Here is a 72089-nt window from a genome sequence, read left to right on the forward strand (position 1 = left end):
ACAGCTATTAAATTTGTTTAACTACTTCAACAAATTCTTTCAATTATTTTATTGATTTAATAAAGACGATATTGATATTGTCACACGGTTTTTGTTCTCGCTGTATTCCTTACACTAAAATTTTAAATGACGGTGAGATTTTGTAACCCGTAAATTCGTAAAAAGCTGTGACGGTCGAACCCTTAAAAGTGTTGTTTTCTTATACTATTACCGCTTATAAATCAATATAAATTAGATAGCGGGTACAAAATATCGTGACACGGCCAGGAACAACCTAATTTATTTAGTCGTAGACATATATATATATATATATATATATATATTATAGAATGAATGTATAAATATAGTCACGATTTGTACAGTTTTCTTTCGGTTTTGTTTATTTAAGTAAAAAAATTGACTATAAAATGAAATTTAAAAGTTATGTTTTATAAGATGTCGTACATTAAAGTTTATTACACCGAAATTATTTCCTATAACCTTTTTTATTCGTTATTTTCTCTTTTGTTTTTGAATTTATTTCTAAACATTATTTTCTTCTATTTTTTAATTATAATTATTTATCCCTACATAACACGTGATTAATGATTAACTTTCAGTATATTGAACCATAGGAGTGTTTGAGTTTAATTTTTAATTAGGAGAAAACGTTTTTCAATATCTAAAAAACGTTTACGTCCTCGTATCATTATACAAGCATGCGTCTTGAGTATGTTTTTGAACATTTATGTATATTTTTACTTAAGAATAATTTATCCAGCGGGTTTATATGTCCACCTTCGTACTTAAATAGCATCTTTCTTGATATGGGCGAAGCAACTTTGGAATTGCGGTTCCAAAGACTTCCTCCACACTGTTTCGCAGTTGTTTATTGGTTACGTATTGATATTTCTACAACAGTATTGATATTCGTACCCGCAACAGGTTGTCGGTACGGTAAGGTGTAGTGGTTATCGCGGTAGGGACGGTGATGCTTATGAAATTGATCATTTAGGAAACCGTGTACTCCAACAGCAAAACGAGCTGAAACCCCGTCTTGCTCTATCCATACACGTTCTATGATATCCTTCGATTGAAGTCGAATACCGTGCTTTCAATGTTTGAAAATAACAAGCGTCATTCACGTACTCTTAAAAAAATATTTTTTAAAAGATTATCACGATGTCATCCTGGTCCATATCGTGGAATCCTTTCCGATTCGCATACAAAAATGAGGATTCTGCTAACCGGAAAATCCCACTCCTGACTCGTGAGGTGTCGATAAATTGTACATTCACCAGAAAATAATGTTCTTGTATGGGAAATCTTATCTGGAAATCCTGTTAATAAGACACGGCAGGCTGCAACACGCTGTTCGATCTTTCTGTCGGTCACGGATATGCGACTTGAAGAAGGAGCGAGTGACTGTTGAATGACCTTTAGAGCAGGGATACCGGGCGTAGAGTATAAATTACTTCTTTGTTACTGAATACCTTGCGAGTTTCTAAATAATAACATGTTAGTTGTAGGTAGGGGTACGGGGATTTGAAGAGATTACTTTAAGTGTCCCAAAATTGGGATCTCTTAAACAAGAAAACCTGTGAATAATTTTAAATGGGGAACTTTTCCTTGATTTTTGCAGGCATACACTATTTGCATATCTGAAACCTTTATCATTTTTTAAATATGACGACCAACTTTATTTTTGAAACAGAAATCTCCAAATCCCCAATTTTTATAAGATTTCGGATACAACATATAAATATAAGACCTTTTTTTTTTAATCTTGAATATATTCCCCTAAAAGTAACCTCTCAGGAGCTGAACCTCATCTCCATTTGTACCTGTCAACATTATTTACCAGTACGCGTAGTGTCTAATATTTTACGCAGTTTAGAACCTGGGTCAAAACTACTATCACCTTAAGAAGGTAGAAATAATAGCCTTAACATCAGCTGGAAATAGTTATACTACGTTTACAAAGTCAGTTTCAGATTGCGGCTTCTAAACTAAAGTGTATTTTTTTTACACATCGTATTATTGAAACAATTAAGAATATTGTTCCTACAATTACGTTAATTCCGTGAAATACTGTTAGAAACAATGATGATCCGTAAATTGAATCTGCAATAGAGAAATTGGGAATGGAATATTCTCTCTCATTATTGTAAAATATAATCCTGATATAAATGTAATATTAATGATTTACTTGATGATTCTGTATATCCACATTATTATATTTAATTTTGTACATCCACAAACCGGGTGGATATAAAAACGGTCTAAAAATCTGATGACAAACGTAAGTTAATAAATATATTATTAAAAAAAATATTATTAAGTACGATCACAGATTCTTCAATTTTAATCGAACATCTGTGCAAACACACACACACACAAAACACAAAGTGTAATACATAATTTCTATACGTATTTTTAGATGTAACATAAAAATACAATGTTCTTTTATGTTACAAACGACCATCCGCGATACAAACCACAAGAAAAGTAATTTTAAACTTTACCCACATGCTGTAGTAGCGCACATGTTCTGATTATTACAATAAACATTCGACGGTATAAGCTGTTATTACTCTAGAATTTTGGCCTCTTACAACGATAATATGACGTCACTGATTTTTATATACTTAATAGAATGTTGCGCTGTATTAGACGAAGACGTTGATATTTATTGGTAACCATTGCTCGGAATAGTAAAAGATTGTAAAAAAGAAAGAAATTATATCGAGGAGAGGAGAATATGTGGTATAAATAAAGCTTGTTCGGCGCCATCTGTCACCTTACAGCCTAATTACAGGACGCAGTGTAGGCCTAAACATCCACTAACCGACTGCCTTAACTGATGTACAGAACCACCCAGAGAGTCGGGTCTAGCAAAAAAAAACAGTGTTTCTTATATCTTGGGACAAATTCTCTCCTTCCTTTTTATTCAGACGACTCATTGTAATTAATCTTTGTTCCTTTGTTTTTATTATATTATCTTCTTTTTTTAAATGTTTACTCGTTTAAAAAAAATATAAATAAATAGAAGATTAAATCTGATGATTCTGCCGGAAGGTTTTAAAGTACAATGTTCTTATTAATACTACTATAGAAACGTACGTTTGTACCGCACAATTTTTTCCCATATTTTAATCGTTTGCATCATTGTATTTCTGGCAGACTCCCAATTACAATATCAAATCGTTTATCGATTATAAAATCAGGTAAACGGAACATGAATTTTTGTGAGAAAATAACTTAAGATTATTTGTAAACTTCAACAAGCTTATATACTACACTCATAAGTCAAAGTATAAAATTAATTTATTCAGTGAATATAAAATATATACATGATTTAAAGTTTACAGATTTCAGTGCGTATATTTTTTAAAATTTCATTCGAATTAAATAAAATCACCTAATTTAACTGAGCGATAATATTTTTATCGATTAAGAACATAAAATATCACACATTGGTATCAACTAACCGGAGTTTGTTGTGAATTTTATTTAGATATTTCACAAATTTAAACTGGTTTTACTATGTACTATCCGGCCTGTCTACGCAGGTCGGCCCAGGTAAACCTCGGGGCCAATTGAGGGGTCTCCCAGGGTTACATGGCTTACCCCAGGACCGCAGAGCTTGCTTCGCGCACCATTCACGTGCTGCAGGGTGACGACGCCTTGGACATCCGCAGAGCTCGCTTCGGTCGCCATTTCCGTCTACCCAGAAGACTCTGTCCCATGGACTCGCACATTGTACGTTTTCCTCACGATTGGGAGAATAATACTGATAAATAACAAAGTATTTAGGCTTTATAGAAACCTAAAAAGAACTAAATTTCAAAATACAGAATAATAGTAGCTATGGTAACTAATAAAATATACAAATCTTTGACGACGAAAAATTCATACCATATTTTTGTTGCCTTGGTGACAGAAACATAACAATGAAGTAAAAGGATTAATCTTTTTTTCCTTAATAATATTTAATTTTGTTAAGACTCATGTCCCTTTTTCTTCTTATTCACTTGTAAAGGTAAATAAACATATAAACTGTTTCTTTCTTCTTATTCAATTGTAAGAGTAAATTTGTTTATATTCAGCTGGCCTATGTTAGTTACTAGCTGATATTTTATAGTAACAATGCATCTAATTTGTTGTATTGTTCAGTCTTCATTTACACTTCATATTATCATCATGTGTATAATCATCAACTCAATAGCACATTCAACAATGTAATAAATAATTTATAGTGTAAAATTTAAAGATTATATTAAATTATATTTATCATGGCTGAACAATGACTATTATTTATTTGAATTATGAGCCACAGAAATTAAGATATACACCTAATCGAGCTATTAAACCAAGGCGGTTATTGATTCGAACAAATTTACAAATTCGTCCTCCTTGGGGATGAAAAAATAATGAATATTTTTAATATTTTAACCTTCAAGGGAGCTAGGGCCTCAATCTGTGGCCCAAACAAACAGAAAACCCTGATCGTCTTTACATAATAGTACATATATATATATATATATTTTAAAAATTATTAAACAGTAAATTTTATGCCTTGTACATCTGTTTGTCATTATATGACTATTTTATATAAATGTAAGTATATTTGAATGGACTGTAAAATTAGACCTTTAAATTAACAGAAAAATAAAACAATATTTTAATTTTAAAACGAATGATGTATCATTCGTTACATTGTATTAATGTTTTACATTGTATTAATGTAAAACTGTGATGATGTATCATTCTAGTGGAAAAATCAATTTTTTTGCTATATATTTATTCGATCCAGAGAAAATCAATAATGTAGTATCCCTAAATTGTATCTTAATTAGATTAACTGAATTCATCTCAATTAGGTTTATTGTACAGAACGAAAATCAAAGTCCTGGTTGAGTATAACATGAAAAAATAAAACTTAAAAAAAGGATCAAAATTAAGAGAAATTTAAGAGAGGATATGAGAAAGGAAAATCTGTCCGTGGAGGAATACTGGAGTAGAAGACGACAACTCCATCCTGAGAAAAGTTTTACCTTAATTTACGTGATGGAAGGATTAATTTTGCACGGATGGTGACGAAAAATATTATTATCATTTGTCTTTACTATAACTTTTTCTCCAGAAACCAAAGATTTATTCCTAATACAAGAATATAAAAGTAGGTACTGGATTCATGAGGGAAGAACATTATTCGTTCCGGAATCGTATGGTGTTTAGAAGTATTGCCAACTAAACTGTACCGTCAACCACCCTAGATGAGTTGTACGTAAATTTGCTTTTTTAACGAAAATTTAATCTGTCGTTACATTTGTGGAACATAAACTACTGCTAATATTGTGTTACAATTACCGTGTACAGAATGTACGCAACTATAATGTATGGCAACCCTTATATATATATATATATATATATATGTATTTCAATCGTTAAATAGAAAATTGAAATTTATCCTATGCTACTACCTCGAAACGGTCTACTTTATCGAAATCAAACCACCTCACTCAGAGTCCTCAATGGGTTGGACGGCGGCTAAAACATTTTAAATGCGAATACTAGAATTGTGACCCATCATTTTAAAGGGTGATAAAAAGAGATTTTTGACATAAAAAACGTCAAGCTACGACAACTCTAACCAAATTTGGGGCTATTTAAAATTTTTTACTACCAGTTTCAAAAATTGTTTACAGTACACCTCTTGTAGTGTTCTCATTCCAAAAAACAGATAATTTTGTGGTAGAAACAATTACTAAATTATATTTTGTTATAAAAATAATATTAAAAATTCCTTACCAATATATTATCTTATTTCTTCAAACGTTTTCGGCTATTCTGCCATCTTCAGGAGGAATTTATAATAATTTAGAATTAAAATATATAAAAAATATAAAATTCACATGATAAAATTAGAGACATAATTTTAGAATTCTGTAGATTGATAGAAAATCTACAGAATTCATAACAATCGTGACATTCTTACAAAAAGGACGTAATTATTTTAACTTTGGTTTTAACATTTACAAGATTTTTATCTTATAACGATCAATTTTTGTCTAATCTTATCATGTGAATTTTATGTTTTTCTATATATTTTAATTCTAAATTCCTCCTAAAGATGGCAGAATAGCCGAAAACGTTTGAGGAAATCAAATAATATATTGATTCACCCAATTCCTGACTGGTCATGATGTTTTTAAGACGTATCTCTACGCGAGGAGAAAAGTTGACGACGAGAACTGTACTTATTGTGGACATCTGGGTACCCCAGATCATGTCATCTTTTCATCTCCAAGATGATTAGTGGACAGGAAGAAGTGTGATAACGTAACGGGAGTTATAACGGTGGAGAATATTATTACATGTATGCTCTCGAAAATTTTTACATGAGTCGAACATTTTGAAGCTATCTCTAAGTTTGTTTCTGGGATAATACAACGTAAAGATCAGGTGGCGAGAGGGTGAAAGACAGCTCCCTATGGAGTTGCCGTTCGTTCAGGCTTCCCTGGATGGACGGTTATGATGAAGTAGGGGAACTCTGAATCCCCTAAGCTGTGTGGGCCTTTACGAATGTGGAAAATAACAAAGAAGATGTGAAAAGATCCGAAACCGGTGGGAGAAGCTAAAAATGATGTACCCTCATTAGAGTGGACAAGGAAAACAAAAAGATCCAACCGGTGACCCGACCTACCATACCGGGCTTATAGCCGGTAGGTGGGAATGGTTGTTTGAGTTAAAAGGACACCCTCTTTATCGTGCGATGCTTAGCTGAAGGGCCCATACAGTGGTCAGGAAGAAGAAAAAAATATTGGTAAGCTGTTTTTAATATTAGATTTATAATAATTACATTTTACCAACGGTACCATGTTTGAAAAACTTGTTTTTGTATTTCACTCTTTAGAAACTATTTTAGAAGTACCGTAGATCGCTCATGTAGCTCGTAAAAATTATTGATTGACAACCATTATGCTTACTATTGTTCTCTGAATTGAACTCAAAAACGAAACTTTTTAACTTCTATATAAACATATTTCTTTATATTCACTTGTAGAACGTGTTCTTAAATTTTTCCCGTTTCTTTGTAAGGCAGATACCCTGGCAGATACCCTGTTGTCTCCATTTGTGTTTTTCCTGTGCTTTTCTTTTCGTCTCATCATAACCTTCATTATTCTTAATGTCATTTATTAACTTCAGCCTCTTCCTTCTTCTTCTTTTCCTTCCTTCAGAGTATCTTTGTGAGATACTCGGTATTTGTATTGTATAATAAGGTAGGTTGTTGTATCAAGGAAACCGATGAACTTGTATAATGAAATTGTTTTCTGCAGAAAGCATTACATTAAATTGTTATTTAACACCACGTATTTTTAGTTTTTTATGGTTCTGACATATCTGAACCGAAGAAAAAACTGGGTAAAATCTGGGTCAAACTGAAAAGTAGGCCCAGATTTGAGTTCTTTCTCTAAGAGAATAAATGGATTCGGCGTGCTGATGCGCAACAGTAAATACACGGGTCAGTAAAGAAAAAAATAGCCTCTCATTTCGTTCCTCATTTTCTTAGTAATTGCGGTATCAGCACGTATTAATTTTGGGAATCGTTAAGCCATTTTTACGGCTGAATAATTTATTTTTACCAGCGTCTATAATTTCCAGGTATTTCACCATACATTAACCGTTTATATTGAATAAAATTCTGTAAAAATTAAATCTTTTATGTTTTTTTTTTTTTTTAAATATAAATGAAAATAATACTTATGTTAGTATTTTAATTTATTCTACTTTATTTCTTCGGATATTTTTCTGTTATATTTCCTAATCGAGTCGAAATAAAACAAGGAAAAACAAAAAAAGATAGTAAAAAGAAATAACATGCATAAAATTGTGAATAATTTTATATCGCTTCTGAAAATTATTTGTAAGATTACGGTGTAGAAATTATAAAAATTGATTCGTTCTGTAGTTTGTAATTCGTTAAGGTTAATATTTAAAATAATTTTCCTATATTATTATGTAATTAAGATTAAAACAGGAAAATAAAATAATACCCGATAGAAAAATATACAGATCTATATTAATTATATACTAATTAATTTATTCCTAATTTCTTTGCATTTTTGCTTTATTTTATTATTTTTTATGTTACCGATTTCAATTTAAATAATAAAAATTATTCCGTGTCTTGCGTTACTTATATATGTAAATGAATATAGATAGACGGTTGTAAAGTTAAATTATAGTTATTGAAGGAATACTGGACTAATACGTAAAGGCAAGCTACGATGCAATAATACGAGATAGTATACTAGTATACCAGCGGCGATTCTTTAAAGAAATTTTAAATGTATCGTTTCATATATATATATATATATATATATGAAATATATTCATATATATATATATATACACATTATGTGTTATGATTATCCTACTCGTATTTACGTGCGTGCGTACAATAATTTTCTCTTTCTTCATCTTGTACTTTTTTTGTGTTTTCGTGCGTACAAGATATTTTCTACCAGTAGGTGTTAAATGCTCTAAAATTACGGATGTTTTTTCTTCAGCAGCAGGTTAGGTTATGTTATATGATATACTGCAGTCTCTAAATGTAATTTAGAGCTGTTGAAAAAATTGTCAGGTGTTCATAATTGTCTTATTTTTGTTTTCGTTTGCGTAATCTCTTTTATTACTATATTATAATAAAAATGTACATAAATATAAAATAAAGCGTTTTTCTAGTTTAGGAAATACATATATTTATTTGTATGAGTGTGGACGAATAACTTATCGGTCAAAATATAGTTTGACCCTTTTCATCTCTTCTATATAATTTTTTTTTCTCGGAGTACCCTCTGACCGATGTTAATTTTTATAATAGTTTGACAAAATACGCACCCGTGTAAACGTTACGGTAAAATCGACACTACGGCAAAATTAACAAAAAATATCCCTAATCTATGGAGCCCTGCCAGGCATGGCATGTTCACACACGCTACAAATTATTCACCTCTTCCTCTGAAGCAATACCTAACGGTAGACCCCGAAGGTTAAACAAAAAAAATCTAAGAAGCCCCTACGGGTTTATCGATTCGCGTGCCACCGGCTTGGCCTAAATTATATCATCATAATCACTTGCCTACTGTAGTGAGATTACAAATATTCTCGGGTAGAACCAAACCTGACGAAAGCAGCCGGCAGTTTTGTTCACGATAGGCTACGCACTATCCTCCTGTAACTATATATTATCATCGTGATCTGCAGAATAAGATTTAGTGCTGTTCATCTGCTGACATTCCCGGCTACTGATTTAAATTTAACGAACTCAGTTCATTAAAATGACATCTGAATAAATCCTCCGCTTCCGACACGAGCAAACAGATTTTTCTCGAAGTTGGATTTGGTCTAGATTTTTTGTATATTTATTCTCCTTATTTCTTCTTCTGGGCTAATCTCTGAAGCGCCTCTGTGCCGTCACCTACAATTAATAAATTATCAGCAAATTTTATTATTCGTTCTTCTATTCTTATTCCTTTTTATTTTTCTTTTAATATATTTTTTTATCATATCTTCAATGTAAATGTTCATCATTGTTAGTGAGAGAATATTCTTGCCAAACATCTCGACGTAGCCCCATCCAGTATTCTTAGTTACTCGTTGCTGCTGTTTGTCTCATGTTTATTTAATTTTCCAATTGATCGTCTGTCTATCCATTCCACTTATATCTCCTTTAAGAATTTCCATCATTTTCTCTCATTAACATAAAAAAATAAACCATTTACCAATTAATAAAATATAGAATATTAGTTAGTCATTCTTATAATGAAAATAAAATTTAAATTAGGGCTGACCAGCAATTATAGATAAGAGTATAATATGAACTCGGGAACAAATTATCAAATAATCGGTCAGCCAATAAAAGGTCCTTATGTAAGTGTAATGCTTTTTATTTCTTTAATTTGTTTGTATAGATTTCCTTTTTTTCTGGTTTTTATTCAAAGGATTTTATTTTGGAGATATTTTTTATGTTTTGTCATTTTTTTTGGGGGGGGGGGGATTTTTAAATTGGTTGAGTTTCTTTTGTTATAGATTTACTTTAAATAATTTTAGGATATATATAATTTTTTTTTTGTTCACTTAGCTTAAATTTTACAACAGGTCAATTTCATTCATTAACCGTTACATATAACCCATATGCAGTATTATACAATTGATAAACGAATATAATTATTCATGATTATTACTATCAACTCATCAATCGTAAGACTGCATAATCAGTTCTTTTTTTATCCACTCTTTCCTCACCCTTTTTCTATTTCTACGTCCGATAGGAAAGTATAACAGTTCTCTTATCATTATCGTCATTTATCAATGACTAAAGGAGCGGATCTTTCCTGTAATATCAGCTTTAAAGGTTTTTACTCTATATTCCTATTAATTTAGTCCTACGTTTTTTTGAATATTGGAACCTGCAATATCAAATCAGACCTTGTAATTGATCCTCAAGATATTTCGTAGATTTGTTTAATTTTGAAGCAAACGCTTCCAAGAAATAATTATACTTACTCCTTTACCATTTTCTGTGGGATTTAAATGACTTCCAAGTTTACAATGTACAATTCCAAAAAAAAAAGGTTCGTAATAATTTTTTATGCAAAATGCAATATCACTCGGTTTTTCGATGAGAAATCTAGTCATCCGGTTATCTATTTTTTAATAATATCTTCCGGAACTTATTTTTAATTTGTCAGATTGCATAGTTTAATTTTAGACTAATTGCGCAATCTAATTTTAGACCAATTTCACAGTCTAGTTAGATTCCACTTGTGTATCATAGCAGTATTTTTAATCAGAGAGCAGTTGATAGTTTTTTTCTTAACTATCAACTCTTTTGAGTTTTAGGAGTCTGTTACAAGTTGTTCTTTGTTGAGGAATGAACTAAAGGATTTTTAAGGAATTCTTGGCAAAATAAAAATCAGACGTACAGTACGGAATAGGAATGATTTCAGTTTTAAACTGTTACGTTCTGAATACGGACTCCGACCTAATCAAATAAAATAATTAATCAAATTAAATAACTCGACAGAATCTCAGCTGGAATAATTGTATTAATGTTATCGTGTAACAAATTATAATAATTTAATAATATTGAAAATATTACAATAAATAAAATATTATTAAAATCATGAAAATATTAAACAACATTAATATTGAAAAATAATTTGCATTACACGTTTTGCTTAATATTTTCACATACCGAGTTAACGCGTCGATTTTAATGAAATATTGTACGATGGTTACCGAGTATGGATAATTGATAGCGTTTAATTTTGATTACAGGAATTTGTGGTTTACTGGCAATTCTCCCACCACAACCCCATTCGGTCACCCTACAGCATAAGACCGAATGTCCGTGCCCGAAGGGCTACTGTGCCTCAAACAGTTTAAGCGACCAATATTCTATTTAGCTCCTAAAGCTAACCTAATAGTGTGAACGGTATAAGCTTAGTAAATACACCATTAGCTTTGTGTCCAGCCGTTCACTTGCCATATATTAAACTAAATTGGGTAGGCGCATACTGTCTATACTATAATATATGACTAAAATAAATATAAGATTTATCGCGTCAACTTAAATCTAAGGACAGCAATTCGCTGCCACGCTTAGGTCACTGAATACCTGTCCACTATTTATAACGCTTGGAGCTATTGGCGGATGGCCGACAATTCCTCGAAGATAGCCTCCTACAGCAGCTTGGCAGGAGTCTTTTCCCTTAATAAACTACTGATGTCGGTTGAACAACACAACCGCATCAAGGAACTCCCACACGGTCCGAGAATACGGCTCAACCACATTGACTCGCCGTTTGTTAGTGACCAATTTTCCCTTTGACCACTAAGTTCCAGGGTGGCCCGATTTCTGGCCTCCACCTCAAGAGCGGGTCAGTCGAATATCATTTGTTCATTTGACTCGACCTCCCTGCAGACGAACAGCTCATCAATTGCCAGGAGGAACCTGAAAGGATATTGTCTCAAATTAACGTGGTTGGTAAGGACCTGGGTTCTCGTTGCCCTTAAAAATGGACTTAAGACGTACCATCCCCCAAGATCCTGTATAAATTTATACAAGGATCGTCCCTTAGACGTGGTGTTCCATGCCTGCGGGTGCCATGCTTCCATGCCGAGGCTCTGAAAACTCATCCACAGGCGGGAGATGGGCAACTATTCGAAATTTAGATCCGATGCACTGTGGTCACTGTTCCGTTCCGGTACCGGTCCGACTCAAAACCGCATCCCAAATACCTCGGCCTCCCGACCTCTTCGCAATCTCCACATGGCCACCTAAACTTTCACCACTAAATCGATTGGGAGAGCCTTTCCCAGAACGGTAGTAGTAGGCTCATAGGAGGTTGTTTTAAAAATACCAATGCATGTAATCAAGGCTCTGTGCTGAACACTTCTTAAATTTAGAATACCTGCTCTATTCCTATCCAACCTATGTGGCCATACGAGCGCGGCATAAGTGGTAATACTCTCGAAGACATCACGGTACACCATGTACAATTGACGGCCCGACAGCCGTCAAAGCAAAGATGCAAAGAATAGAAAGAAGAATTCTAAGAACATGCATAAATAAAAGACGACTTACTGATGGGGGAGAATGGAAATTCATACCAAACCAAGAGGTATATAGAGACGTAGAACAGTGAAAGAAGCGATGAATTCCTGGCTCGCAGTTCAACCTAAAACTTTCTTTTATGAGGGGATCAGGAAGCTTGTGCAACGATGGACCAAGTGCGTTGAAATGCAAGGGGACTATGTTGAAAAATGATGTGCATGTAAGTTTCCTATTGTATTGCAATAAAATTTATAACTAATTTGCGGATAATAATCGACTTAATCTCGTATGTCTAGCTAGAGCAATAGAATTTAGTGATGTTGCTAATAAATCTTGAAAGAAAGTAAATTCAAAAAGTAAAAAGAAAGTAAAGTTTTTCCGAGCAATCCTCTTAAGTTTGTGCATCACAGAGACGGCGTCCGCCGCTACTTGTTTGACAGTGTTGCTGAACAGCAACTTCTCATCAAACAAAACACCTAGGTACTTATGAACTATTACCCGACTGTTTACACAGCCTTTATATTTAATGTGGGGATTTCAACTGAATGATAATTTGTCTACGCCCTTCAGAAACATATACTTCGTCTTGAGCACAGAAATCTTTAAATTTTTATTGTCCATTCAGCCCTCTGCAGTTGACAAGGCTGCTTACGCTCTTTCTTCCAGCTGCGGTCGTGAATTTCCACAAAGTAAAAGGAAACAGCCATCGGCGAAAGCCTGGACCGTGACCCCTTCTGGGAATGTCAATCCCAGAAATCCGTCAAAGACCAGGTTTTACAGCAGAGGACCGAGAACGGAGCCCTGCGGGCTTCCCCTTGTGACGGATTTTTTTACAACTAAGCGCGAATTTTAAACAGTGCCGTGCGATTAGACAAATAGTCACGCACACTCAAGGAGTTGGAAAGGTACCGTCACTACGGATCACAAAAATCTACTCGGAGATCAAAATAATTTTTTTACATAAGTTTTTTTAATCGCATTAGTACGTACCTTAATGTTCAAGAAAAAGTTTCCTCTAAGTAGTAGTAAAATAAAGTACCGATTTAAATACATGTGAATGAATAATATTAATGATACCCACGAATGGTCGTTTCACACTGTTATCGTAACACGTCATTAGAATATCGTCTATAATATTTCTTGTAATAAGCAAAGTATTCAGTCAATAGTAAAAAATTAACGCTTAAACATAGAATATTTTAAATACTGTTTGTTATTTTTTGGTATCTAATATAATTTATTCGTTAAAAATTGCACAAAAAATATTTAAGAGATAAATTATTAGCTCGGTAATTTTGTATTAACGTAAATTTTATTGACTTATATAATCGGTGTTTGTTTTTATTCGTATAATTATATATTTTAAATAGTAATTAAAAAATATATATTTGATGTACAATGAAGGGTCTATAATTTTGTAAACTACTAATTTTAATACCGTAATAAAAATAATTTTTTTTCTCTTTAATTTATTACATTACACTATAAAAGGAGATTAATATTTATTTCTGTGATTTAATTACGTAGCCTAACTGACATCAGTTTTGAATCGGTTTTTAAAAATAAATAACAATTACACTGTAATAATTTTAGATCAATAATTTGCTTCTTTTCTACCTCTTCTTCTAATTTACTTCGTTTTCTCTTAGTCCTTCTTAATATTTTTTTTTTCTCTTAACTTATAAGATACCGGTACTAGTTTTGACGGAGTGGAGGTGAAAACGGCAATTAAATTTCATTAAAGCAACAACATTGATTTAACTTAACTAACGTAACTGGCAATTTTAGTCCCGGTCAGATCGAGATTCATGCGAACAATTTGATAAAAGAAAAAAAAATTCCCGTTATTCAGTGGCCACCCGCAAAGATTTTTTTTTCGATTTAAATATCCATCCGACTGTAACGCCTCCAACAGATGCCTTTTTTTAATTTTAAAATAATAATAAAATACATACACGCTTAGTTAACGAACTCCTGTTTGAGTTTTATTAACGTATTTGTCTCCTTCTAAAATACTATGTTATTTATGTAATAATAATGAGTTAAGCGTTAAGCCGTGTTGTTTTAAAAATCAATGTAGAAACAATCGATTAATTTTACATCATAGACATTTTTTATACTGATTTCACGAATAAAAATTATTTAATATTTATTTAATATCGCTTTTAAATAAGGCACGTTTCTTGAGAATTTGTATAATCTTAGAAACATTGGGGATTTATATGCTAGATGTAGTCAATGGAATTATTCTAATCGGTATCATCAATATATAAAAAAAAAAAAAAAAAAATATTTTAACCGGTATTTATTTAAAGTGGTACTGAAATGTAAATTCTTTTTACGTATTTTTTCAAGGATTTTTAGGTGAATATTAGTCTAAAAAAAATGCGTTTATATAACTTTTTTAACGATTTATTTTATTTGTTACTTAATTTACCTACTACAGTAAAATTCATGTCATATTCTCCTTTCATTCGTAACTAATTACCCGGTGTTTGTTTATGCAGCAAACCATCGTGACAACACGATGATTTGTTTTTACGGTGTTCATTTTAACTGTGCCACACCGGAATCTGATAAACAAGTAAAGGTGCGAAGAACTTTTAATAAGGAACTTTCCTTCAATTTTTCAGTCCGTTAACAATATTGTAATGACTTTTTTTAAATCTTCTCCATTTTTCTATTACGACAGCCGACTTCATTTTTTAAGCCGAAACTTTTCCACTGAGTTTAAGTACTACGTTCCAATAATCCAATAGATTTAGTTAATGTCCGCTAAGTTTCCAATAACTTTCAGATACAGTACACAAACATAAAACAGTTTTACTTTACGACATTTACCCCTAAACTTTATAGAAGGATCTACAGGCCCTCAAAGTGAAAAACCAGTATTGCGGGCAACTTAATTTGTTTATCGGAAATTTCAAATTTTTATGACATTAGGCGCTCACTAATGCCTTTTTCCTGTTTAGCCTCCGGGAATCACCGTCATGTATTTGTTCATAGGATGATACGTATGAGTGTGCGTGAAGTGTAGTCTTGTACAGTCTCAGGTCAACCATATCTGAAATGTGTGGTTAATTAAAACCGAGCCACCAAAGAACATCGGTATCTACGATCTAGTATTCAAATACGTACAAAATTAACTACCATTACTAGGATTTGAACCTTAGAACTCTCGACTTCGAATTCAGCTGATTTGCGAAGACGTGTTCACCAAGTGAACTAGACCAATCCGGTGGGTTTGCTCAGTAATAGCTATTTTTCTTTATCTAATTATGTAAAAATTGTAGCATATATATTACTCAAAAACACATAAATGTGCAGAAGTTAGGTCTACCAAGGATGACTGAAGTAGGCACTTCTAATAGGGCGTTGGAGTAGATAGTATATCGCGATAGACTATGGTAATTAGAAAGGACCCGGTCCCAGTTCAGCAATCCATCTCCTGCACGTAATCTGAGCTTTCTAAATTTTAACCAGTAAATTTATTTTAAATATATATTTTTCAAAACCTATATTTAATAAGCCCAGACACGCTAAATGCCCGTACAAGTTAAAATGGTAAATGTACTTTTTATCTAGAGAAAAAAGTTACGGGAGAAACTAACGTATATTTATCAAAGCATTTTGAGCGGTTAATTTAATATTATGACAGTTTATTATAAGTTAATTACACATTAAGGATTTAAAGAATAACTTAGTTTTCTTAGAAAATTATTTTGAGAAAAGTAGGCTCGTCTTTAAAACTCTTCATTTCTAGTTAGAATTTTTTCATCGCGTTTGGTTTATAATAAAGATGGATTTTTTAACATTTTATTCAGTTTTTATTGATTTGAACTGCATACATTAAAATTTAATTTTCTTAAAAAGTTTTAGTTGTTAGTGACAAACTGAGCTTCATTTCGAATTCAGTTTTTTGGGTTTTTTTTACTTTCTTGGACTCTCTTTGAGATACAGTTCTGGTAACAGTTTTACTCAGAGAATTTTTAAGATTGATAACAATTTGTGTCCGTTTAGTTTATAACCTGTAAATAGAAATTAGATAACATTTTTCGCTAGCCGTAAAAACAAATCGTTTCCAAACCTACGTTAATATGAATTTAAAAAAAATTATTTTTACGAAAAAAGTAGACGTATATAGTAGTAGGGAACTTTCTGGATAAGTCTGTATATAGTAAATTGTGTTAAGTTTTCTTGATTGCAGGTTTATAGATATAAAAATTGCAGTCCAATATTTGTTTAAATTAATTCGTTTAGGCTATCGGTCATATAAAATAAAATGAAAAAAGATCGTGCAAGTAAAATTTAAATTATATAATAGATAATAAAATCAAATAAAATCGGCTTAGTCTACAAATCTGGAATAAAATGTTCAGCATTTTAAAAAAATTAGGGTTCAAATACAGAGATAGAAGAACAATTGCTAACATGTACAGGAACCAAACAGCAACAATAACAATTGAAGAACGTAAGAAAGAAGCCCTAATTAGAAAGGGGGTCCGACAAGGATGTTCCCTATCTCCGTTACTTTTTAATCTTTACATGGAACTAGCAGTTAATGATATTTAAGAACAATTTAGATTCGGAGTAACAGTACAAGGTGAAAAGATAAAGATGCTACGATTTGCTGATGATATAGTAATTCTAGCCGAGAGTAAAAAGGATTTAGAAGAAACAATGAACGGCATAGATGAAGTCCTACGCAAGAACTATCGCATGAAAATAAACAAGAACAAAACAAAAGTAATGAAATGTAGTAGAATTAAACAAAGATGGACCGCTGAATGTGAAAATAGGAGGAGAAAAGATTATGGAGGTAGAAGAATTTTGTTATTTGGGAAGTAAAATTACTAAAGATGGACGAAGCAGGAGCGATATAAAATGCCGAATAGCACAAGCTAAACGAGCCTTCAGTAAGATATATAATTTGTTTACATCAAAAATTAATTTAAATGTCAGGAAAAGATTTTTGAAAGTGTATGTTTGGAGTGTCGCTTTATATGGAAGTGAAACTTGGACAATCGGAGTATCTGAGAAGAAAAGATTAGAAGCTTTTGAAATGTGGTGCTATAGGAGAATGTTAAAAATCAGATGGGTGGATAAAGTGACAAATAAAGAGGTATTGCGGCAAATAGATGAAGAAAGAAGCATTTGGAAAAATATAGTTAAAAGAAGAGACGGACTTATAGGCCACATACTAAGGCATCCTGGAATAGTCGCTTTAATATTGGAAGGACAGGTAGAAGGGAAAAATTGTGTAGGCAGGCCACGTTTGGAGTATGTAAAACAAATTGTTGGGGATGTAGGATGTAGAGGGTATACTGAAATGAAACGACTAGCACTAGATAGGGAATCTTGGAGAGCTGCATCAAACCAGTCAAATGACTGAAGACAAAAAAAAAAAAGTCTACAAATCGTTCCGCCTAAAATCGTTTGCTTTTCAGTTATACAAACACGCATACACACGCACTGATAGCCACAAAACTAAAAAAAATGGTAAATTTAGTAGATAATAAATAATTCCGTCTAATAAGCTATCGCAACCAAAAATAACAAATCCTATTTTTTCCCGCTTCTTGACGACTTGATTTTTATTTCGGTTCTCCCCCATGGCTAACCAACTTGAATCTACTGAAATATTATATCCCAACTTAATTATCACTCATCAAAATCTTTAATAGTAGAGTTTGGCGTATCATTTTTAAATATAAAAAAAGTATATACAATATAAACGTTACGTAATGGCAAGTATGCAGCATTTTTTTTTGTTTAGATAACTAAGATATATAAGATCAAAAGATTAGCGTTAATTATTTAGAAATGAAATTACGAATCACGGTTATGAAGAACGAACGTTAACTAAAGAACGGTATAGACAACAGAAAGATTCTTCGATTTAAAATTATCTTCTCGCTAGCCGGAAGAGATTAGAGAAAAGCTGTAGTTGGTGATCTTATGTGAACAAGTGATTCGTTCTTTCCTGAAAAATGGTTTAGGTTCACCCGTTTATCCAAATGCGTGCTAATAATGACGAAGGTTTAATAATTCTAACAACCAGCCGTTATGGTAAGAAGAAATACGATGCAAGCGATATCTTTGGATAATTTTTTAGATTTCTGTAGTAACGACTTAAACTGTTTCTTCTGCTTCTCTTGTCTATATCCTGGACCGTTCGATTTCATTTATATTTTACTAAAAAGGGGAATGCATTTTCAACAGAATTACACGATAAAATATAAATTTAGATATACTATTGCATTACATTACATAAAAATCTGTATAATAATTACAGATATATTACCAAAATTAGATTACTAAAAAAATTAATTATATAAAAATAATTATTTTGATAAATAAATATTCAAAATTTAGGAAAAAGTGGGCGTTGTTAAAATTACTTTTATTACTGAGGGTATAAATATTTAGATTTATCTGTTCTAATCGGTTGTATAAATAAAATGCGATCTCTGAAAGTACTTAAACTTCCATAAAAGAGGGTTGCACCCTACCATTAAATTTGTTTTTTTTTTCATGCGTAAGAATATATATATGAAGCTCGTAAAAAGAAATGGATTATCCTGTTAGTTCGTTTGTATATAGATATACATGCACGCACAAAAAACGTAGATCCATTTAAAAATATATAATATTTACGGAAGTATAAAATAAGTCCCTTACTACAACACGTTAAAATAACGATCGAATTAAAAATAAAAATACATTCTACATTTAGTTCTGCTTACCTTTCTTCGCTTCGATCTTTTATCTCTTGTTGACGCGTTTCGAAACCGCTCCGTTATCAAAACTTATTGTACTCATTGTTGTCAAAACTGTCAAACTATTTTAACTATCGTCAAAACTTATTCTTAAAATGCTTAGAGTAGAATAAGTTTTGAAAACGGTGTGGTTCCGAAACGCGTCAACAAGAGTTAAAAGAATGAACTGAATAAAAGTAAACAGTACTAAACGAAGAAACTACAGTGATCTTAGCAGAAAAGATCATACTAATAATCATCTTTACAACAACAAATAATACAATATTGCTCGGAAAATATGCTAAATGTAGTATAAACATATTTAAACTGATTGTATATTTTCTGTTTTAGGTAGTTTTTCATAAAAAAGCTGTCTATTATAATGGGTACCAAGATTTAACTTCCGGAAAATTTCGACATATCTTTGCGTTTCATAATCCCAGACCCCAAAACCACCGTCGGTTCAAAAGTTTGTATATACATTTATATATATATATTTCACTTTGTTGTGGATACGATAACTGCCGTAATTTTTCGGCAATCACTTTCAAACTGATATATAAAATATAACGACTCAAAATATCAGTCGAGTTCGTTAATGGGCATAATCGGACCATGGGGTAGAAATGGGTTTTTTTCGAAAAAAATAAAATATCGCTATAACTTTCTTATTAAATAAAATATCGAACTCGTTTAAAGTTTCTATTATTCTTTGGATAAGGGCCTAAAACTTATTAAGTAAAGTTTTTTGATACAACCAACCATTGGCACAGTGGGTGGAAAATATGGGGTTTCGAAAACAAAAACCATACATTCCTTAATAGGCACAGTATCAAATCGGTTTAAAGTGGTCGTTAGTCCTCTAAAAATTACCTAAAGCTTTTGTCTTAAACAATTTTTGATATGACCAACCCTTACGGCAAAGAATGATCAAAATGTTGCTGGAATTGTAAGAAGATGGGGCTTGTAGTATGTTAAAAACATGAAATCTTTTCTCATATGCAACCATTGTCGTATTGAAAGTTGAAGTTTTTCTTAATTTTAAGGTAGAAATGTTTTTTATCCCCTACTTTTTTTTTCCCCCTACAGAGATAGTAGATCGGTAGGAAGGTTACAAAGGTACAAACGATAGTAAATCGTTTGCTCTTTGTAATCTAACGTTAAACAAACGAATTGTTTATTCACACTTCGGATTATATTGTTAGCCAGGTTAATTTAAATATTGTTTCAGTAAATATTATAGTCAGAGGTACAAATCATTAATATACTTTTCCGTAAATATTTGCATATCGTAATTAAACAAGACTGTTAATTTTTTATTTCTGAATTTGCATTTTTATATATACATTTCTAACTAAAATAACGCTTACGATGATAAAATGTATTTTTTATGGATTAATGATCCCCTCTCACTTAATTTATATAGCAACGGAATACAATAATAGAAAAAAATTACTGTCATACGTGTTTCTTAAGTTTTAAAGAAAGTAATATCCCACTCCTTAGTTCTTTTTTTAACTTTATACATAAATTCCGGCAGTACGTGCATGTCAATATTTTGGTGGGGACTGGGTACACAATTTATACTAACGTTGGTAACTTCCCAGAAGTTGGTTCTTCCCGACTTTTGTTAACACTTATTTAATACAGACAGTTCTTCGTAGGTTTGGAAAGAATAATTTTATTTTCAGATTACTTTTCCTTTTATTTATTCTTTCTTCCATCAAATAAATTGTTTTTCCAACTAAATAAATAGTTTCTACAAGGCTAGTGCGAAATATAAATATTTGTTATTTAATATACTTAACCGATGTTGAATGCATAACCAAAATTTCACGTAGGGGAAGTAGATTCCCCGACTTACCGCAAACCAGGAAGTGTTATTCCGTTGCATTAACCAAATTGACCACATATACCGATCTCTTGTAGTCTGAATTTAACCTCTGCACCCTCTATAAGGCAAATACGGATAAATATTTACATTAAATAAATTATTCATATTGAGTTTCAAACGTATCTAGGTAAATATAGATGTAGGGAGGTAAAAGGGAATATTTTACCCGTTCTACCACCCTTATTTTAGTAATACTACGACGTCCAACGTATTTCATACTTGAGATTAATGTCTAAATTGTGAAGAGAGAGAAATAATCGGCGAGAGATAGGGAATTTGTTTGATGTGAGATTCAAAGGTTCGTTGCCTCTATACAAATATGAGTTCAGTTTGCTATCTTTACCTTTAATCAATTTTATATTTAATAGACACTGTTTAACCTCTTTGACCACAATACAAGGATTAAATAGGAATACTAAATTTCAGTAACATTGACCAAAGTGATCTCCTTTCTCTTCATCATAAAGTACAGCATAAACTTTTGTATGAAATCAGTGTACCTTCACTTTTGGGCTCAAACGCGAGCATTCGCATATAACAATCTAACATACACACACACACACATTTATAGTTATAGATTTTTACTCCCGTTGAGAGCCCAAAGAATTATTATTTTATTTTATATTATCGTTTTTTTTTAATTTCCTCTCTTCTTTTTAATTGTAATATAACTATGTCTTATATAAACTAATCAATATTACTTTTTCATTCAAATAAAATTTTGGTATGATAATTTTGTTATTAGATTCAATAGATAAATGAATAAACGTGCTATCTTATTAAGTTGTTTTTCTATTTTTAAATTATATAACTGGGACTGCATAGTTTACGCTTGACCTAATTTTATAATGATTATTAAATTTTATATAATATATTTTGAACTAAATATTTTTATAACTATTAAAAAAAGATAGAAAAAGAGAGGGAGAACGACCGGCACAATTAAGAAGTAAATTAACTAAAAAAGCAGAGACGATACAGAAGTATATGTCACCTTTCATAATTAAAAATTATAATTTTATTAAATGAAAAATGCATTTTAAAAAAGGATTTATTGAACCGTTATTATTTTAAAAATAATTTAACCATATAACGACGAAAATAAATTAATTTACGCCTGAAAATTAAACTACGCATCCATGTAGACTTAATTTATAAATTTTGCTAAAAACTTAATTAAATACTAAGTACTAAGCAGCTGCTAGTTCTTATTTCTTATAACTAGAGATATTACAGAAAGTTATTTATTTATACTTCATGTTTAAGCTAACCATAAAGTCTTGTGTTTAACTTTTTTTTCTTTTTGAGGATTTTGAGGTCACAGTGGGCCACTTTAGTCAACTCTAGTTTGTTTTTTCTTTTTCATTTTTTTTTTTCTTAATTGCTTCCCAATACTTCTTCATTCTGTCAGATTTTGATTTTCTGGGTTCTTCTGAACAAACCCTTGTTGTTGTTTTCTTTTCTTGAATTTTAAATTTGGAGTTTGCTTCTGTTAGTATTTTTATATTCTCAGTTTTGTTTCGTAAATCTTCTATTGTGATTTCTAGTTTTTGCTATCTTGTTTAATTTCGGTTATCCAGGTCGTTGTTTGGACATTTTCCAGTGTTTCTCAACCAGTTTCCTGACGAGCCTCTTCGGTTCTGTTCTTATTAGGTGTCCAAAGAAGGAGATTCTTTTATTTCTAAAGTAGTCTAGAGCTGGTTCTACGTCTTTATGTACCTCTTGGTTTGGTATGAGTCTCCACTCTCCCCCATCAGTAAGTCGTCTTTTGTTTATGCATGTTCTTAGAATTCTTCCTATTCTTTGCATCTCTGCTGAGTAGAAAATGTTGGATTTTAGTTTTAAGAATATTTCGCTTATTATATTATATGATATTATAGATCTGATTATAGTTTTACAATGTCTGAGTTTGGTATTTGTTGAGCTGAATCTTTTATTATTTGTTGTTTTGATGGTATTTTGTGCACAATTGAGCTTTTGTGATCTTTCTTTCCAATTTTTTTTTTTTAGGACATGTGATATTTTCTCCTAAATATTTAAACCGTTTATGTCCGACTTTATGTCCGTTTATGATTACGTGGTTCAATGGCAGGGGTTTTATGTCCATTATTCTAGTCTTTTCATAGATATTCTTAGCTCTATTTTTCCTGTTACTTTTTCTAGTGAAATTACTTGGATTCTAGCTTCTGCGATGCTATTGGCTAGTAACGCTAGGTCATCTGCAAAGCCTAGACAGTTTACTTTGATACGGTTTACATGTTTCCTTGCTTCAATTGTTACGTGTGGTCGGTTTTTTGTACCACTCTCTCTCTCTCTCTACATATTCTAGGGCACGTTGAAGAGCAGTGGGGATAGTCCATTTCCTTGTTTTAAACCTGTTTTGATTAGGAATGGTTCTGATATTTCTCCTCTGAATTTCACTTTGGAATTTGTGTCAGTTAACGTTATTTCTATCATTTTTATTAGTTTCGGGAATAATCGTAGGTTTCCTAGTATTTTCAGCATTGATGGTCTATGAACACTGTCGTAGGCTTTTTGGAAATCTATGAATGATATTAATAGTTGTCTCCGTTTCATTTTGTGTACATCCATTATTAATTTGAGAGTGATTATCTTCTCAGGACAGCTTCTCCACGATCTAAATTCCCCCCTGACATTCTCCCAGTTCATTTTCGAGTTGATCTTTTATTTTATTCTTAGAGTATTTTATATGTGCAATCTAAGAGTGAAATTCCTGTATAGTTTTCGGGGTTGGTTTTGTCCCCTTTCTTGTGTAGTGGGTGTATGAGTGCAGTAGTCCAGTGTTTAGGTAATTTTTCTTCTTTCCAGATTTTTTGGAGATTTTCTAGAAGCGATTGTTTAGTCTCCTTGGAGGAGTATTTCCAAAGTTCTACCAGTGTCTGGCCTTTCCCGCTTGGTTTGTGTTTAAGATTTGTTTATCATGTTTAACATTTTATTTTATTATCATTTATTCTATTAATTCATCGATACTTTTGTAATGTATAATTTTTATTCATTACAATAAAAAAAAAATAATAATAATAATAATAAAGATCTTTGCTAATCTGTCTTTCTTAATCTGTAGACGACACTAATTTGTATTAAATTAAATAAAACCACAGATATCGCTGGTTTTTTTTCCACTTTTTTAATAATTGATATGAATCCTGAAACGATTATTCATAATTAATAATAATTTAGTGTAAAACTGTGGACTACAGTTATTTACGTATATTAATATATACTACAACTACATATTATATAATACTACATATAATATATATGACTACACATAATATATAATACGTATAATATATTGTATACTACGACGGTTAAAGTTGTTTCTGAAGGTTAATTTTATTTTAAATATAAATTTATATTAAAAATATAAATCCTTTCATCTATAATTTATTATTATTTTAATAATTTTATTCCAATAAACTTGTAATATTTAATAATTCTTACCAACAGCATAATAATTTATTATTTCTTCGTAATTAAAATGTTTACTTCAAATCCCAATATATTTATATATACATTTTTTTTTTTTGCCTCATTTTACAATCGGATCCGACTAAGGAACCACAAGTAAATCGTAAAGGAAAAAGTACATGATGAGGAGTTTCCAACGAACACCTCAATAAAACGCACACATAAAAGAAGATGTAATAAAGTATATAAATACTTATAATACATATAAACATACTCACACTGAATAAGACCGCATAGATATAAGAGTTCAAAAAGGTCTAATGAAATACAAACAACAAATTTACTACATCATTAAACAATTGACAAAGGCAAACAAATAATAAACAAGCTCATTAAGATAAATAGAACGAAGCTAGGTTCCTCATCAAGGTATAGAAAGATGCTTATCACATTTGTGATATTTTACCAGCTTAAGAGTCATTCAGATTCCTCCAAGTCAAGCAAACGTAGGCGTTTCAGTCGCCGGATATACTTGCTGTTATCTAGAAGACTTTATTCCTCTTCTTTTTCCCCCTACCACCAGGGCCGGATCCACAATAAAGCAAAGCACAGCCCAGGGGGTTGTCTACTCAAACGGGCCTCCCCATCCACCGGCCATAAGTATTTTTTTTGAGGTGGAGGAACCCCATTTACGGGCACCGAAGCAGTGTCGGACTCGCTAATAGGTTCCGCAAGCTTTACAGAAAATTCGTATGTATTCCTGCGCACTACCGATTAAACCTCCACCCCTGGCGAACCCACCTCCTGGACCGCTAATTACGTATTACTTCAGGAGGGGGGTAAGCGCCCACACACACATTCGGTCTCCACAAGCAAACATCTTCCATACTAAAACACTATACGCACCCACTGCACACCACAAATATCTAAAGAGGAAAACATTCAGAAAAAAATAGAATTCCTAACAGGTACTAAGACATACCACATTTATACATTCATACAACCAAGTCAACAAAGACAAGCGCACAACAATCATGAACACATGGCCACAAGACATAACTTATCCACCAAAGTACACTCAAAAGATAATTAAATTTCTACAACCTCACCCAGAGTACACAAAACACATACCCACATCTGACACACACACAAGCACATACACACAACTTACCTTTTTTTTTTTTTTTTTTCTCCCCTACTCGCCCCGACCGGATATCCATTTAAGTATACTCAGTCGGGGAGAGTGTCCTTTTACTCTAAGGGAGTGTCCCCCGCCCACCGGTTGTACACCCGACATGGCAGGTTAGCTCCCCCGGTCTCGGATCTTTAATTTTATTTTATTCGCCTGCCTCTAATCCCCCGCCTCGGAGACGGGGTATGGCTACGCCACCTCCCATCCCCTCAGCAGGGAACCGGGTCTCGGTCATTATGCCTTTGCCTCTAATCAGCGGTACCGCCCCCACTAAGCGCCGAGGCACTCGCAGGAGCGGCACCGCCAACCGGAACTCGGTCTTTTATTTGTCCCACACTCCCCAGGAGTTCCCCCCCTTCTCAGGAACCCGTACACCACGGCGTACGGGCCCTCCACGGAGGGACTGTCCTCCCTACCCTAATTTCACAAACCCCTTCTTCTGTCCTCTTCTTCCTTGGTGCGTAAGATTTCCCCGGTAAACCTACGGAACCAATCCCAGTTATCCTCACTATAGACCATCCAATTTAAGAGGTTTTCAGGTGTAAGTCCGTTGTCCGAAATTTCTCTTCTATTTGGAGCCCATCTTGGGCATACAAACACAGTGTGTTCCGCATCATCAGTCTCTGGGCAGTACACACATTGTGGGGTAGGTCTTTTTCCAATTCTAAACAGATAATGGCCGAACGAGCCATGCCCCGTCAACAGTTGTGTCGTATAAAAATCTACATTACCTATTCTATTACTAGTCCACATATTTATGTTGGGGATTAGTCGCCTGGTCCAATCCCCAAGTCTAGAATGTGTCCATGTATCCTGTCACTCTTGATCAATTAGCCGTTCAACCTCATCTTTGGACATACCCCTATATCTAAATGTTCTTCCTTTAATTTGTAAATCAATGGGTAGAACCTTCGTTAATATACACAACGCGTCGTATGACACTGTTCTGTACCCCGCGGCTACACGCAGTAAAGCAAGCCTGTGTACTCTTTTTAATTTTGTTTTGTTTCTCTGAATATTCATTGTATCTCCCCATATCGGGGCATACAAACACAGTGTGTTCCGCATCATCAGTCTCTGGGCAGTACACACATTGTGGGGTAGGTCTTTTTCCAATTCTAAACAGATAATGGCCGAACGAGCCATGCCCCGTCAACAGTTGTGTCGTATAAAAATCTACATTACCTATTCTATTACTAGTCCACATATTTATGTTGGGGATTAGTCGCCTGGTCCAATCCCCAAGTCTAGAATGTGTCCATGTATCCTGTCACTCTTGATCAATTAGCCGTTCAACCTCATCTTTGGACATACCCCTATATCTAAATGTTCTTCCTTTAATTTGTAAATCAATGGGTAGAACCTTCGTTAATATACACAACGCGTCGTATGACACTGTTCTGTACCCCGCGGCTACACGCAGTAAAGCAAGCCTGTGTACTCTTTTTAATTTTGTTTTGTTTCTCTGAATATTCATTGTATCTCCCCATATCGGGGCCGCATATAAAATTGCTGACGTGGTAGCCGCAGTTATCAGTCTCCTTATTACCATTTTCGGTGTACGATGGTTCTGGAAAAGAGTCCTCAACGCCTTAATCAAAGGAGTGACCTTCTTACAAATCATCTCTACGTGTTTGCTAAATCTTAGGCTTTTATCCAAAAGAACCCCTAAATACTTTGCTTCTTTGACCTCCTTAATTACACAACTTACCTACTTACCACTTACCCGCACGACCGTCAGTCATATTCATTAAAAACGTGAGCAACACCCTCACCGGGAGCGGAGTGTCCACGGCCTCACCGCACCAAAGCGACCCCCCCCCCCCCTGCCGTCCGTAATCTATTCCGATAGGTAGCCCGCCGGTTAGATCTTTTCATTGCCTGCCTCTAACCCCTAGGGCGGAGTATCAAAGCCCGACTATATCGTTCCTGGACTCCACCTCAGAAGCCGGGACTTTTTCTTGACGCCAATACCTCTAGTGAGAGCATTCTGTGAGGGCAATCACAACGCGTCTCGGTCGTTTTCGCGAATTTATTTATTACTAAATACAGAGTGTATTCTTCAATTGACAGGTGGACGAACAGTCGATATTTTTCTTGAGAAAGCCTACTCTCGGCTGATATTTTAGTATCCGGATGAAAAGTAACTGATTGCAGCATACCTTTGAGCGGATCAAATTAAAATCTTTCCTTTCCTGGGTAGAAATACCGTAATTTATTGAGAGATTATGGATTTCCAGTAAGTAGAGTACAGCCTCAAGATATTCTTTTAGGTGGAGCTATTTATTTCGTTTCGTGATCTCTCTTCAAGTAGATATTTCCTTCTTTTCTATCTATTCAAGCCATTATCCTTAAATCCTTCTCATCAAGTGTTTTCTGAAAATTGTGATTAAAAATTCGCTTAATTTATGCTAAGAATACGGGGTCCTTTAATAGCATCACACTATTGATGTTTCCATAGTTTCGTGGAGCTGTGATTTAAACGGGAAAGATAGGTATTATTTAAACAACGGATGAGCAATATATGCACTCTAACATCGACGTATTTATTCGATAAAACTTGGTATACCGAACCCAATCGATTCAAGAATCTGATGAAGAATTTTATGAAATATGCCTTAGTTATTAATTTGGTAGTATATAAGTTTTTTCTGTTTTTATATTTCAAATGATTTACTGGTTCTTTATTCTTAATGAAATGTTATTATTGCAGTTTCAAACTGTAATTCCGTTACTTTTTTTTATAAAGTGATTCCATTCGGGTTAGATAGTTGTTAATATTGTTCAGGTGTAACGTATAATAGACAATTTTGGGATCGAGTCAATATCTGTTATTCATTGAAAGAAAGGTGATAGTATTTTTCGTAGTTTCGGATTCTAAGGATAAAAAGGATTTCCTCAGAGCGCATCCTTACTGACTGGAACAAAACAACTTTCAACTTTCTACATTACAATCCTAAAAGTCCGTTAAAGTTTTGTTTCGGTTGATGAGATCTCCTCTCCTTCATTTTCGTTTTTTTTTCTTTTTTGTTAGCTGTTCTTTGAAATGGGTTTTCGGTTTGAAAGTTGCTAGAGGCTGCACAAACTTTATATTTGTGCCGGCAAACGTTGGACTAAGTTCCTTCGCTCGAATTACCTTTAATGTCTTCCTATCCGTATAGTTGAAATTGTTTCTGCACCGCTACCTCCTTGCTATTATTTCCCTTCTTTCTACCCTTCGGGTTACTTCTTCTTCTTCTTCTTTCATTCTCCTTTTATTCCTTTTATGAATCCATCTGGACTTTATATTTTGTCTTCAGAACAAAATCGAGGATAATTTTACTTTAAAAAATTTTTTACGTAATATTTTAATTACGTTATAAATAATACGTCGTATTTGGTTAAACATGTAATCTAAGAAAACAAAGGTGTTTAACTGTATATAACGGCACATTTTGCTTATATATATTTGATATGTATTTTTTAATTTTACTTTTAAATTGGCCAGATTAAAAAAATATTTCTCTACAAATAAAAAAAAATGTATATATAAAAAGATATTTCCTTATCTTGTTCTATTTTTTTCAACTACCAACCCTCCATCCTGCTTTTTTCCTTCTTCTTCTTTTTAATCACCATTTTTATTAGCTTTAACATCCGTATAGCGATGACTAAATATATTTTAATATATATGGTTTTTAAATTGCATAGGAACTGGTAGTTAGTGTAGAGTAAAAATTCAGATATTTTTATTAACTTTGTGTAACCGTTATTATTGAAGTATTTAGATCATCGAGGTTTAGTATTTAGATCTTGGATACCGGTGTTCTTTGGTGGCTGGGTTTCATTTAACCACACATCTCAGGAATGGTCGAACTGAGAACTATACATGACTACACTTCATTTACACTCATACACATCATCCTCATTCATTCTCTGAAGTAATACCTGAACGGTAATTCCCGGAGGTTAAACAGGAAAAAGAAAGGTCGTCAGGATTTAATAAAATGATACTTTCTCAAGACTAGATTGCGACGAATCGAAAAGACTATAACGCATAAAATTAGGTTTTTTTGGTTATTTTTCTTTTTTTTTAATCTCCGGGACCACCATTAGGTATTGCTTCAGAGGATGAGATGGATGACAATTTTTGTAGCGTGTAATAAATGTCATGCCTGACCGGGATTAGAAACCGGGATCTCCGGATGAAAGGCCGAGACACTACCATTCGCGCCACGGAGGGCGGCACATAAAATTAATTTATTAAATATAAATTTTAACGAATTTTTTTTTTTTTTTTATAGAAATTTAAAAAAAACTTTAGCGGGGATTTGCTGAATTCTATTTTTCACCTTTATTCCACAATCAACTTAAGCGAAATATCAATTTAACTACAATGTAACTTTCGTACGTTTCTGTAACAAATATGGATCACAGGTTTCTGTATTTTACATTAAAGAGTTTTTTTTTTTTAATTTAAAATAATAAACAGTTTTAAATTAATGTTAAAAGTTTAAATAACCTGAAAAATATTTCTCTAATCTTTAGATATGAAAATATTACAACGGTTAAGTACTTATCAATATAAAATTATGTTTTCTTATTAAAAAAAAAAAGAAATAACTTTTTAATTATTACTAAAAAATTGTGGTGAGTTAAAAAAAAAATGCTTTTATTACTATGTATAATACTACATTCTCTTATATATTTACCAACTTCTAGCACTGTTCAAAATATTATTAAAACAAAATTATTTGTTTTTCAAAAACACTTTATGTAATTTTGAAAGAATTATTGTTAAGTGGAGTGCTGAACTTTTATTATACGTATTAAACACATGCAAACAGTTTTCACTGTTCTTAGTTTTATGTTTATTCTCTATTTAAGAAATTCTATATTAACGAAATTGTGTATTTTTATGATAAAGAACTTTCCTAAAATTGCCGAAAAAGAGTTGTATAATTTTCTCAACAAATCTGGATTTCTGGCTAGCAAGGATTTTCCTCATACGGATTACTACTTGGATAAAAATTATTATTAAGCTCTTAAGCGTTAATTACCTCGTGGCATACTTTCAACTGATTTTATTACGTATTCTTGCCTACGGAATTCTATTGCACGCCGATTTCCTTTCAAATACTGTTAATCTATGTCGGTGGATTTGCACAAGCAGTAGCTTTATTTTAAATATAAATGTACATTTTTATGCGATTAAGATGGGGGCTTTCTGGTTGCCAACCTAAAATACTGAACTCTTAATTACTGAGTCGATTCACAACCGATTTTGCTGTTTGTTTGGGTCTCGATATTTCAAAAATTATCGGTTTCCTCCACGATATTATTAATTATATTGTTAAATCAAAAATTACTCTACACCTTGAATAAAATTTACAGATACGGGATCCATGGTGGAAATATCCCTTTATTTGATTCTAGGATTTTGGACCCCGACCCTTTAACAAACTGTAATCGAAATGAAATGATATCGATGTCCGTATTCAGACGTCATCGTATTTAACTTCATAAAAATTCAGACTAATCCAGTCTGAAGATATCAAGAAAAACCACAACTGACGAAAAAAGTTATACCTACTACTAAACAAAATCGCCCAAATAAATAACCGAACTGACATCCTAATGTAATGGAATTACCTTTCTTTCTTTTTCCTGTTTAGCCTCCTGTAATTACCGTTAAGGTATTACTTATACCGTTAAGGTTAGTAGTACTTTAGTAAGCTAGTAGTACTTATTACCGTTAAGGTTATTACTTCAGAGGAAGATATGTATGAGTGTAAATGAAGTGTAGTCTTGTACAGTCTCAGTTCAACCATTCCTGAGATGTGTGATTAATTGAAACTCAACCATCAAAGAACACCGGTATCATCGATCTAGTATTCAAATCCGTGTAAAAATAACTGGCTTTACTAGGACTTGAACGCTGGAACTCTCGACTTCCAAATCAGCTGATCTGGGAAGACGCGTTCACCACTAGACCAAGCCGGTGGGTTAAACAATGGATCTATAGAAATGATCTCTTACGATGAAATTAATGACGTGGATCTTTTGTTAATGGATCTCTAACAGTTTTAATATTTTGTAGCCTAGAATTTTACGCACTGTCTGTAATATTTAAAAAAAATAAATATTTAACGTGTTTCTTCAAAACTGTATACCATCGTGTTTAATGCATATGTTGATGGAACACAAAAATTGAAGAAGTCCTCAATTCAAATTACGGTGAAATTATCTAGTCACCGCCTCCACACAATTACTACTTTTGTAAAATGCCTTAATACAAAAGAACGTTTTGCATCCTCACCAATTCTTCATGATAACTAAATAGCAACATGGTAGTTGTCAGGTTTTTTTCTTTTATCAAAATTTCCCATTTTTTTTTCAAATTAGAGACATCTATTGCATTTTATCGAATTTAACCTATATTTACTCTGAATTTGAAAATAAACAAAACCATATCACTTAAAAAGGGGACATTGTAGTACAAAAAAAGATCTGATTAATATATTTTATTGTGTAATTTAAGAAATAAAATTTCATAAATTTTTTAGTTAAAATTGATCAAATTTTATCCACGATCTAATATTCAAATCCGTGTAAAAATAACTGATTTTATTACGAATGAACGCTGGAACTCTCGACTTTCAAATCAGGTGATTTGGGAAGACGCTTTCACCACTAGACCAACCCGGTGGGTTAATGGAAACACCTAATCAGTACAAAAATGTGAAGAGTCTGAAATGATATAAAAGGGTTTTTTGTCCCCCACTCTTTTATGGGGGTTTGAATAAGACCGATCACCATCAATAAGGGTGATAGTTACCTAAGGATATTAACTATGTGAAAAAATATATACCCTTTGAATGTAATTTCGAGATACAGGAAGTTCATATTTTGCTGTTCCCTTCACCGATCATGACAAAAATTAAACGGCATGAACGCTCCATTTTCTGATATCTTCGTGCCATATTTATTCATATTAGTCCATCCAGTCTGGAGATACCGATTAAAAAACGTGCCAACACATGATGTATTCATTTGTACGTACATACATGTATGATTTTATATTACGTAGTTTTTGAGTTCTGAATGTTTCATATATAGAGGTGTAATAAAATATGAAGATCTGTAAAAATCTCGACATGAAAAATTTGAATCTGTTAGCTTACTATTTCTTATATATTATACCTATATATCCGGGAGAGTAAAAATATCAAATTTTCATTTAAAGGAATTTCATACTAATTGATATACATTATAAGTATAGGGAATATAGGGAAAAAACTCAAACATAATAATAAAGGCACAACAAAAATTAAACTAAAGTTGTTTGTAGTTAAATTTTGCGTATACAAACTATTTTTTAAAACTATTTTAAAATTTATTAAATTTTCTTATATTATAAAGTATTATTCAATAGGAAAAAACGAAAAAAAAACCGTGTATGATCAAGAAAAATGCTTTACCTTCCCGTCATATTTTCAAGTTTAAATCAGGGCTACTAAACCAGACAATGAAACTTGTCCGTTATGTGGATTAACAAGAGTGTTCAATTGAAAATGAATCGGTCTTCTAATATAACGACAAGTAAACTGAAAACAATTTTATTAATTAAAGTAGATAGTTAAATAAATAAATCTTTTATACAGAATGGTGTCTCGTAATAAATTGTATTTATCACCCCAGGAATATAAGCTTCTCCATGTATAAAAAACATACATAATTGACCTAGTATTTTTCTGGATGGATCAAGGCAATCCGTGATGAAACCGTGATCAGAACAGAATCACAAATATACACTATAAATTATAAAATGAAAAAAAGTAGATATAATTAAAGTCCATATAATTATTTAAAATATAAACACGTGAAATAAAAGTAATATAAATACATAAAGATATTAAATGTAAAAATCTATAAGATAATTCACACTTCAGAAACAGTTAAAAAAATATAATTTGAACACGTATTTGTTTAGACCTGAACGGGATGTAAAATACTGTTCAATTTTTTTTTTATATTAGTATTTAAAAATTCCTACAGAGTAATATTACATCTACAAAAAAAGATTTTTTTAATTGTATTTTAAATAAACTGGCGGGGAGACTTTTCAAACGGTTGGGCAATTTACTAAAAATCGCAACAGTAACATAATAAGGTCCTTTCTCGTAAGCTAAAATATTGTCTTGAGGAATATGGAAACAGAAATCTGTTGTCTAAAGGTGGATGTTGTTACTTTTTTAGAATAATTAATTTTATTCTTTTACCCTCTATTGTACATTCATCAATATAAACTCAAAAAATAATTTAATCTTTTTAAATTTTCTAAATATCGGTCTACACGCTTCATAATTATGAAAGTAACGGCTGACTACAAGTATTATCTTTCAAAAATTCGTTCTTATTTTTTGAGAGCTTCAAGAGATTACATTATACTTGAGACCGGAATAAATATTTAATCGTAACGATGATAAGCTCAACATTTTATTAAAATGTTTCGATGCAAAAGGATACTATTTGATTTTTTTCTCAAATGAGATCAATTTTATCATCCCGAGGGGTTTTTTTATTAAATAAAATAACCAAAAGTTTTGATTTACGGGTAACAGAATTACTATCGTTTCATTAATAGCAACTCATTCCACGCGACTTTGTGTATCTGAGAAGCACAACGGAACTGTGCTTTTTCCATATTTAAAATTAGATGGTTATACTCTATCCAGGGAATAATCTTTTTAACCACTAATTTATCATTTTCAAGTCCTTTTAAATAATTATATTTAGATATATTTATATTTGTTTCATCTATAAAATAACACAATAAACATATAGAAAAGCAAGATACGTTTCACAATAAAATACTTCTTTAATTAAAATAAAAAAATAAATTACATAGCGTTCGTCACCTTACTAACTCAGGGATAATTTAATGCAGAGTTACGCATCAGTGTATTACCTGAATTGAAGCACCGAGATTCTATTTATTATTATTATTATTATTATTATTACTACATCATCGAGAGTGTAGTAAAGGTATGATGATTCTGATGATTTAATGTTTACACTTCCCCTCCTATAAATTTGCACAATTCTCCAGAGATTTACAAAGCACATCACTACTATCTAACCGACAGGAGAAAATTTTCTGAATAAATCATCAGAATTTTGTCAGAAGTTTATTACTCATGCTTTTATATAGAAATTAAAACGTGTATTTATTGCTAACTAAAAATATTTAATTTAAAAAATACATTTTAAAAGCTGATAAGTGAGATATAGCCGGGTAAAGATTGTAAAATTAAAATTCTATCGACTTTGGTAATATTTTTTTCTTTTTTGTGGGAGGGAGGAAAATGCCCGCTGTAAAGATTAGTGGGGGGGGGGGGCTCACACCCGCTTAAATACCTCCCCTTCAAGCCGCACAGCGGCCGGACCTAATCGGTGAGGGATGTACACAGCCCTCGTGCAACCACGATGAAGTCGTACAGGAACTGAAAACGTGAGACAAAGTGGTCCTGTGAATTCCCATGGAAGTGTATCAAATTGCCATGCAAAATCTCAGCATTCGTTTCCAGGAATGCATATATTCAAATGGCCATCATCTTATAGACATTGTTTTAGAAATTAAAATTTTCTGTTCAGGACATTTAATGGCAAATAATTTACTTTTTTTCAACAATAAAATTTGTAAATTCATTTCTTTTACATTTGTGAGTGTTACTTCAAAATATTCCGTATCCTTGTGCCACACTGTACGAAAATTTTAGTTTTAATACTATTTCAGAATATTAATTTCGTTTGATTTTAAATTTATCTGAGTCAGGCAACGCATTCTCTCAACACTGATTTGAAATGGGCTGTATGATAAAATCCAAGCCTAACTTTCCAAGCGTGTAGGCAACGTTGGAAAGTATGGGTTGTTTCCCACAAATTTTATATACTTAATCTTTAAAACGTAATGCAATTTGTTGGGCTATATTTAAATTCTATCACGATTTTGTTCATTCAAAATTTCACACATGTAATTCTACCCTTGCAACAATTCATAAGACATATTCGCAACAAAATTCTGCTAAAGATTAACGATCTAAATTCTACGCTATATTAGAATGTAGCATAGAACAGCTACACTGTTTTAATTTCAATTTAGATCTATTGTATGAAGATCTATTATTATTTTTCTTTATTTCCATTTTAATTTGAGTTACGTTTGAGTTGGCAAACGAGATTTAAAAAAACAACATATTTTTAGAATAAGGCTAAAAAATCAAACTACTATTTTCGTTGTAAGCAAGCGTGAATTTAGCTGAAAAAGTATCTAAATTAAAGAAAGCTGAAATGCAGATCGCCCACCAATGACAAACCTTCTTATTTAAAATGAACGGATGAAATTTTTTCTCCAAGTATGATAACGTTAGCGCGTACCTTAATATAATCAAAAAGATATATCTTTCACCAACAAAATTTAAGGTTGGAGACATCCGTTTTATATTCTTAATTTTGATAAATTTTTAGAAAATAAGTTTTTTATAATCTATTTAAAATTAAAAAGGTCTGTTGGGTATTGTTCCGTTGTCTTTTATCAACAATTTCCATACCTTTTTATCAATTATAATTAGTTCCTTGTACGAAGTAAAGGAAGTATTGTAATCCCCAAAAATTTTGGTTTTCAGATTTCAACGGAAATATCCATTTGAGCATCCCTGAATCCATTTTGACTAGTTTCGGTGTGACGTCTGTACGAACGTTGTGTGTATGTATATTTCTCGCATAACTCGAAAACGACAAACTGTAGAATGTTGAAATTTTGGATTTAGTACCGTTGTAACATTTAGTTGTGCATCGCCCCTTTTGATTGAAATCGACTGGACCAGTAGTATCCAAAAAATTTGAACTTTTTACTTTTTCTTAATTGCAGTAATAAGCCCTCATTGAGAGAGCTTTTCAAAGATATATCATAGGTGGTACTTATTTTCATTGGTTCCAGAGTTATAGCCAAATAAAATTTTAATTACTGAAATATTTGGATCTTACACTGGGAAAGGAACACTGTTTGAATCAAACTTCATCCCTTTTCTTTTATTAACTGTTTTTTTTTTTTTTTTTTTTAATTTAAATATATTGATTTATTAATAATTATTTACCACTGATTGAAAAAAAAATCAGTAGTTATTAGTGAAATAAAATTTTAATTTAATAATTTTTACAGAGGTTAATTATTAATAAATCAATATTTTAAATTTTAAAAAAAAGTTAAAAAAGTATATGTTCATGAAGTCGGCTTTGAGCCGACGTGTCCATAGTTATGACACGTTCTTACTTACACTACATAAATACTTAAGCGACGTGAAACAAAATTAATATATAAACTAATATAAAATGATGATACAAACACCACAAAAAAATGTGATGCAATGTGGTGTCCACTACAATTCAATAGTGTAACTGTCTACTTTAAAACAAAGGATCGTATCTCACTTTCAAATGAAATACGTTTAAATAAAGTTCAGTAAAAAATGTGTATATTAATTTAATAGGCGTACAAGAAAGTCATGTGGCGTTCACATTAGATTTTTTTTGTTTTAAGTTAAGTTTATGTTCAATTTACAGGTGATGCCGGGCTATAGTCAATTTTTTTTGTCTTTGTGTTTATAACGAGTTGAGGACGTTATTCTACTTTTAAGTTTCCCAACTCAGTCTAAAATACAATTATTGCACTTATAAATGACCAATCTTCCTAAAGATTAATTTTATCTAAAGCGTTTACTAGGACATAAACCAATTTCTTACATCTTACCACAGTAAGGTTGAAGTAATATTTTTATTTAAATTTACGTTTATTCTTAATTAATTTATATTTTTTATTTTAATTTTATATTTTAATATGAACTTCAATCATTTTTATTTATTTGTTATTACTCGTTTTATATTCATGATTACATCATTGATCGAGGTTTTCCAACAATTTCCTTCAATCCTTCCAGGTACATGACGGAGCAGTTTTCCTTTTTATTCGTGGATCACCTATTAATTTCAACTAACCTGATCTACTAGATAATAATGATTATTTATGTATCGATCTCAAGATAAAATATCTATTTGTTTAGGGTTGCCTTATAAAATATATTATTATTAAGGTTTTTTCTAAGGAAAATTTAAATTCTATGAAAGAGAATAAATGTTGTAAGTAGTTGTATTTTGTTATTTTTTTAATTCAAAATTATTTTGTTTTTATTTTTAGATTATCAGGTCATCAGTACTTGTAAATAAACGATTTATTTATAGATCAAAGAACTAAATTGGATATAATCGATATCGGATATCACTAACATAGCTTTAAGATAATAATTAATTTAAACCTTAATTAGGGAACTATATTAACACCTTGGATTGATCTTACAGGTTTATCTGTACACATCTGATACTATACTAATTCAATTCATGATTACAAAACGAGATTAGTTCAACGTAATTAGACTTGCTAATTATCTGAATAGATATTTAATATTAATCGGTTCTGGCTTACATGTACATACTGATTATTGCATTGAAATAGTAGCTTTTTATATTTTAATTTTTATTTTTAACACAACCTTTTTAAAATACTATTTTGTTGAGTTTGTATTTTTTTACCTCAGAGTAAATAGGCTTACTATCTATCTATTTATATATTTAAATTTTAAAAAAAGTTAAAAAAAATGAAGTCATTCGAATTGATGGCCTTATTCTTGTAAAATTCAAATATTTCATTAATTAAAAATTATTTGGCTATTACTGGAACCAGTGAAAATAAGTACCACCTATGATATATCATTTAAAAGTTCTCAATGAGGGCTTACTTACAGTTAAGAAAAACTCCAAATTTTTTTTTATTTTGAGTTTTTTTGGATAATTTTGGATAGTTTTTGGTTTGCAATCAAAAGGGAAAGTGAACAACTAGATGTTACTACAGTCATAAATAAAAAATTTCAACATTATACGGCTAACTGTTTGTGAGTTATGCGAGATATATACGTACAGACGTCACGCCAAAACTAGTCAAAATGGATTCAGGGATTGTCAAAATGGATATTTCCATTGAAATTTGGAAAATATTTTTTGCGATCACAATATCACAATACTTCCTTTACTTCATACAAGGAAGTAAAATATATATATATATATATATATATATATATATATATTATTATTATTTTTTTTTTTTTTGTAAACGAAAGATATTAGTGTGAGAAGTGTTAAGAGTTAATATGCATGATCAGAGACTAACGGAAAATAATAAATCTTACGTATAAAAATAGAAATACTCTTAACTTAGTCTAACTTTTAACCGTTTTAACAATTCATCGTATTCTTTTTCTTGACTACTAAGGATTACGTTTATAAGACCTTTCCCAGTACCTATCCCTTTCGTGATTTTCCAATTTCTCGCTTTCCAGTGGGATGATAGTTTAACGTATTCAACAGTACTAGCTTCATGCGGCATTCTGTCTCAGGATGCCGCATCGTGTGCCATCTTTTTTGTACGCTTTTATTTAACGAGCTCTGTGCACGGTATCGCACGGCGGGACGGTCAGAATATTTTCAGCATTAGTTAACCTACTTCTAGATGAGATAAAAGTCTATAATTTTGCAAACATTCTTGTTGTTAAGGACAGTGCATTGTGATAAAAAAAAAAATTGGATACAAATTTATTCCTATAGTAAATATGTTATTTGCAAATAACGGAAATTATAAAAAAACTCGTAAACATACGGAAAGTCCTCGACGCAGATTGCCAGTCGGCTGTGCTGTCTGCTACGCAAGAAAATGAATAGCTTGTAAGGGAAGACGACACATTATAGCTTATAATGTGTCAGTGAATCACTGCTCTTATATTTACATACAAATGTGTTTGAGTCAGTTATTCAATTTGCTACACCATTATATATCAGAAGAAATCTATCTATGATTGTATACAATTGTGTAGATTTCACATGAGATTGTGAAACACATTTCCCTGAGATTGTGTCATAACAATACACTATCTAATTGTGAAAGTAACTTCTTTTAGTTTAATTAAGACTGAAAAGTATAAAATGAAAAAATATATATATATTTAATTTTTGAAAATACACTTATTTAATTAATGAAAAAATGACCGAAATTTCAATATTTGTAAAGTATTGAATTAAGTATAAATTGTTTGGAAAAAATTTCCGATACAATATATTTAAATATAGACTAAAGATAGAACAATAATTTCACTCTGATTAAATTCCAAAAAATCCCTTTCGGTACGCCGGAAGGCGGAAGTAGATTTCACCGGTGCTAAGTAGGGGATAAAAAACATTTCCACCTTAAAGTTAAGAAAAACTTGAAATTTATTCAATAGACAAACGTTGCATGTGAAAAATAATTTCAAAACTTGTTTCAGACAAACGTTTTAGGGAATATTTAGGAGACTAACTACCACTCTAAACCGATTTGATACTGTGCCTATTAAGGGAGGTATGTTTTTTTTTTGTCTTTAAAACCTCATTTTTTCCATCCCCTGGGCCAATGGTTGTGATATCAAAACTTTACTTATATATTATGTAGGTCCTTATCTAAAGAATAGTAGGAACTTTAAAAGAATTCGATATTTTACTTAATAAGAAAGTTATAGTGATATTTTGTTTTTTCAAAAAAGCCCCCCAATTTCCACCTTCATGGTACGATTTTGCTCATTAACGAATTCGACGAAGATTTTGGGTAGTTATACTTTATGTATCAATTTAAAAGTGATTGGCGCAAAAGTACGGCAGTTATCGTGTCAACAAGAAAGTGAAATATATATATATAACTTTTGAACTGACGGTGGTTTTAGGATCTGGGGGATGTTAAACGCGAAGATATATAGAATTTTTCTGGAAGTCGAATCACGGTACCTATTACAATAGGTAGCTTTCTTATGAAATCTACCTTAAACATATTTTATCGATAATGGTGTTCTATAAATCAGTTTTCTATTCACGGTACTGAATGTACGTTTATGTGAACATTTATTTATTTATTAATTCCAATAATGCGTTTTGATAATAATGCATATCTATAAATAAAAATCCTTTATATTTTATATCACGAATAATAAAAGTGTGAGGCGCCCTTTGTATTACATAGAAAATTATTATAAAATATAATGTAATGCAATTTATGTTTTTCCAATGAAATTTTCAGATTATATAATCCTGCAACGCTCTTTTCAAAATAAGTGACGATCTGTGCAACTTGGCTTAACTTTCTTGTATAATAGCTTTATCGTCGTCATACATTAATGAGTTTATAAATATAATTATCTTAATAGGTATTGAATGTTCAAAACATGTCGGTCCTTATATACATTGAATAACGTTGGGGGATAAACAGCACCTTTTGTTAACTGGAATAGGCTCTTGACAGTATATTCTAGCTGTAAACCTGTTTTTATTGAGTAATACATATTTTTTAATATTCTTATTATATTGTAACAGTTTATTAAGTATTTTAAACAAAATTGCATCTTGAATTAAAAAAAAAATTAATTCATGAATTAAAAATCTTATTGCATTTTTTATTTTTTGGTACTTAATCTGTCAGGGAGGCAAATGTTTTCAATTTTATCGCAGAAATTAAAGGTAAATTCATAAATATAATTTAAAAATTATTTTTTTAACAAAAAGGTTTTAATTTTCTTTTAATAACTTACAATTATTTTCCTTAGATAGTATGAGCAATTGTTTTTTACTTCCTTGTACGGAGTAAAGGAAGTATTGTGATCGCGAAACATTTCGGTTTTCAGATTTCAACGGAAATGTCCATTTTGACTATTTCTGAATCCAGTTTGACTAGTTTCAGTGTGCGTCTGAATGTATCTCGCACAACTAAAAAACGATTAGCCGTAGAATGTTGAAATTTTGGATTTAGGATCGTTGTAACATATAGCTCCTCCTCTATTGATTGAAATCAAAACATAATTAAATTTAGGCTCAAACTAATTACAATAATAACTTCTGAAATGATTGATGGAAACACATTAGTTGGTCAAGCATTAATCGTGCTTGATATAATGATGTATTCAGAACTGTACACGAAAAACCTCATGAATGTTTCCCTATCGCCTGCTTGATGCCATAAAATGAAAACGAATTCTGTATAGATTCTTGTTTAAAACAATTACGTGATTTTACAGTTCATAAACGAAGATCAGCATTAAAAGAAGTATAGGTTTTTTATTTAATAAGAAATAGTAATGTTAAAAGTACGTTTTGATTATTGATTGTCACTAAGTTTTATTTTATTAAACATACTGTAATTTTTTCGATTATTTGTAATTTTTATAAATGATTATCAATATCTATTATCTATACTATTGTGTAAAGAGGAAGAGGGTTTTTGTTTGTTCGGATAAACAAAAAATTACTTGATTAATCGCAACCAAATTTTACACATGTTTCTTGGCATAACTGAGAAGATTTTTGGATATATTTCATCTTGAAAAGTCTTGTAAAAGTTATGTAGTAGTGAAGATTTGCCGGTTGAAGCACATGCTTTAATGAATTGACTTAATGAACTGTGAGTCTCTACCACTGTGTGTGCTGGGTTAGAATTGAATGATTCGAATCAATGGAATGAATAATATTACAAAAATAATAGAATTAAATTTACGTTAAATAAAATAATTATAAATAAATTTAAAATAATTTATTATTTAAACAGTAACCGTTTATTAAACGCTTCTGAAGCAGCATTTGAGGCTAGAGCGGTGAGATATGCGAGCACCTCGCGGGAGGTTAGACCGATCATCACCATCAACCGATAACAAACAGGTTGCTCCTGGGGCGCTGTTTTGGGATCTTCAATGGGGTGCTCTTATAATATCTCTGCAAACAATCGTTCGATTTTAAAAATTCAAACGGGGTACTCTCGATCTAACAGGTCACGGTTATTCGGAAACGTGTGTACGTGTGTATGCATATATATATATATATATATATATATATATACATACACGCGAGAACCGACCGACCGATTACTTTCAAGTTTTCTGGATACATTCGTATTATCCTAGGCAAGGTTTTAAGCCGTCGACCGAAGCCCTAGCTCCCTTGAAAGTTAAGATATTAAAAATATTCTTTATTTCTTCGAGGATGAAGTTGTGAATTAAAGATATTCATTAAGGAAAAAAATAGATGAATCTTTTACTTCATTATTCTGTTTCTGCCACCGTGGCAAAGAAATATGTTATGACTTTTTCGACGTCAGAGGTGTGTTACTTTAATTAGTAGTTACTACTATTCTATCTTTTGTAATCTAGTTTCTTTTTCATGTTTCTATAAATCCTGAATACTATAATTACTATTTATCATATTATTCTCACAACTATGAGAATAACGTACAGTGCGGGGATCCAGAAGGTGAAGTTCTCACGGTAGATGTGACTGACGACCGTAGCAAGCTCTGCGTGTGTCCAGGGCGTTGGTCCCCCTGGCAAATTGGGAATGGCAGGTGAAATGAGCTCTGTGACCTGAGGAAGTCCTACTGCTCCGGGAAGCCCCTGAGTTGGCTCTGGGATTCATCTGAGCTGACCTGAGTCCCGAGGGTTAGGTTCTGGCTAGATGAGCCGGCTACTCGTCTATAAAACACAGTAGCTTAACTGAATTTCTAAATTTTTCACAATACATTTTTTATAAAACAGTAGGGCGGTATATTATAATGTCTTTCTAATAATTTTTGTTAATTGTGATTCATTCATTGGCAGATTTCTACTCTTTGAATTTTTTTTTTTAATATCTATCTCTATTCTTTATTACATTGTACATATGTTCTAAGTATCTTTTTTAATTTTATCGAAATACATTTATTTTTTTTTTTTATATTTTCGTCTTTTTATTAAGTGTAATAATTATTAAACATTAGATAATGTTTAGTAAGTATGATAGTTTTTTTTTAATTTTCCAATTACCCGGATTCCTAAATTTTCCGGGTTCGGTTTTGCAAAGATCAATACGGATAAGCGACGTTCCAGTAAATAGATGTTATATATCACAGTCAATAGATAGTATTAGGCTATCTTTGACTAGGTAACTTGAGACAGTAGATAAACTTCCGGAATTAGTTAAACCAGAATAGTTTAAAATTAATAAATTAAATTTAAAACATTTTTTAATACTGTATTATGATGTTGTGATTATTTTGAACTCGGTTTAACGGAATTCTATTGTATACAAATTTTATTACAGAGCAATTTTAAAACGTTTAGCAAAATTAGTTCTAATAATTATAATATCATATTGTTATTGTATTATAATGTAATTATTGACGACTCCTGTCATCTAGTATCATATCCTTACATTACATATACATGATAAATTAACACCTCATGTAATCCTGCGTGTATTGTAGGCTTATCGCACCAGCTGGTCATATTAATGCCTGCTCGTATTAACTTGAGATCTATAATACTTATAATTATTATTATTGTAATTATAAATTAATGAAGCGGTAATTTGTGAAAAAAATTACGGTTAGAATAGGAATTTACATGTCATCGATATTAACCAGTTTAATTAAATAATAATTACTATTTTCATACATTAACACTGAATAAATAAATAATTTTAATATTGTGTTTTTCTATTTCGTTATAACGAGGTAAATGTAAATAAGAATAATTGCAACCACCACTTTTTATAAAGTTTTTTTATCATTTTTTCCATACTGCATGCTTCAGTTATACGAGAATCGTGTAATGATTTTATAATGAATATGTTTACTTGGGGTGACAGGGTTGATGATAAAAAAAGTAGATATTTATGAAGAGATTTCTTCCTTTCACTTCTGGTTAAAGGCGCGTATTATAAACATTTACTGTCTTTTACCGTAACGTAAAACAAAAAAATGACAGGTTATCGGTGGATTTGAACGCTGGCCTTTTCCATGTGAAACCAACGGTCTGCCAAGTGAAAATATTTATATTTTCTCCAAGTTAAATAAAATTCATTCTCGTCACTGATGTGAATATATAGAACACTGAATACAATTCATATAGATCTGGCATACAATATAGAATTAGCTTCTGTACAATTAAGTTGTGTGTATCTAATTTTTAATTCCCCCATTTCATTTTTTGTTTAATTATTTTTTATTAATTTATCAAATTTCTCATTTATATGTTTATGAGCTCAAAATTTCTATCTTTCATGGAGATTATTAGAGACCGGATTATATGCAACAAAAACCTTGAAATATGCATGCAAATACCCATGAAAAGTGTCAATATATGCAACTTTAATGAATAAAAAACAGTAACTTTTAGTTTTTTTATTCAAAATCACTATAAAATTAGTAAATAGTTGAATAACATATCGATAAATTCGATATTAACAATTGTTTAACATTTTGTTACTTTTGTAAACATAAACAATCAGAGGTACAGTTCCGCGACTGCTAAGTGCGCTCTAAGAGCCGTGCAGCTAATAGGTTTTGACCGGCTACAACGTAAGATTTCATTTATTAACAAGCTACTCTACCGAAAAATATTGTAAATATAGCAAAAATATGCATCATTCGATTTTAAGGAAAATATGCAATAACCGGTAAGAATGGGCTTAATGTACAAATGCATATGCGAATATGCAAATGCATATAATCCCATCTTTAGAGATTATAAATTAAGTTGATTCGTCTGTGATAACGAATTCTATAAAGGAAATAGCTGACGGCAAAATAGTTTTACTTTGATAACAATCTAGTAAAAAGCAATAGGCTGAAGGACTCGTTATTTTGGCCGAAGATATGTACGGATCACGATTGTTATTCTGAACTACCACGTACACCAACCCGAGCGATCGCTGCAATCAGACTGCTGTATAAAATATATAATTATAGGACCGGAGCCACCATAACCTCGTCAACGTAAACCTATACGATATCCGATATTCAGAAAACCATTTTGAAAACAGAGGAGCTTGGCCGATTCATTACAATCGGTAACCTCATCATCGGGTTCCCGAATCCGGTATCTGAATGACGAGACAAAAACAGAACTTTTAAGAATTACCGTATTTATTCTAGTAACCCCCGTCCCCGAATAAGTTCCGCTCCTCGATAATCCGGACCGAAAATCTTTAAAAAGAAAATCGAGTGTATACCGGTATTTTAAAGTGCAACAGATATGATAAAAACTACGTAAATACGAATATATTCAAAATGTATAGCATTTAATTCGTTCATTTAAATTACAATATTTATTCTTTTTATTTTTAGATTTATTATTTTAGATTTTATTTTTAATTAATCACTATCACTGTCAATGTCTGTAGAAGAGTTACCGGTAGTCTCCACGTCGCTCTCTCAAATGTGATCGTCTTCACTACCATCAAGTTCATTAGATATTCCGCATTTTTTTAAACTTTTCCTAATTCCGTGGAAATACCTTCCCAATCATCTTTTATCCAAACACAAATCTGGTTAAAATCTAGGCGTTTGATTCTTCCTTAGACGTGAGAAAGAAATTTTCATCAGCCATCCATTTAATGCACAGTTGTTTTAATGCAGATTTGATGCGGTTTATTAATGCAGACATCTAATGGTTGCAATAGAGATGTCAATACACCTGGAATTATTACTTGGTCTGTCATACCTTTTTTAAAATGTCTTTCACATTATCAGTCGTACGACCCCGATAACTATCCACTACTAGCATACCGGTACTTTTTTATTAAGTAAATCTCCTGATCGCTTTTGCCATACACACCTGATCCAATCTAAAATTAAGGTTTCGTCCATCCAACCTGATTCCTGTGCTGTGATAATAACTATTTACCTATACGCTAGGAAGAGTTTTTCTTTTAAAAACAATGTACGGAGGTAATTTTGATCCATCAGAAGTAATGCAAAGCATAACACTACACCTTTGTTTTTCATTACCACCAGTGCGAATCGTAACACTTTTTTCATCTTTTTTGTTTACTGTTTTGTCAAATGGCATTTCAAAATATACGGGGGTTTGATCAGCGTTTCCTATTTGAGAAGGCAAATAGCCATTATCTTTTCTAAGATTTATTATGAATTTGCGAAAATGTAATATTTTTTGTTCATAAGCGTCTGGAAGTCGTTGAGAAATGGTCTTCTTTCGTCTTATTGACAAATCATTTCGTGCAAAAAATCGTGTATCCATACACGGCTTGCTTTAAAATCAACTTTATTCAATGATTTAGCGATTTCATGAAAATATGATTGACACATTTCTGTCGTGACAGCACAACCGCATTTCCTTTTTTCCATAACAAAGTCGCCCAATTTTTTTCTGTGTCTGTGTATTTTGGTTTTAAGCCACGAAAAGCCCTTTTATTACCAGTGCCTTTCACCAGAAGTTGTTTCTTCTTACGCCAGTCTCGAATGCAGCTTCCATCTACATCAAATTTTCTTCCTGCCTTCCGATTTCCAAGTTTTTCAGCCTCTTCTATAACGCGCAGTTTTTCATTTTCTGTAAAAGATCGTAGACGCTGTCCTTTTGTACTCATTTTAATGCCGTAATTAAAATAAATCACCGTATTAAACTTTACAAGATAAACTAAACAGATAAAATGCACATAACCGCCTACATATACAAACAGTACAATGACTATGGCAAATAGACAAGACGACGATGGGTAACTGATACTGTAACTGTAGTGTCATTTAAAAACCGGATGCTGCCTATACAAAATGAATCAGTTTTATAAAAATACCGTAACTTCGTTCCTATCGATAATATGAACAGGATGTTAATAATTAAGGATATATTCTGTATAAGCAGCATCCGGTATTGATAAACGAAAGCCTAATGTAACTATATTTATGTGAGTGAATTTAGGTACTTCTAAGAAAACGTTTACTTTACATAAATTATCTTGGCTAAAGGCTATGTTTCAAGTAAGCCCCGCTTATTTCGTGCCCGATAATGATAAGAATTACTCTCACCTGATGATTGGTTAAAAACAATGAATACGATTGGTTGATATTTTGTGACTGATAATGTTATGAATTACTCTCATCTTATTATTAGTTAAATTTTATTGAACATATAAGGCACCGGGAAAGTTCTGCAAACCTTTTCCGCCTTTTTTTTAATTTCATTTATACTGAAAATATTTATCTCCGTAAATTTTTAAAATATATTTAGTTATTTTCTTATCGCTTCTCCTTTCTTATTATGTTTATTATTTTTATATATCATAACTTTAAATCAAATATTTCATTCTATTTTAACAAAAGGACATAAGTGTTGTAAAAGTTAACAGTTAAAAGTTATGCTTTTATTCCATATTACGAACAACGTTACAGATGTACAGATATATTGTGTATAACTTTGACGACTTTATATTAATATGGAACTCATTTTCGTCATGTTGTGTGCCTAATGTAATAATAACTTGATTGTGTACGATTCAGTATGCTCTTTGGTTAGATCACTCCGTGAATGTGGTAGTCAAGAGCTAACATAATATGTTTTATGCTTTAATGTAACTTACATTACATAGAATAGGTAAGATAAGCAACCTTGTCTGGAATGTCTTTGTATAAAATCTAATCCTCCAACGCAAAAACCTTCCAGCAACATTTTAGTTATTTTCTCTTTCCTTTTCACTTTCTCTCTCACTCTCTCTCTCTCTCTCACTCCCCGTTATATTCTCTTTTTCTTTTGCTCTTATTTTGTTTACTTTTTTTTCTTCTTCTTCTCCTTTCTCATCTTCTTTATATTTCTTTTCTTTTTTTATTTCCTCGTTCACTCACTCTATCTTTCTTTGGTGGGAACAAATTTTCTGACAATAGAACTAAAGAGACATAATGTCCCATGAAACTTCCTGTCAGTGTTTAATGAGGTGAAAAAATTATTATTCGACCGGTAAATTAGTATAATAATTGTATTATAATAATACTACTACTAGCTTGTATGCATTATAATAAATAATAATTTAATTATAGTAGACCTATAATTTTATTGTATATTTTATATATATATCTTGGGTCCAAAAGATCCATCCGATTTCAGAATACTTTATTTATTAAAAAAAAGAAAATAAAATCTTGGGGTGAATAATAAAAGTTGAATATCAAATTTTGCTTACAGTTTTCACAGATGGTCAATATTTACCCCTCCTGATGCACGGCATACTTCTTCACGATAGTTAGACCTCTTCCTGTACTCGAGAGATCATATCTGATGATATTGCACCCACTGCTGTTATGCGGTTTCACAAAGTAATCCTCACAAGAAAAAATCCCTCAAAAGAAAAGAATAAGATCGGGCGAACTTGTTGGACAGTAACGGGTGATCTATCATTGTGGAAGTTCATTGTTAAAAAATGCTCGACCTTGCTGGTATGGTGGTGCTCCATTTTTGATATAATGCTCTTCTAGTAGCCATTTTTTAAATCCCAGTTTAAATTCTGTAATTATTTTTAGTTGCTTTTTAGACTGCAGGGATTTAACTGAAAATTCGAGGAGCTATAAAAAGATAAAATCTCTTTGTTTGATTTGAGCGGTTTGATACTGCATGTTCGAATGTTGTACGCAGTGCGAATGTAGTATTGATCCTGCTGGGTATTTCTTATATAAAATTTTACTTACTAGAGTCTTATAGAAGTACAAGCATCGAATAGGTAAGAGGTTTCATTCCCTGAAAATGGCTAAGGAATTAAATGTTCCAGGGTTTTTGGAAATAGTTTTCATAATATATTTTGAAAGCTAAAATTATCATCAGTGCAACTTTTTTTCTACGAGCTTCTTTATTTTACTGTCCTGGCATCATAATTCTAGAGCTGAACTGCAAGAAGCAATTTATGGTAATTAGTCAAAGAATGGGGAATTGGTATTTTGCGTTTGTCGGCGTTTCATGTACCAGGGACACCAAAAAATAAAAATAAAAATTGGAGGGGAATGTTTGTACGTACGTATGTTGCTATGTTTGAAGATTAATAACTTTTTACTGGATAAATCGATTTAAATGCAATTTGACAGATTCTCATTTTATTTTTTAACACAGTAAAATTTTTAACACAATTGAAATTTGAAATTTTTTACTCATGGTGAGGGATGATGTTTTGCAGAACATTTTCTATTATTCATATTATGCTACAAAAATATGTTTTCTATAAGATTACTTTCTATCAGTGGTGGCTTGCTTATATGCACTATCAAACTGCAGTACCCACTATTTTCACTTTATATTATCGATAACATTTAATATGAGTTATTTTTTCTTTAATTATTTCTTTATACGTGTACAATATATAATCCTTAAGCTTAATGTCAGTGGCCATCTCCCAGTTTATGAAAAAGATACAAAAATCATTGTATGGAACTGTGCACTTCACAGTTTCAGCGGCGTACTATTTGGCTGTTGAGCGCATGCGTACATAGGAAGCTGCACGCGAGGCACCGATGGAGAGAAAGTCCTGTCGCTCCCGCAGTGCCGATCCTGGCGTGCTGGTGGGAGGTAGTTTTTATTTTACTCCGCGTGTGTATGGAACGTTCCTTGTTCGTTGCCTTTTCTAGTTTATTCGGTGGAAAGGAAATGAAAGTGATTTAGTTTTTTTAGTAGTAATCAGAAGGTAGCGGAAAACAAGGGCTCTTTGATTGCCAAAACTGTACAAAAACACGCCGGAAGGGTGAAAGAGAAGATAATTTTAGTAATAATTAATTATGTATTGGTTTCTGTGAACATAGAAATTTAAATTAAGCATCATTGAACTCTAATGTTTTTTAAGCTATTTTCTAATAATACTAAAAAATATTATCTATATTAACATTTTATTATTCGGTTAAACCGAATACGGTTTTTAAGCACATTATGCTTAAAACCCGTCTTCTTGAATCCGATAAAGTGTAGAAGGAGATTATAATCCTGCTTCCAGCTATTCTATTTGATTATTTTTTTCAGTTCTTTTATTTTACAGAAAATTTTAACTATGGTCTGTTTAATTTTATGTTTAAAAGGCCCAGTAAAGCATTTACTGGAGCAGCACCACCACTAATTTTAGCTACGAACCGCCACTCCTTTCTATGTTACAAAAAGAATACATCCCTCATTATTGAAAATTGACAGCAATAAGTGACGCTTCATTTTTAATAGTTATTATGTATTTACCTAGCGATTAGTTAATTAGATCACAAATACAATTTGCTGTTTAGCAGAAGCTACGGTAGGATCAATTACCACAACCAGGATACCCGTATCATCCTCAAACGATGTAACTGTGATTTCCTGTGGAATCGGGAGGTCCGCATTGAAGACCGAGAATAGAATCGGCCCAAGAACTGAGCTCTGAAGAATACCCGATCCAGTATCAAAGGATTCAGACAAGTCTTGATTGTACTACACCTGGGATAAACGTCCTTTCACGTAGCAGCGTAGGATCAAGTAATACGGTTGAGGAAGGCATCTTCTCAATTTATAAAGTAGGCTAATAAGTCAGATCTTATCAAAGGCTTCCTGGACATCCAAAATAGTAGCCGAACAATAAATTTTCTAAGCAGCTGCTGTTAACGTTAAAACTCCTTTACGTTTGTTCGATTACTAAATGACCACGTCTAAAGCCGAAGTGATAGTCAGGAATAATCGGCCTCCAAAATCGGCCGTAGCCTCAGAAGAAGTAATCTTTCAAATACCTTCGATAGATTAGGTAACAGGCTCATCGGCCTGCATGAAGCTGCATCATGGGTCTGCTTACTCGGTTTTTACAAAAAATAATATATTTATTTTCAATGATGTATAAATATCATAAAGTTAGTTTATTTTTTCATAGGGACAAAAACTCATTTCGTAATTATAACAATCCGAAAATCAAAATAATTAACTGGAACTGGGCATCAGATTGTGTAGTTGTTAAAAATTATTAAATAAATAACCAATCTACATATTATAACACTTTATATTATACTATTCAATAATTCTTTTGGAGTTTCAAATTGCAACCGTATTAATGTATCCTTAACTATATATATATATATATATAATTTTACAAAGTAGAAAAAAATTACTTTATTATTACATTTTATATATATATATATGTATTTTTTAAAGATTCCATAGCAGGTGAATGTCCCCACTTTAGTAGTTATGTTGTTGGACGAGGGTCCATATTAGCATTACATGTTGTGTTACCAATAGTGTTCATGTAATTTGGTTATAATGACACTGGTGTTGAATAAGCTACCAACTTATATTATTATTATTATTATTATTACTATTACTATTACTACTGTTTCTGCTTATGCTTTTCTACTTGGTGATTACCTTTCCATCGTAATCATTTCACGGTCGGTAATTCCACCTGCCTCGAGTGACTGCCTATCTAACTTTCAACGAAAACGACAAGCCATGAACTCACTGATTTTTTAAAATCTTTTTTTATTCATTCTATTTGTATTTATTTAGTTTGTTTTTTTCTTTATGAATTTTGTACACTATTTCCTATATATATATATAATATTTTATTATATAAGCTAAGAATAATTTTATTACAGTTTCTTTCAATCCGTCGATTTTTTAAATAAAAGTATTATTTCTTTTGTTACGATAAACTAGAATAAAATAAAAACAAATAAATTAAGGTATTAGATAATAGCAGCGTTTATATGTACCTTAAATTCTATTTATAAAATAATTAGAAAAAAATATTACGTAAATGTACGTAGAAAATCTTTTACTTTCATGTGGTTTTCAAAAATTACTCGGGAAACAAAGAAATAATGACAATTTATTTTACTAACAGCAGTATTTTTTTTCTTTCTTTAATCACGATCACGTCCAAATAAATAAAATTAAAAAAATAATAAATAACTAAATGGGTAGATTTAAAAGAAATGTTCTTAAGATAATCAAAATTAAAATATTAAATCACAACAAAGTTGTTTGGGCGAAAGGTGAGTGACGTATCTGTAAACTGTTTCCTAGTTTTTACGACAGAAAAATACTGCCCGGGGTAATGAAAATTTATGTAAAATGCATTATAAATAAAAACCAAACAACCCAGCGTATTTTTTTCTTTTTCATCGGCTTGAGATTGTTTTATCATGTCGTTATTTTGTTTTACATCATTTTAGCAAAATAATTTCTTCTTCTTCTTACGTAGTTTGCGTCTTTTCCAAGGACAAACAATTTTTTTTGTGGACATTTTTAAAAAATCCGGCGTAGGGTTGTATAATTTTCTCAGCTTCATTCATGAGAAGTTTTTATTTAAAAAACGCCGTATATACAGTTTTCAAATCTTAATGGCTTTATTACTGTTACTTATAATGGACCACATTAATTATAAAAAACAAAATTGAAAGCCATTTTGGAAATTTTAGATAACGAATTTAGTAAACGATTTTATAAACTGTTTCTACTGTTGTTTCTGAAGGTTTTGATGATATACCGAATAGAGCCGCATTGAATGCAGCTATATTAATAAAAATTAATAACCCGTTGTATGATTCCATTATAAGGAAAAATTTTCATTAAATTTGCAGCTTTAATATAAAATTTGATTAATGTTATTAGAATAAAACGAGTAAAATTATGAAACAGTGTATTACTTTACCTAACCGCCTGTAGGGAACAAAAACTTAATAAAATTAAAATCTAATGCGTAAAAATTCTTTTGTTTCGCCTTATTTAAATTTATAAAGTATGATAATTTTATGATATGAATATTATACACGATGAATATTATTAAATTCATTTATAAATTAAATAAATACCCTTGGAAAGGATTAAATTAAAATTTGTAAAAACTTCTGCGAAAAAAGTAATAAAAATTTTTATTTTTTGTAATAACATTAAAATTAAATTCTTATAGTTTTAATTTTAATCTTACTTATTATATTCAGTGTTAATAAAATATGGAAAACCTTAAATAACTTTTCAACAGTTAAACATAGAAAAATGAAATTTAGCAAATGTTCCTACCTCGAAACTATCTGTTTATCCGGTAAAAACCTTCCGACTACCCAAAAGGTTTCGCGGGAGCGATAAAAAATGTTAATTGAAAGGTCCAGTTGTTTAGGCTGTCTACCGTAGGCTAGTTTACAAACTAGCTGGGAAAAATATTTAATGGCCGCTAGTTTTGTTAAAGGTTGTTGTAACCATATCTGTTATACTTCAAGTTATATTTTCAATGCTTTTTAAATTGATTTCTTGCAACTCCATACTTTCCAGTTAAAATTTTTGAGTTTCCCCTATGGAGGCCCGATGGGCGCATGAAATAGGGGTGGCATGATCGTGAAGAATAGTTAGCTTTGAGGGTGAAACATTTGCTAAATTTCGTTTTTATACATTTAACTGAAAAGGTATTTAAGGTATTATATACATATATATATATATATATATATATATATATATATAATCAAAAAGAGGGAAATAAAAAAATATATCTTTTAAAATCGAAAATTTTATTCCATTATAAAAAAAAATGAAGCTAGTGTGTGTGTGTGTGTGTGTGTGTGTGTGTGTTTGCGCGCGCGCGCGCTAATATAAGTATAGAATAAATTGAATAAAATTCTCTGTTTAGAAAATATATTTTTTTTATTTCCTTCTTTTTGGAAGAAATTAAATCTTCTGCGTTAATAGTATTTCTTCAAATACGTATACCAACCTACCGAGTTGGTCTAGTGGGGAACTCGTTATCCCAAATCAGCTGATTTCAAAGGCAAGAGTTGTAAGGTTGAAATCCTAGTAAAGATTACTTTTATACGGATTTGAATACTAGATCGTGGATGCCGGTGTTCTTTGGTGGTTGGGTTTAAATTAACCACACATCTCAGGAATGGTCAATCTGAAACTGTACAAGACTACACTTCATTTAGATTCATAAATATCATTCTCATTCATCCTCTGAGATAATACCTTACGGTAGTGTCGGACGCTAAACAGAAAAAGAAAGAATTTCTTACACCAATAGAGAACAATTTCAAAAAAAAAAAAAAAAGTAAATGCGAATTTCGATAGTTTAATTGTCATCAACAGAAGGTGTAATAAAATTGTTAGAGGTAGATATAAAAATAAATTGCCTTACCTACAGAAAGAAAATAAAATAATTTTTAAAAAAATCATAACCTGAACGTTCGACTATCAAGGAAACTGGATATTATTCTTGGAAATACTAAAAATATGACCAAACGTTTGAAATAGTGGGCATATATAAGTTACCTGTGTAAAAACAATATAATTACAATTTAGGATATATAGGTCAAACTAAAAAAAAAAGAAAAATTACTAGAATAAGAAAAAATTTGGTTCATTATTATTCAGAATCGCAGAGAAATATGTCCTGGCCCTACATTTATCGTAAACTGTTTATAATTTTATTTTAAAACAAATTTTTAAGAAATATTAAAATTTAAAAAGAATTAGATAGGAAATGTACTTTATTAACGAAAGTTACTTTGTTATAGAACAGTATTTAATAAACTTTATATAATTTTCCCGGATCTAAAATTCGAATCTCCCAGCCAGGCATAGAGTCCTTCAACCCACATGCTACAAAATTTCCTTTTTATATTCCATGCTCATGTTCGAGATTATGAGGTGATTTAAACCTAATATTTTTTTTTTTTTGAAAGTTATGACAATACTATTTGTGGATGTTTTTTTATCATAAAATATTAAAAATATTTATCTTGTCCAAAATTTGTTTAATCAAATTCTGGTTCAAGTGTCATTCCTTGTTTTTCTTGAAATAAATTGTTATCTTATCCGACTTCTATTTATTAGGGATTAGAGGCACAAAGATTTATCATTTAGTTTAATTGGAGTGATTAACAAATATAGCCTAATTTTAAGCTGACTTCGCGCTTTTTTTTTTTTAACCTTCGGGACCACTGTTAGATATTACTTCAGAGGATGAGATGAATAACAATTTTTGTAGCGTATGAAAATGCCATGCTTGACCGGGATTTGAACCTGGGACCTCCGGAAGAAAGGCCGAGACCTGGACACCATAAGATATAATTTATTAGTATATATTTGATATTTCCCTTTCATTTATTTATTTACCTTAGCTAATTTCTTATTTTCTTCCTTGTATCAACAAATGATGATTATTTAACATTCGAAACGCATTTACTTTTAAATTTTCATTACTTTTTAAACGATTTTTGAATGTTTTACGTTAACAAATTTATTTTAGTAAGTATTTAGCACAGTTCCTCTTTATATTTAAAATTATAATTTGTATTTAGGTATTTACAATTTTCCCTCGCGTAATAATGTAGACCGTTACGGTCGGTGAGCACTTTAGCGATTAACCGTAGATAACGAAACGATGAGAGAAGAAACGTTGATGTTTTTGTCGCGTGTGCAATAAATACATCCTTTCATATAAAACAGTAAACATTGCCCGGTTCGTCCTCTTCATCTTTCTGTAACTTTACCGCAAAGCTACTACATAGCTAATATTACCATCGCATTGTCAGAGAGAAACAACAATTGTCTGGAAATTTTCCACATTAGTCTCTTCTTTCTTTCTTTTTTTATTATTATTTTTTTCTCAACCCTTCATAATTCTCGTAATAACCTCATTCAAAACTAAATGACATAGTTAAGAAATGGAAAGAGGAAAAAAGACAACTCGGTAATAGGTCTCTAATGTCGTCAAAAGAACTCCCGCCGAAACAAAATAACGACTGGACAACTCTGTCATTATTCATTATTAACATTAACTATAAATGTTTTTTTTTCTTTTTACTAAAAATAAAAGAAACAAAACTACATTAGTTTTCATGAAGTTTTGTTTAAAAGTTACGCTTGCTTGAATGTTAGCCGGATATACTTTTGTATTATGTTCTTGTACACTCTTACTTCATCCACTAATTACTTATATTATTGTATTTTAACATAGAATGAACTTCACATTAAATTTTACCTATTTAAAAAAAAGGGAAGTTTAACAAAATCTTTTATTTTAAAGGATACGTAAAACTACATAATAATAATTATCAAAATCCATGGTGAAGGTGCAGCATTATCTTTCATCCGAATAGTTTTGAAATCGAATCCCGGTTAGGATTGGTACATTTTAAAGCTACAAAATTAATCAGTCATAAAGAAACTATAATCAGGAATAACCATAATTAGAAAATATATAAATAACAAAAGATATATATATATATATATATATATATATATATATATATACATATACATACGAGTATATAATTTATATAAAAATAAAATTAAACAAAATCTCCTTCGTTAAAAAGATCTATTTTTTTTAATGAGATTACCACATTCACCCAGGAGCATCCAGCAGGTTCCCTCAGAGCAGCTCAAAATTGTAAACGAATAATATAGGAATCATGACAACACATAGTTTAAAAGGGCATTGAAAAACAAAAGAATTGTTTCACTGAAAAAATTCAGAATACAACAATCTTAACCGACAAGATGGCGGCAATTTAATATTTTTCACAGCAAGTTAAAAAGTGGTTTCATTACACCCGAAGTAGTGATATCATACAAAAACATAGATCGATTTGAGGAAAGATCATTTACTAAGTTTAATTTTTGTGGTGTTTCTTTGTCCAGCAATTATATAAGAGGTACTACAAAGCGCTTTCGAAACTAGCAATGAAAAACTTTAACCAGCCGCAGATTCGGTTGCCATTATTCTAAGCCGAATTTTTTTTCAAAACCCCTTAGAAATGTTTTTTCATAACCGTTTGTGCTTTCCATTTATTTGTGCTGACCTCATGGACGTACGGTAATGGCTTGGCATGAATTGGTCTCATATATGGAAAAATAGATCATTTGAGGCAAGAATATTTGCTAAATTTTATTTCTCTGTATTTAACTTTACAGTATATATTTGAAGGTTCCTATAGTTGATTAACACTCTCTATCTTATTTTTATTAGTTAAATAAAAATTCACCTCCTGAAGGAAAGATTTACCTGAAATTAATAAAGAAAACAGATAAATTTCATAGCAAAATCTACGAAAAGGAAAATAAAGTCAGTTCAAACTTTAGTCTTTCTGCAGTCCAACCGTTCTTAATTTTCCAATAAAGTTCTACAATATCATAACAGAGATAAACTTCGTAGTCGTGCAGATAAAACATGAAAGTAGTTTTGAAATGATTTAAAAAACATAGTTAAGATTAGATTACTGAATAGATTATGCTATTTTTCTTATTATATGGAGAGGTTTTAAAATTAAAATCTGAGATGATTAATTTTAAATTTAGTCAAAACCATTTTAAATTTATAGATTATTTTTTATTGAGATCTATATTGTTAGATAAAAATTTTACTACTAATGAAATTAAACCGCTTCTGCTCTAAATACTTTTTTTAAATATATATATAAGAATAGACGTTTTTTAAAGGATAATATAGCTCCTTATTTAATATGTATACCCTATACAAGCAGGTTTATTGTATATCAACAATAGAACCGTAAATATACGGTATTTAGATTATTGTCGATAAAGAATAACAATAGAAATCTGCTACAGGGTAGTTTATTCAAATGATTATTGATTTCAACGTAATTTAAAAATATGTTTTACTCAGGAATATCAAGAAAATAATTACAAAGCAAATAAGAAATAGATATCCTTTCAAAATTTTTAGACGTATTAAAAAAAAAAAATACCTGAGTATTTCATATTTAAAATTTAAAGTACTAAATAATGCGCCATAAATATATTAATATTTTTCATATAAATACTTTTTTTAAATTGTTCTTGTAAATTTCATTCGTTTAATGGCACATTCCAACAGCAAGTTTCCATTATCAGATGCAATCATATCAGTCTGTTATTACATTTCATTGTGATGAAGACAGAATTTGAAGTTATATAAATTTATGTATAATGTACAACCATCTGTTTTGTGTAATATTGTGGACATTGTTATAAGTTTATGTATTTTAATATACTTTTTATACACACTAATTGTGTATCAGTAACTCGCCTAACAATTTCCTCCGTTCATCCATTCGCCCACTGCACACTGGAATGCTTATGACATCAAGTTGAACACACCGTTCAGCACTACACGCTTAATGTTCCTTCTTACTCGCATTCTTACTGCTCGCTTAATACTGACTGTAACTCGCCGGTCCTGAAGTATTTATATTCGTATCCTCATAACCTGCAACACCAGACCCAAATTCCTTAACTGTTGAGGCGTGAGAATTATCGTCTGCACCCTTACAATTTCCCATAGATTCCTACCCTGGTCTGGTAATTCTTCTCATTGAACAGCGGTTGAAGATGTCTCAAGGACAGTATTACAGAGAAAGATTGTTTAACGGACCTGTTAGCCTTAGAAAAAGGATTCCTTCTGAATTTCTTTCATTGCAATTTTCTACTACTTCTTCTTAATAGAGAGGGATCCGTTACGTAGGCCCATTAATCTGGTCTTGTTGCAATAGCTTGGAGACCTTTAAAAACTGAAAATTTCTCAATATAAAGATTATTTTTATATTAATTTTTTACGACATTTATTAAATTATAATTTAAAAAAAAATTGGAATTAATTAATTCGGATTTGTGAAGAAGGTGAGAGAAACCGTTTCACTCCTCACTTTCCCTAGTATACTCGTATCTTGGGAATCTATCTCTTCATAGGAATGGGTATAATTATAGAGAGTAATTAATGTGTCAAATAAAGTAGCTTACAACAATTTTTTTTTCAGACCACCCAGTCAGCTTGGAGTGTCGTAGCAGCAGACTGCCCACCCTATTACCTCGGCCTGAGGTCTTCCCATCGGGGTCCCCCTAGCATCATCAAAGAGTGCCGATTCCATCTTCTGGAAAGCCAGTATTTATTTCCGCTAGGGGTCTACCTTTCCCGGCCTAATCCTACCAGCTCCAATCATGCATTGCGCATGCCCTTCACTACTCGCGATCCTAACATACCTCGGGGGTCCCCTATGCCATCATCGGGAAGCTGGATCCCCTCACACTTGCATACGACAGGACCAAGACACCCTAGGCATAGGGCTAGCTCCCTGTCCTGTTTAACAAACACAGTGTACAATTTAAATAAAAATAAACCAATAAATGGCTGTCTGTTCGTAAAACATGTTTATCCGTTTCTCTAAGAAATTACAATAGTGTTTTTTTTTAATTTACGCCTGTTATTTGGACATAAAATAAAGGACCATTTGATTACTTTTTCTTAATTTACAGATATATTTCTGTAAATTACAAATGTAAAAAATAAATATTTTACCTTACCTTACAGGCGGATATACTAAAAGAACGACTGTCTTCCGCAGTCTATAAACCACGAATTACGGTTTCTCCACGTATAGTTTAGTTAATAAATAATAATTTACTGATAAAAAATTACATAATTAATTTTCGAAGTTGTTGAAAATGATGTCCATCCACTTCTGTACGGTTTTCAACACGTTTGACTGTATTCCTGGCTACTTTTATTCTCTATATCCTGTCGATTTCCTGGACGGCATCGGTAACGTTTGTCTATAATTCCTGTAAGGTATCTGAATTGCAACTAAAAACAATTTCCTTTAAGTAACCCTATAGAAATACTGGACTAGAATGATCTACCCACAAGATCACGGATCATAGCGGCCGCATTCCTTTAGGAATGATTCTTCCATGGAAAAAATCCTGTAGCATCTCCATAATAGAACGAGATGTACGGCAAGTGGCGTTGTCCTGTTGTAACCAGCAGTTGCGTTTATCCTTTTTTTGGTAGACGGCAGCATCCACAGTTTTTTTTTTTTAAACAAGGATTCAGTTATTTGTTGCTTTGAAACAACACACCATACGCCTACTTTTGTGGGTGTATGGGAGGTTCAAAGAAAATTTGTGGGATTTTAGTACCCCGTAGAAAATTTAATAAGTAACCGTACATTTAAAATTTTCATAGAATTTGATAAAAAAAAATTTACAATAATTTTGGGACAAAAAAAATCTGTATGTAAAGAAAAATATATTCGCAAAAATTACTAGTTTATTTTAATTACAGTATATTTACCTTTGCTTTTTAATAAAGCGTTTTATTTTATTTTATAAAGTTGAATTTTTTCATGTAATAATAATCTTTTTATGTATTACCTTTTAATATTTGTGGTGGATGATTTATATTGATTTGTATCACGTTTCACTGAAGTAGTTAATTTACTACGTACTCGAATATCTGCCATTAATTCAATTATTAATATTGTCGGTGTTATAATTTTATTTTATTTCGATTTCATACCGTAATTAGTTTTACTGTATTTATTTATCTTGCTTATTATTTTAAATTAATATTTCACATTGTAATGACACAAATACATTTCATTCATTCAATTAGTATGCGATAAATATATTTAATTATCCATATTTATTATTATTTTTTTTAACTATTTAATATTTATCACTTGTTTTTGAATTTATTAAATCTCTTAAGAAGTTATAAATACTACTGCACTGACGGGAAATAAGGTAAATTTCTGATAGATCAACAAATAATCCATTTGGTAGGCGTGTTATCATGACAGCTCACACCCATCCAGTTTTTAAACCGGGCTAAAAGCTCAAATAATCAGTATAATTTATCTTATAACTAACCTTCTATCAAACGATTATCATGACTGATCAAGCGTTTGGGTGGATATTATGTAAATAAATAGTATTTACGTATTTCAACAATTTAAAATTTCAAAAATGTATCGGTAGTTACTAGCTTAGGACTGAGACTAATTTTATTTTATTTAAAAAACAATTATAAGATTTTCTTTTACGGAAACAATATCAATATTCGATAAATATTTAGGTAATACTAATGAAAAGTCTTTCTGCATCCCGTTTGACGTGTCCACAAATACGGGCTCAAAATAATCTTTAATTGAGACCTCCTCTGAATCGTGGATTATTTTGTAGTAATTTTTGTTCCATGTTAATATTAATATTAATATATTTGATTAATATTATATATATTTCACCTTAATATTAATTCATATATTTTTGTATTTTATATAATTAATATGGGCTTTGTTTATGTATAAAAAAAAAATCTATCTGTTCCTTACAATATGTATTTTTACTTTGATGATCTTACTTAAGGCTTGCGTGTGGGAGATGGAAATAGAATTTGTAGCATATTAAAATATGCCATGCCTGATCGGGATTCAAACCGGAGACCTCTGAATGAAAGGTCGAGACGCTACCACTCCGCCACGGAGATTTAAAATTTATCATATCATTACGCAATCTATATAATGTATTAGTGTATACTGATCTGAATAAAAGATCTATTGATTTATTTACTGACGTAATTTATAAGATGCTACAATATTTTTTGCCGTTAATATTTGCAGGATGACGATATCATTAGTACAAATAATAATCAAACACTTTATATGTGATTGGCCATAAAGAAATAAGTTGTCCCTTATTTTCAGGCGATCACCGCTGTAGACTGTTTCTACGTCTCGTTGAAGATCATAGGGAAAGCTGATTAAAGTTTACGATATTTGTTTACTACTGAAGAGCCATTTTATATTTTTCTAACCTTGTAAAATATCATAAAATAGATCAGATAAGGAGGATTGTAAATAATTTAAAGGTCAGCAGGAGGAAGTAATATTGTTTCTGCACTTCGATTGTGTACCATCTTATTATTAATATAGATATATTACGCATTACAGTATACGTCACAGCTTTAACGATGAGGCTATCACTTCACTGTCACTTATGGCTGTTCTAATTACAATCACAATTTTGCCTGTCGCGAGTTCAAACATTCTTTAACTAGTTTTATACACATTACACAAAACATAGATAAACTAATAGATTTTTGAAAGATTTTACGGTGACATCTACCGTAACGACCATGAAAAAAAAGCAGAAGAAAACACTGAAACACCGCGCTATTAAAGTTTCACAATTACGTGGTTCGAAAAGCACAATTTTTTATACGAAAAAATATGGAGTTCGTGGGATTTGTCCACTTCAGTAGGATTTCATCTGAAACTATACCAAAATAACTAGCCCCACCCGTAACATCTGAATCCTCTAGTCGATCGGACTTCTTACTTCTAAGAGGCATGTTTTTTTGCCATTCAGCAGAACAGTTTGCATCTAAGAGGCGTAGAGTAAGATAGTTGAAATAGACGAAATAAAATTTGGTGTTGAAAGTATAATCGTGAACAACAAAAATACTGTCCGCATACCAGGAAATAAGTGATCGTCGCAATAACGACAATTTTGTCCTATAATTCAATTTACTCAAAGTCCTCTTGATTTATTTAAAAATCAAGAAACAATTACAAATTGAATAAGTCTCTAATGAAAACATACCCTGTCTCTGTATGCTCTGGCCCGCTTTCAGGAGCGAGGTCAGTATGCCTAGACCCTTCCATACTGCCGCTCTACCACAGATTTCTTCACATATCAATCTCATCCTAACAGTGAATATCTAAGCTAACCCGGGATCGATACCAAAACGCCTATTTAGGCGAAGTAAGTACCTAGACGAACCCCTAGCCAGCCGGGTTGCTATTCTTTCTATAACAGCATCAGACAATAGAAAAAGTGACATCCTGACCCCTGTAGGGGAAGACACCTTCCACCCACTCCCACCGGAGCCCTTAATGGCTTTTCCGGAGGTCATCTTCGAAAACTCGGCTTTTGACATATTCCAGTCCGTCTCGGCCAGGATGCCACCGATGCGAAAGCCACGAGTGACATTCTCATTGCTGTCCTACTATTTAATGAACTCAAAACAAAACACATCTCACAGAGTCTTAAGCAAGACTGAAAGGACCTAACTAATCAAAGGAATTGAACTACCTACCCGTAGAAGGTAAAAGTGAGTTCAATACACAACACGAAACGTAAAATTATTACGCCGAACAATAACAACACAGTAACTTGAAAAAAACAAAAACTTTATTTTTTTCCGTAGGGGAGGAAAAAGCTCTGCCAGCCGCCGTCAGTGCGGGCCTGACAGCAGTGCGGGGCTCTTACCCGCTGAAAAACTCCCCTCTTATTATGTAGGGGCCGGATCTAAGCAATATGGTATATACAGCACCTGCATGATCACCCAGGTGAGTGCCTGGGTGATCATGCATATTATCCGAATCCGTATGACCGGAAGGCGTCCCCAGCGGGGCGATCGACGAGCGACGACTCCGAGCAGCCCCCGCCGACCACTCCCAGAAGCTGGCCTCCCTTGATCACCCGTCATGGAAGTCCACGTCTCTACAGATCCGCATCTGCTCAGCCTGTCGTCGCCTCTCTTCATTGGCCTTCTCTCCTATCACTGATGTGATCGTAGTCAAGATACATTGCCATTTGTTGCTATTGCTGAGCATCATCTCGATTATATTGTTGGCCCCCTCCATACCCTGATCCTCGAGCACAACTCTTAAGTTGCGCCATTTAGGGCAAAAAAATACCACTTGCTCTGCTGTATCCAGTCCGCCGCAATCGTGACAGCGACTTGTATGGCATCTGCCCATCCTGTACTGATAGTCCCGAAAACATCCATGTCCAGACAGGAACCGGGTAAATTCGTAGCCTGTGTTACCATGCTTTCGCTCCACCCAGTTCCTGACATCGCTTATGAGCCATCCTGTAAAAAACAGAATTTATAAAACAAAACATCATCAAAAACAGAATACAAGAGAAATCGAAGCAGAGGTTTAGATCCTCTCAGCAATCCTTTCCTTTGCTAAGTACTCTATAAAACTCTCTACTATTGCCCATTCGGCCTGGCTCCTCTAGTTTACACAAAGATCCAACGCCTACCCGATAAGACAACAGAGAATTTTTCTACTTCTTACAGTGCTTTCAATTATCAAGTAATTAAACCCAGAAACAACAATAATTACCTTTTTTTTTGGTGGCCATACAACTGCCATAATACTGAAGGAATTACTGAATTACGTAAACCGTAGATATAATTTTGGTGAATCCCCGCATAAACATGCTCACACACAAAATATAAAAAAGTTGGGGTGCGAGGGACGCTCAAACACACTTCGTAGATCTTAAACTCCTTTCGCAGGGCGATCGACCGAAGCCGTAATAATAAACAATTAAAATAAATCAATTCGTCAGTAAATGAACTTTTCATCAAACAAAAGAGAAACTCTTTGGAAGATTTTTCTTAGTACGTACGATTTCGCGTACTTAATTAATCTTTTTTAAAAAAACGAATTAAAAGTAAGTTTTATCAGTAGATTATTTTTTAAATTTGTGAGCTTAAAGTTGTTTTGCATGCGGTGTTCCAATCGGCGCAAATAACCACGTTGTTTCGGAATAAGAATGGAATTTTTAAGCAGGATTTTTGAAGCTTTTACGGTCGGAATAGGTGACGGATGGTGAAGAGGAAATTCTCTTTTTTCTTTTTCTTCTATTTATATATATTTTGTTGATGGAAGTAGGGTTGCTGAAAACGAGTCGGTGGTAGTAGTAGAAAAAGTAGGATGCATCGGTAGAAGAAGGATTTGCGGCAAATAAATAGAAACGGAGTTGAAAACCGAGGAAAAGCGGAGGAGAGTGTAGACGGAGGGTCGGACCTGTGTATGCGTACAATACTGATTTATGCGACTGGCGTTATCTCTCAGCCGCCCGCCACAGCTAGAATCACCCAGCGACTAGACAAGGTTATCACTTTCTCCCTCTCGTAATCGCTATCTCTCATTTCCCCTTTCTTTTTCACCTCTCGTTTTCTCTTTTTCTAACCTTCTTTAACATCCCTTATCTATTTAATTCGTCACATTTTGAAACATTAGAGTAAGGCACTCTTCACCCCTCGAGCTATTTCTCTTGAAAATCTTCTCCGATACGAAACGTAGACTGACGTAGACGATGAAACCCAAACGCTATAAAATAACCTTTCTCATCTCCACTTCGCTTCCTCTTTCTCTCCTATCCTTCAACTTTACTTACAATTTTCATTTCCTTTCCCCTCCCCAATGATCTATTCATTCAAAAAAAAACTCAAGAAAGAAGAGAAACCCTTTCGCTCAATCACGACCCATAAATACTAAAAATATCTATTCATTCTGTCTATCTACTCTTGAAAAGTGACTGAACATTAAATTACTTTTTATCTTTATAAATATTAAGTTCTTTCCATTTTTATAAGTCAATATATTAAATATTTTATACGCTTCACTTAACTTTTTAGAGAGATTTTACATATTATACTATAAACTTTATTAAAATTTATATTTTGAATAAAAAAACGTTTTGACCTCTTAGTACAATTTTTTAAAATAAATATGCAGTTTATAGGAGAAAAAATTGTTAAAATTTTTTTATTGCAGAAATTTACTTAATTGGCGAAATATTTCTTTATTTTTATAAAATTTTTAACTATAAACTAATATCATTGTCTGTATCATGTTATTTGATTGTGACAGTTAATTGAACAATATTCATGTGGTCTCTTGGGAAGTATTATATAGACCTACTTTCTTAAGTACGCGTATAATAAACATTCTCCTACGTTCTTTCTATCTTTCTCTTCCCTCATTGTATTATCACTTGTACTGAGTTTTTTAATGTATCAAACGCATTATAATCATTCTTAATTGTATTTTCATTGATTTATTATTTTTTCCCTAAAATCTATCGGTATCTTCTGGGTCATTATGGAAAAGGGGCAGATATATTCCTTGTTCCTATTGTGTTTTGGTAACTTGTAACTTTCGTCCGACCAGGATGTACAGTTAATTAAAAACAACAACTTGCATTACCCATCCGGTTGGTCTAGTGATGAACTCGTTATCGCAAATAAGCTGATTTCGAAATCGGAGATCTAATGTTCAAATCCTAAGGAAGGCAGTAATTTTTATACGGATTTGAATACTAGATCGTGGATACCGGTGTTCTTTGGTGGTTGGGTTTCAATTAACCACACATTCAGGAATGCCGACTTGGGACTATACGAGACTACACTTCATTTAAATTCATACTTATTATCCTCATTCATCCTCAAGTAATACCTTACGGTGATTGCGGAGGCTAAACAGAAAAAAGTAACAACTTGCATTACACACATTTTAGTTCCATTTCTAGTGTTAATTTTGTTGTTTTCATTCTTTTTTCGATAATTCAGGATAATGCTTCTAAAGTGATTCAGTTCTGTCTCTGGATTGTCATCTCGTATTCATATTTCATCGCCATTATCTATCGTACCTAGAAATCTATCCCGGTTTTTTCGAAAGAGCACTCAAAAATTTCAACGTTTCTAGTTCTATACTAATGTACACGATATCTGAAATCCACAAATATTGATGTATCCTAAATCTGGACAGGCGATTTTTTTAGAAAGTACTCTAAATACATCTGGGAATTCTAAATCCAATAAGTTTTTTTATATATTATCGTAGGCTTCATCAAATCATCCGGAAAATCCTCTAATCCACGTTTCTTCTGCACTTCTGTAACATTTCGCTTAATTTTCGGAAATGTACCTTCATTGTACTAATATGTTAGTGTTCAATTTAATATACCATCGATGGGATCTTGTAAACTAGAAAATCTATAAAGAATTTTAATGGGAAAAATTTCCTTGATTTTTAAGTGCATTAAATATATCCTATTAGCATGTTTGAAATCTCCGCCATTTTTTCAATGTGGCGACCAGATTCAACTTTTTTAAAGTAGAATTTTTGTAACATTTTTGGATAAAACACATAATTCTAAGACATTTTGATTGTTTAACATTGTTCCCTAAACGTAATGGTTGAACTGCATATTATATCCAATTGTATTATAATATTACAATTTTATTACAACAATGCAATTTTATTCTTTTTTTATTTTTGTATTATTTTGGTAAACATCAAATAATTATACACTTTTTCACCTTAAATGTTTTACACTAAATATATAGGCCCCAGTTTCTGTACTTTTCTAATTATACTAATAAATAAGTAAAAAAAAAAAAAACATTAGCAAAATAACAATGTTTTATCTCAATTTATATAACTATAATTTACTAAAATCAAATATTATTGTTTAGACAACGCACAAAAAATACTGGCAAATAATTTTCTATTACGACTTAGGAAAGTTGTTTTTCAACTCAGGAAAAATAAAAATATTTTTCAAAAAAGAATCAATTTAATATCGACAAATAATTATTATTCAAATAAAATGTATTAAATAATTTACAATCACTCGTGCAAACCACATTTAAAAACAAATTTTGTTAAAATTTCCGTTTTTACAAATACAAGAAAACAGCAGAATATAATTAAATATACAAGTTAAAATTCTCTATCGTTAGTTTGTAAGGGTTATTTTCTACGTATTAATAATATATTTTTAATAATTTAAATACGTAACCTATTGAAGGATAATCACACTAAAGCTAAAAAAGATTAGTATTTCAATATTTTACTTTTTTATTTCCGGTAAACACAATATAAAAAAAAAAATGGTAATATAAATAAATCAATTAAAATTAAAAGGAAAAAACTTTTCAGAATGAGTTTTCAAAATACAAAAATGAAAATGAATAACAAAGATAAAAAATTGTCAATCATTTTTTTTTTGCTCCCAAGATCACCTACCGTAACATACGAACCTCAACTATCAAATTAACAGATTCGCGACCCCCGCGCTTTCCTCTAACACCGAAGGTTTCACACAAAAACTCTTCCCATATATAACTTTTATTAGATTATACTCTCGGATCATTATTTTATTTACCCTTTAAAACTCCATAAATGATATTCTGATACCAACAAAGGCAATGTTGGTAGCAACAATCACAATTTTGTGCTATAATTCAGTTTACTTATCGATATATTCAAAAATCAAGTAACAGATTCACAAATCTAACCTGACATAACGGGAAGAACTACATTTTCAGAAAATATTGATATTTACGAAACATCCATTTCTTCTGGTAAAGAAAAAGTTATAAATTGATGGGCTGTATGTAACCTGAACTTTGATGGATTTACTAACACGCAAAGTGTAACCGTGTATTACGCTAGAAGGTCATGTGGAACCCATCGGGTTGGTCTAGTGGTGAACGCGTCTTTCCAAACCAGCTGATTCGGAAGTCGAGAGTTCCAGCGTTCAAGTTTTTGTAAAGTTTTTATACGGACTTGAATACTAGATCATGGATACCGGCTTTCTTTGGTGGTTGGGTTTCAATTAACTACACATCTCAAGAATGGTCGAACTGAGAATGTACAAGACTACATTTCATTTACACTCATATATATTATCAACATTCATCCTGTGAAATAATACCGAAACGGTAATTCCCGGAGGCTGAACAGGAAAAAGAAAGAAAGAAGGTCGTGTGGAAGCCAGTTCACTTATCAATTTCCTGAGTGAGACCAACTTTAGATACTTGTTATTTTTAAAAATAGTCGAGTAGTTTTGAGAATGATTCGTGACATAATAATGTCGGTCGCCTACATGCTATTGCGGTCGTTGTACTTAATGCGAATGCTATTATTTTTTGTTGCGGTTAACTGTACTGATAAAATGTCGAGTATAGATTATAATTTCGAAAGAGTTTTGAAACTTATAATTATTTAACCAAATTAAATGTGTAATAACTAGATTAATAGTATATTTTTATGTCGTATCAGAATATGGTCATTAAAACAACAGTCTCCAGTTAAAATAAGACAAATTTGTACCGGTAATCAAGAACAAACGTTTTAGTGTTACTGATTGAACTGCGTTAAAGCATCTGAGAATGCTAAATAATTGTCTATTCTGGCAATAATCCAACTCCTTTGTAGCTAAATAATCGTGCATTTACACGTAAATCCGCATGTATAAATTACACGGAGGTTTGAGAGAGAAGGAGAGAATTAATTATGCAATGATTAACAGTGAGACTGATTGATCTATATTACTGGATAATTTCACCTCGTTATGGATAGATATTACATCTATGGACTGTGTTGTCCGGAGACAGTGCAGTCCGGACCACCAGAAAAGAATAGGAAGAAGAAAAATCTAGATTTTATTTTATTCCATCTCGTTAAAATATAAATATTTATTCCTTCACGTGATATTATAAAATATAATATGCAACGCCTTCTTCAACAATCTTATGCGATACTCTCCGTGAAAGTGCACTATACCCTCCACAGAACTGGTGGCCTTACCAGGCGTATTTCTGATAAACGGAAAGGCATTATCACCGAAAGTCCTTCGAAGATGGACTGAAGGGAAATCGCATGGGTAAAAGGTCACAACAAAACTTATGCAAATCTCCAAGGAACAATCCCCGTATAATCTTATCAAACTCACGTTCTAAAAAGGATCGGAACGAAATCTCCATTTTACCGATTATATCTTATCTTGCCGATTATATGATCGGCAGTAAAAATAAATAATCGCCAATTAACTAGAAAGAACTGGTAGCAAGGGACTGATGTCCAGGTTCTGCAAAAAGTAGGGAGATATTACATTCCTCGATTAAACACTTCCATTTCTAACGTCACGATAATTTCCTGTGCTTTCTCACTAGTCACAAGTAAAATATCTCGTAGACAGTTAATAGACAGAGATAATCCGGTATAACTGAAAAAAAATGCTACAATCAATGTGTACAATGCAAACAATTTTAATCGGGTAAAATTATTTTGCTAAAACTTTCTTACAATCAATAACGATCGAAATTTTTGTTTTATAATTTATTTTAATTTCTTAATTCAATTGCTGGTAGTTACTTACGACAAAAAATACAAAGAAGCAAATTTTAAAATGTTCTCTTTTGAGAAAATATCTTCCGTCGAAGTCGTGGAAAACGTATAAGATCACAAGTAGAGTTTCTACAATAGTTAAAAATAATCATCGAAATCGCGGTGTCTATTTTGCGAATGGCAGTAAGTAAACCTTGAAGGTACAAAAAAACCGTAGGCTCGATTTGAGAACTACCTTCTTATATTAATTCTGTAAAACGTATATTTTTATTGTTCTACGGAAAAAAATGTTCTATTTCATGCGATTATTTTTTTTTACTCACATTTTATACTACTATAGTATAGTTTAGTATAGTATAGTTATACTATAGCTAAGTAGTACTAAAGCTGTAGTTTAGAGTTCCTAAATCCAGGTCAAATTATATACAAATTAAAAAACAAATGTATAAATTTAATAAATCAATCTAAAATGTTTTTATTATTCTCGTTTATATAAGTGGTCGTAAGAGTAAAACTTGAACCCACCGGATTGGTCTAGTGGTGAACGCGTCTAACCGAATCAGCTGATTTGGAAGTCGAGAGTTGTAGCGTTCAAGTCCTAGTAAAGTCAGTTATTTTTACACGGATAAACTAGATCGTGGATACCGGTGTTCTTTTGGTGGTGGTTGGGTTTTTTAATTAACCACACATCTCAGGAATGGTCGAACTGAGATTGTACAAGACTACACTTCACTTACACTCATACATATCATCCTCATTCATCCTCTGAAGTATTATCTGAACGGTAGTTTCCAGAGGCTAAACAGGAAAAAAGAAAGAGTAAAACTTATTTTTAATTCTCTTATCGCAAGGACAGGCATTAAATTGTAAAATTTTATGAATAAAATGATCGTTAGCGTTATTAACATCTTGTATTTTAAGAGTGTTAGCTCTCTTTCGGCCAAAACGAACAAATTTTAACTTATGTAAAATAGAAAAGTATTATTTTTATCGGGAATAAAACTCAAAGCGATCTAGTGCTCTGTTTTTTTATATACGATTATTTTTTTAAATAATCGGAGTTTAAAAAGCTCGGTCGATGTACAAGATGGAGAGGTGTTTGCTGAACCGACGCGGAGACAAGGTATATTAGTACATAATATTACAACTACATTGTTCACGCACGCACGCACAAATACCAAGATCGAGTATTAAGATTGAGTGTTTTTGTAAAACGTAGAAAAAAATTGAGAATTGAAAGTTATTGCTTATAATATATGGAAACTAAGTACACAAAATGAATAATACAAACAACCCAGATAAAACTACTGCGTATTTATGTGTTTACGCTTTCTAAACTTAGCAAAGTAATACAACTATTAGATTTATTCATTTCAGGAATTAATAATAATTAATAAAATATGCTACGTAATGTGTATTCTCAGCAGTTATAATTTAATTAACATTCTACGATAGTTTAATTTGCAATTCAGAATAAACTTTAGTTTTACGGTAAGTAACAAGTAAAACTAATACAAATGGAGTTTGTGAAGTTGTCTAGGCCAGTTATTAATTAATTCTACAATATTATCACCACCGCTATTTTA

The sequence above is a fragment of the Lycorma delicatula genome, chromosome 10 (assembly GCF_047948215.1).
Source record: "Lycorma delicatula isolate Av1 chromosome 10, ASM4794821v1, whole genome shotgun sequence".
Taxonomy (NCBI): domain Eukaryota; kingdom Metazoa; phylum Arthropoda; class Insecta; order Hemiptera; family Fulgoridae; genus Lycorma; species Lycorma delicatula.